The 66,074-nt window shown below is 50.3% G+C and overlaps 1 protein-coding gene and 1 pseudogene across 1 annotated transcript; one reads left to right on the top strand and one right to left on the bottom strand.

The window, feature by feature from the left end:
- The first annotated feature begins 32,064 nt into the window (after window positions 1-32,064).
- Window positions 32,065-33,125, top strand: LOC136142297 (spermatogenesis-associated protein 17-like; annotated as a pseudogene).
- Window positions 33,126-41,358: 8,233 nt separating this feature from the next.
- Window positions 41,359-45,090, bottom strand: LOC136142299 (collagen alpha-1(I) chain-like). Its single transcript, XM_065900291.1, has 4 exons — window positions 44,281-45,090; window positions 44,036-44,141; window positions 42,836-43,853; window positions 41,359-41,962 (listed from the first exon to the last, which is right to left on the bottom strand). Exons 1-4 carry the CDS (start codon window positions 45,088-45,090, stop codon window positions 41,359-41,361), a joined length of 2,538 nt encoding a protein of 845 aa, XP_065756363.1.
- Between the last annotated feature and the right edge of the window lie 20,984 nt (window positions 45,091-66,074).

Genomic DNA, 66,074 nt, shown 5'->3' on the forward strand with positions numbered 1-66,074 from the left:
AATGGCTAAAGAAAGGTCTCTAAATAGAAAAGAAATGATAAAAGAAGGAATCTTGGAGCATTAGGAGGAAAAAAGTACAACAGAAAGAGTAAAAATATGGGTAAATACATTAGATTTTCCTCCTCTTGAGTTTTACTGAATTATGCTAATGGCTGCAGCAAAAAATTATAACACGAATAGTACTCTGCTTTAGGCTACCAATTTATATATACAGCAAGGAAACTGTGTATGGAAATAAAACTGGAAAGAAATATGGCAAAATCTTAACAGTAGTTGTTTCTAGGAGAGGGAATTATGGGTGGTTTCCTCCCTTGGCTTTTTTGTTGATGATTTTTGGTTTTGCCTGATGGTCTCCATAAGCATGCTTGGATAATTAGAAAATACGAAACACACAGTAGAACAATGAAGAGTTAAATTAGATAAAAGCAGATTGCTCCTGGAGAATAGAGAGGGAAGTGATTCATTGCGCTCAGGGGAATTTAGGAGGACTTCATGGAACAGGTGGCATTTGATTTACCACCTAGAAGGATAGATGGGATGGAGAGGGCTGGGGGAGAAATTCCAAGCTGGCAAAATGACAGGGATGAGAAAGTAGAGGACACTTCAGCAAGGATGTGAGGTTAGCCTGGAGGGGTTATGAAGGACACAGGTGAGTCACTACAATTACTGGAAGGGTCCCCAAAGGGCCTTCTGTCCTTGGCAGGCCCCAGACTAAAAGGCAAATCATGTGTGAGGTTTGTGGACTGAGAGGCCTTCTGGTAAATATGGCGCCTCCTGCTTGGGCCCAATCTTGAAGTGGATGGATGCTAAGAAAAAGCACACTCGCCAGCCACCTTCTTTCACAAAGGAAAGCCAGAGGCTTAGTCCCAGCCCAAGCTAGGTTCCGCCCTTACCTTCTTGGACTTCCTCCTTCCTCCTCTCCTCTTCTGCTCTGCCCACCACAGCCAAGCGCCCATTTCCCCTTCTCTCCCCCAGCTCTCTCTATCTCATTCTTCTTTACACTAAGACCTGTTCTGACTAGCCTGCCCTTCACACAGGTTCACTCTCTCTCTCTCTTAAAATCTCTCTCTCTCCCATACGGTGTCTCTCAGTCTGTGTGAGTATGTCTCTCGCTGTGTGTCTCTGTCTCTCTCTCTGCCTCTGTCTCTCTGTCTCTGTCTCTCTCTCATCCTCTTTCTCAGAGGAGGCAGTTACTGGAGTGAGTCTAAAGAATGTGAAAAAGAGTGAGATTGGAGAAAAAACATTAGAGGTGCCCATCCAGCCAGTAAGAAGGTAGAAAGAGTTGGGACTTTGGGACCAAAATCAAAGTGAAGGTGGCGGTCTGTCCTTGCCTTTGGAAGAAAGCAGGAAGTGTCTTTGCTGGAGGTTTGTTTTGTGACAGGATCTCTGACAGCACATGACAGAGGTTTCTGGGGAGCTGGGCTAGTTCACACCTGGCAAAAGGCTGCTCTGTTCTGCCCTGAAACAGAAAGCAGACGCCCAGACAAGCCAGCCCACTGAGCTGGATTTACAGGGAGTCAAGCCCAGCCTCCTCTGTGGAGAGGCTGTGAGTAGCGGCCCAGAGACCAGGATAGGAGCTGAAGTTCTCAGTCAGCCCAGGAGGTGAGCTGTGACACCAGAGCCACGGGAAAGCTGGGGGAGAGAGGCGGGCAGAAGGGAGCCTGTGGTAGCCGTGAGAATGCACTTCACAGGTGCCCCCCCGCAAGGGCATCCTTGGCCTGGGCCCGGCCCTGCCCTCTGCACTGCGTGAGGCAGCGCGGCGGAGACAGAGCAGGAGTGTTGAGTCCGGCTCGTTCCCGGGAGACACGGCCTCCTCTGGAGGTTGACTTTTGCTTGAGGGCTCCTCGATGGCTTTGCCGAGACCTCCTTAGACTGTAGGCCAGTCTCGACGTTTCCACACCACCCTCCTTCCCAATCTCCTCCACTCGGGGTCAGACGTGCTCTGTGCTCTGACGGCTCTTCAGACCTCTCCGGCCTCTGCTTCTTGAAGGATCACAGCTAACACAGCATGAGGATTTCTGTGGTGATACTCCCATCAGCTGGGCTCAGGGCAGGAGCCAGGCTGCGGTCCTTCCCTGCTCCGGCCTGGTCTGTCTGTCCAGGATGGACTTTTGGGAGAAACAGGCCAGTGATGGATCAGAGCCATGGGGAGGCCTGAACCCTCAGATTGGCAAGAGGTCCCCAGTCCAGGGTGATCACCAGCGCCAGATGTCTCTCCATCCTACCTGAGATCTCCAGAGCTTGCCTCAAAATCTAGTCTCTCCCACTCCCCCTTCTTCCCACTAACTTTCCCCTTCCTCCTGCCTTCTCCCCCTAGTAACCTCAGCCCCTCACCAAGGGACCTAGGGCACACAACGACGTGATGCAGAGAATGGCTTCCAGAGTAAGAAGGCCAGTCTGGGTTCCATTACAGGATCTACCCCTTATAGGCTGCGTCACCTAGACCAGATTCGCCTGAACGTACTAAGCATCAGTTTCCCAGTTTGTAGACTGTGGATAATAATAAGATTGTTGGAAGATAATCCACACGAAAGGCTCCAGATGAGCTGCCGTTATTACTACCAGAAACATCAACGTCATCATTCTCACTCAGCAGACGAAGGAAGTGCAACTCAGAGAAGTTGAGACTTGCTGAGGCGGGCAGAGCGCCTCATTCATTCATTCATTCAGTATTCACTGAGCACCGCCTCTGGCCAGACGCCAGACTCAATGCTGGGCATTCAGCGGCACAGACGGAAGAGCTCTGGCCGTACGGTTTAAAGTCTGTGGGGGGAAACAGCGCGTGATCACGCAATGAAGGCAACTGCTCCTGTCTACCCACAATGCTTTTCAAAGCATTTCCGCCACCATTAGCTGATTGGACCCTTGCAACAGTCCTATGGGGTGAGAATGTTTACTGTCCCCATTTTCGAGTTAAGGCCGCTGAGGCTCACAGAGAGCTAGTGACTAGCCTACAGTCGCACAGCTAACAAGTGGCAGAACAGAGACGCATCCAGCCTGCTGATGCCAGTCTGGCGTCCTCTCCTGGGCACTAGGCTGCCTTCTGTGTGGTCAGGGCTGGCTTCATCAATGCTCTCCTAACAACCAGATACGCTCCAGGGAGCTTTTATCCTTGCCACCCTCTGAAGGGTTGTATTTTTTTTTTTTTTCAGTAGAATAGCTCTCTCTCTCTCTCTCTCTCTCTCTCTCTCTCTCTCTCTGTGTCTCAATTCTTAGATCAACAGCTAAATCTGGTCCAGGGCAGTACAGCATAGTGAATGCTATTTTTCTTTAGGCGCTGGGGTTTCCAGTGTCGTCACCCCTGACTAACCCTTCACCGCAGGCAGGATTCTGGCCCAGAAGCCAGGTTGAGGCTGTCCATGGTGGTGACAGTGGGTGAGGCTCCTTGGGGGGCAGTGGGGGGTGACCTGGAGCCCAGCCCCCTTCTAGGGCAGCTCTGGAGCTGGCTCCTCCAATAAGCTTTGGAAAAACCAGCTTCCCTGGCCATCAGTCTTCCCAAACTTGCGAGTGCAGTTGTCATCTAGGGGATCTGGGCAGGGCTTCCTGTTTGCAGCCATTGTCAGGGGCACACGAGGCTGCATGGAAGGGGGAGCTCCTCTCGTGTCCCAGATCCCAGGTCCTCAGCCGCACAGGCACCCAGTTCCTGAGGACCTGGGAGGAGCAGCCGATCCTTCCCCACCCTCCTCCAGCCCGTTATCAGCCTAGCAGTTTGTATACTTAATAGTATGACTAAGTGACAATTACATAACTCTCCCGCCTGAAGTTGAGATGGAAAGTGTTGTGGCTGAGAGATTTTTGTTTCTTACTTTCCAAGCTTGCCAGGACAGACGCATGTTAGAGCTCTCACTCTGCTTCGTGAATAAAACAGGATGCTTTGCCAAATCCAGAGCACACCTTCTGTCATGTACTTGGACGTCAGGTGGTCCCCTCCCCCGCCCCCCCAAAATCATCAGCACACCAGCGCTGACCCAGGGGGAGAGGAAGACCCTGAACTCAGCAACTGGCTTCACGGCTCCTGAATTCCCCTGCAGTGAGGGCAGAGAACACACTTCCTTCGATGACAGGCAACCTGAATGCTGATAACAGGGTCTTCCTGCCCACTTGGCTTCCAGCCGTCTCCTTGGGCGCCGAGCAGGCAGTGCAGCCCGGGCTGTTGGGTGGTGCCCGCAGCCCCCAGCTGGCTCCGCCCCCTCTCCTGCCAGCCAGGGGGCCAGGGGGCCAAGTCAGAGGCTTCTCTGCCCGCTGACAAGCATATTTCTAAGAGCCTGGGGGAGCTCTGCCAAGAGAAAGTTGTGTGGCTTTGGACAAAATCCTTCACCGCCCCCCCTTGCCCCCATCTGCTGTCTGTTAAAGGGAGGAAGCACGGAGCTCGCAGGCTCTTATAGAATAACAAGGAGACCCGATGGCCACATGGACGCCAATCTGCATCTGCTGGCTCCAAGATGTAACGCTCCGTATTCCTTAGTTGCATCTCCGTAAACCCGGAGCTGAGACGTGAGCGTTCTTGTACGCTAAGGTCAACCCTCATTGTGATTCTTCGTTGCGTGTCTCTGCCTCTAGAGGTTGGGGGTCATTGCCCACATCCATCTGGCTTTGCCAAGTTTGGGCTCCAGCAAAAGTCTTCTGCCAGACACTTTCCCTCAGCTTGGGAAACAAGTTACGTTGGAGAGGACATTTCATCTCCATGCATTTGCCTTATTGACTCTGAGATCCTCGACGTTGGGCATCAGGGCGAAGCCCTTTCAGTGAAGCACTGGAGAGGACCTTTCCCTTTCTGCACCCTCAGCCCCTCTTTGCAAAGGGTCCAGCGCACACAGATCAGCCATCCAGCCCTGGGGGCAGGTTGCAGGTGTGAAGCCTCCTCCCAGAGGTGACAATGGAGGCCAGCACAGCCCTTCCGCGGGACAGGGCACTCACGGCTCCAACCCAGATCCCCTTTCCTTGCTGCTGGAAGGCCTCAGGCTCCCTCTGGAAACACTGAGCTCCGTCATGAGGATGGACCTTGGCGTGAGGAGTGTGCTGTATTTTTCTTGGCTGCGGGAGAAGGGCGCAAGGTACTGTTAAAGGCTAGGGTAGGTGTGGGTGAGAACAGAAAAGAAGACAACATGATTCTGTAGAGAGGTGGACATGTCTGTGAAACCTCAGCACAGATAAACCAGGGGTTCATTAAGGGGTGCTGTCAAGATGAGGTTTGACCAGTTCTTATGGGGACCAGAGATGGTTTCAGTTCCTGAGTTCACAGAAGGCAGACCTGGGCCTGCAAACCGCTGTCCCCGCCAGGCCCACACTGTTCTGTTTCCTGCAGAGAGACCTTGAGGTGTCTGTGGCCTGCAGAGCCCCATCCCCTGGGTCTAGAGAAAAGTCAACAGGGGCTCACGGATAAAGGAGTTCTGAAGCCCAAGCAGTTGAAAACAGTGCCTATTCTATCCTCATCTTGGAGAATCCCAATGCACGGAGCACAGAAAAGGCCCTGAGAAGTCCTGCAGTTGAACTTTGAAGAGTGTAGCATTTCTCACGTGGAACTGAGTTGGAACATTTTGGTGGGTCACCCCTACTGACGAGGTGTCCGTGGAGTGTGATGTGGGAAACGGTGGACACCAGTTGCACGGGAGCCAGGAAGAGCCTTGAGCTCGGAGTCAAGAGACTTGCTGGGCGGCCTGGAGCGAGTCCTTCTCCTGCCTGGGCCTCGGTTGGAGCTCACAGCTCTGAGAGTCTCAGCTAAAGAGGGAAAGGAAGGAGACAGTCGGCTGTGGAGCGGGCGTGGGAGTCCAGAGTACCTGGCCCCAGGCCTGACTGCCACTTCCTTGTTCTCTGACCCCCGGACAGGCCCTTTGTCTTCTCCGGGCCTCGGCCTCCTCTCTGGGAAATGAGGGATGAGCTGACTGGGTGCTATCTGTGGGTCCTCTGATCTTGCCGGGGGTCATGCATTGGAGAGGACTTATGCTGGCCTGGTGGCTGGAGGACCTTGGCTCAGGGCACTATGTGTGGTTTGGGACAAGCTTTACTCCACATCCACTTCCAGACGGGAACCATGGCTCTCTCGACCTATAACTTCCCAAGTGCTTCTGGGGCTGTGGTTCGAAGGAGGGCCCTTGCCTGGTTCCCGTTGATTCCCATGGAGGTGCAGAGCCCCACGTAGGGTCTCTTGTGTGGGCTACGACCATACTGTTTTGTCCCCTGAAAATGCACATGTCCTAACCCCTAGTACCTCAGAATGTGACCTTATTTAGAAATAGGGTCATTGCAGATGTAATTAGTTAAGATGAGGTCATACAGGAATACGGTGGGTCCATAATCCGATATGAATGGTGTTCTTATATAAAGGGGAAATTTGGAGACATCATACTAAAGAAGAATGTCGTGTGAACATGAAGTTGGGCATAGGGGTGATGTCTCTACAAGCCAAGGCAAGCCACAGATTGCTAGAAAACCATGAGAAGCTAGGAGAAAATCATGGAACAGATTCTCCCTCACAGCCTTCAGAGGAATCAACTCTGCCAACATCTTAATCTCAGACTTCCGGCTTCTAGAAGTGCGAGACAATAAATTTCTGCTGTTTAAGCCATTCGGTCTGTGGTACTTTCTTATGGCAGCCACAGCAAACTAATTCACCTACGTTCCCATCTCCTGCCTCTGACTTCTCCCTGCCACTTAGGCTCAGTAGATGGTGTGAGAACTGTGTCCAGGCCATACTTCCCACACCTTCAGGCCAGGAAAGTTTGGCTAAGAGGCTTTTTCTATCAGTCAAGTGCAGCTGGCCTGACCAGCCGGAGGCGGACTTGTTCTCCTTTAGATAGTGCAGGATCGAGAGCCTAAACAATGCTCAATGTTTTGACCCATGAATTCTATCTCTTGGATTCTGTCCTGGGAAATTCACTTGTGTACAGGAAAGTTTCACACCCAGAGAGATCCACCTTGGTATAAAATCGAGAAGAACCGGCAACCAACCAAGTACCTACAAATGAGAGTGGGTAAGACAATAAAGCTCTTGGGACTTCCCCGGTGGCAGAGTGGTTAAGACTCCGTGCTCCCAATGCAGGGGGCCCGGGTTCGATCCCTGGTCGGGGAACTAGATCCCGCATGCCTGCCGCGTGCCGGCACAGCCAAATAAATACATATTTTTTAAAAAGACAATAAAGCTCTACCCACTTAATTGGAAGAATATTATCTTAGCTTGCATTCCCCCCAGAAAGAGAGTCTGACACAAGTTTCTTTTGAGAAGTGGTCCCAGGGGATAGGAGGGAGGACTGGAAAGAATGAAACAAGGTGTGTTATTGCATTGGTCACTGCTGTGGGCAACTGGGGCTCAGACCAGCTGGGGACATTCCAAAGACCCAATAGAACGTGTCTTGACTTGTCTTCCCAAGACATGGAAGAGATGAATATTTATCTGTTTATCAAAGAATGCCCCAGTGAGTGTTGACTCGTTTCCAGATTTGTACACGTGCTGAGTGGTTAAGCAGACGGCTATGGTAAATTAGCTCTGGGACAGAAAGTAGGGGATGTCTGGTGGAGCTGAGGTGAACGCAGGCCACTACAAAGGAGCAGAAACGTGGGAGGAGAGGACACGAAGGTAATAGATGGCCAACACAGGTACGTAGGCACTGTAAGTGATATTTACAACAAAGACGTGATGACACAGGAAATGCTTCCGCCAGCGTGTTAGTGGAGAGAAAAGGGTATGCCCTTGAATGTTCAGTGGGATCACATGTGCATATAAAAATCCAAAACCTGTGCTTAGAAAAAAGACAGGAAGGAAATATGATGAGAAGTTTACGGTTGATTGTCTCTGGGGTGTGAGATCATTTCTGGTTCTTACTTTGTAATTTTCTTCTTTGCATCTTTCTGTATTTCCTAAATTTTCTTTAACAGGTATTACTTTTCAAATGAGAAAATCACTACAGCAGCAGTCCTCACCCATGAGCAGGCACCAGGATGACTTGAAGGACTTGGGAAAACACCCTGGGCCAAAGGCAGCTTCATGGGCGTGGACCTGTGCTTGGTTGAATGCTCTGCTGGTACCTTCCTAAAATTCTCACGGATCTTTGAAGTAGAGGTCCAGCATTTACATCTTGCGCTCAGCCCCACCAATGATGTAGCCAGTCCTGGCTGGGCCCTAATCCTAGAATCTCTGCTTTAGTCCGTTTAGAGCTGGAGCAGGGCCTAAGAACTTGCATGTCTAAGGAGCTCTAGGTAATGCTCTTACTACTGGCTTGCCGACCACACTTTGAGGACCACTGTATTAGAATACTAAAAAAGATTGCATTGACTAAACAGCCCCCACGTGCATTTAAGAATGTGTTTACCGACCATTAACCACTTTGGAATAGAGAAAATATATCGAAGATCAATCAGAAATGAAGACAGCAGCTCCCAAATGAGGATGCACGTCAATGAGAAATCCCAGCCTGTGGTGACAGGACAATGGGGGCCCCGGAGGGCCTGCCTGGCACATGGCTTACCATTGGCCCAGGGAGGCGGGGGACCGGGGGTACAGATCCACTTTCTGCAACACCTGTTAGAAACTGCAGGAGAGCCTGTGGCATCCCCAGTGAGCTGGAGCCCGGAAAAGGGAACCCTGCCCATCATTTGGTTTTACTGTCCCAGATGCTGCTAGAAGTCTATCTCTGGCATGGCCCAAAAGGAGGGTCCTGGCAGCAAGAGGAAAGTGCAGGACACAGATGTGGGAGGGCCTGTCCCCACCCCACTCCCTGGCCCGCTCCTCCCTCACCCATCCCTCCCAGACTTGAGTCTGGTGAGATGGAAGCCTGCGCAACTCTCCTCTGCTCTGCCTGTTTTCCCCATGGGGCGATCACGCAAAGGTGAAGGTGACACCATCAGTAACGTGAGCCAGGCTGCCTCCCAGCCAGTGCCGCTGTCACAAGCTGGACAACCGTCAGTGCTAATCCAAGCAGCTGGGAAGTGAGCCCTCCCAGATCAATGCTAATACCTTCCTGTGTTATTCAAACAGGTCTTGTAAGGGCCAGTGAAGAAATTCACTTTGCCACGCCGGCCACGACGCCAGTGGGCTAATTGGGTGTAGCTTGTGCCTGCTATCGAATCAGGCCTCTTGGGCCCATAAATCAGGGTCAATGATCTAAGCCAACAAGCAGAGTGAGGTGCTGGCAGTCGGGAGCCTCAGGCGCTGCGGTGATGTGGCATTGACCCAACTGGGTGAACTTTGGCAAAGGCCCTTGCCCTCTCTGAGGCTCAGTGTTCGGTCTGCCAGGCCTCAGAGAACAGGTGTACAAGACCCCCTTGGTCGAGGCAGAACATGGCTGCCCAGCCATGGCAGTGGCTGCCCCTGGAGACATTCTGGCTGAAGATGGAGGTCAATGCCCAGACATGGTACTAGAGAGGGCATCACTGCTGGGGCAGGGGGCTACCAGAGAACCCTGAGGCCCGACCAGCTCCAGGCTTCCAGGGGAGCTGGTGACGGATCTCGAGTCCAGCCAGATTCAGAGCAGCCCCTTCCTGCCCCGGTGCTGGATGACCCAGGAATCTACCCTCCAGTCTTGGTGGTCCCTTCCCCCTGCAGCTCAGAGAGCAGAGGGCCCAGAGCCCAGCAGGCCTGGCGCCGGTCCTCGTGCTACCACATCTTTGCTGGGTGACCATGGACAAGCCGTTGCTCCATGAGCCCCCTCTGTCACATAGGGATTGGAATGGGAGTCCCCCATACCCACAGGGACCATTCTACGAGTCAAATGAGACCATCGGCGTGAACCCCCGTGCAGAGCGCCTGGCTCACGGTAAGGCTTTAAGAGCCCACTCCTTTCTGTATGAGTTTCCTGTGACTGCTGTAACGAATTGCCCCCAACTTGGGGGCTTAAAACAGCACACATTTATGCTCTTACTGTGCCAGAGGTCAGGAGACTGAAATGGGTGTCAGCGGGCTAAAATCAGGGTGTCAGCAGGCTGCGTGCCTCTTGGAGGCTCTACGGGAGTCCGATTCCTGCCGCTTCCAGCCTCTGGAGGCGGCCACATTCCTTGACTCCCGGCCCTTCCTCACATCACTCGAGCCTCTGGCTTCCTTTGTCACACGTCTTAATTCTTCCTCTGACCCTCTTATAAGGACCCTTATGATTACATTTGGGGTCCACCCAGATAATCTAGGAAATCTCCCCATCTCAAGATCCTTGATTTCATCGCATCTGCAAAGTCCCTTTTGCTGTGGAAGGTAACATATTCCCAGGTTCTGGAAATTAGGGTGCTGACATCTTTGGGGGACCATTGTTCTGCTGACCACGTCTTCTCTTCCGCTGTCCAGGGCCCTCAGAATTACAGTGGGACTCCCATTCCTGGCCAGGCGCGTCAGAGCCAGGAGGGCCCTTAGAAACCACCCATTGCCTCCAGCCCTGTCTATTCTGCCTCCATGAAGGCAGAGACACCAGCTGGTCAAGTTCACTGCCAAACATGACCCCGAACACGCCCCCTGCCCGAGCACGGAGCCTACAGAGTTGGCCCTTGGTCCATCTGTGTTGGTTGTACGTTGTGGGATGAACTTGTAGACACTACAGGTAGATGCCTCGTGATCCCCCGAATCCACTTTTCCCCCTTTAACAAGGGGAGCAACAGTTTTACTTATTTCTTTTTAATAAGTTCCTAAGATGTGTTGACTGAGGCCAGAGGAGGGAGTGGATTTGCTCACAAGCACGCAGGGACAGAGCTGGCATTCAACCTGAGCGAGCAGTGTCCCAGGTCAAGTTGCGCTTCCCACTGGCCCCTTGGGAGCAGGTCAGGGACCTGACCAAGGGGACTTGGAAACCGCTCTGGAGAAGGCCCTGCCCCCTGAGGAAAAGGGCTCAGGGCAGCTCGCCAGGGAGTCCCCTCTACCTCCCAGCAGCCCCCGCCTACTGGCTGCGAGCCCCTGCCCCAACTCCAGCCCCTCTAATGGGTTCTGAGGCCCTAAGACAAGTTCATTTCTCCCCTGGGGCTGCTCACACCCAGACCGTCCAGCTCACGTTAGCCTGAACCCAGGGGGCAGGTTTCAGCAACTCGGCATTTCCAAGGGGGCCCAGCAAGGGCTGCTGCCTGCAGTTCACACGCACTCTCACACCTGTGCACACTCACGAACACACGCATGTCATATATACTCACGCCCACATACTCTCACACACTTGCACACGCACAGACACACATGCACACAAGGCCACAGGCCTCTCGCATGGGCCAGAGTCACGGCTGCCTGCCCTCCCCTCACCCCAGAGCTGCAGTCGCTGTCCCATCTGGCTCCACCCTGGGCCCCGTTCCTGGCATCCAGGCCAGTGGCAGAGGGAGTGAGGCAGGGTGAGCAAAGATGAAAGCCTGGACTTCGATGCCTTCCCATTAGGAACACCGCCCCATCTAGGAGTCCCAGGACAGGACTTTCCATGTCTTTCTGAAAGGGCAACTCGGGGTCTCGGCCTGTGGGATGAATGGGACACTGCGGGTCTGTTCAGACTTGGCTTCCGTTCCCGGTGGGGAGTCTTTTGACTGGATGGCCAGGAGCAGAGAGGTCTGGGGTACCCGAGAGGGAAGGGGGGTCGACGTGCACATGCCGCGTGCGTGTGTTTGTGTGGGCGTTCCTTGAGCCTGTTTCTGGATGTGGGCGCACCTGTGGGCGGGCATAGAAATGCTTGTCTGGTGTGCAGGTGACTGCGTGTGTGCCTGTGTTACACAGATCAGTCAGGCTGCTTATAACGAAATACCATAGACAGGGGCTTAAACAAAAGACATTTGTTTCTCACGGTCCTGGAGGCTGGAAGTCCAAGAACAAGGCCCTGGCAGATTTGGTTCCTGGTCGTCACCTCTCTTCCTGGCTTATAGATAGACGCCTTCCCACACTGTGTCCTTGTACAGTGGAGAGAGCACGCTGGGCTCTCTTCTTCTCACGAGGACACGAATCCTGTCAGGGAAGCTCGACCTTCATGACCTCATCTAAACCTAATCACCTCCCAAAGTCCCCACGTCCTGATGCCATCGCACTGGGGGTTAGGGCTTCAACGTAAACATCTGAGGGGGGCCACAAACATTCAGTCCACAGAGGTGCCTGTGTGCACGTGTGTGTGCCTGCCTGATGCCCACGTCTGCCTATGTCTGCGTGTGTGTGCACGTGTATGTGCCAGACGGTTGGCAGTTCTGCTGGGCAGCCTCCACCGCTGCCCCCTCTAGCCTTCCTGAGTGAGATCGCCTCCTGCCTTCTCCAGATAGAGATCTGGAGCTGTGCGCTCGTCCAGCCCTAATCACAAGGCTACAGTCTCCCCCCTCGTGTGGCTGCGGGCATGGTGAGCACAGGCAAGGCCAAAGGCGCCCCAGAGCCCCCTGGGGGCTTCCATGCCCTTTCGGTCTCCACGCCCATCACCCTCTCTGCCTCTCCTCCTGGTGAATCCCTATTTCTCCTTTCAAGCCCAGTCCCATGCCCCCTCCCAGGGAGCCTTGCTGGTCTGGCAGCTTGCACCCCAGAAGGCTTAGTCACTCCCTCGCCTGAGTTCCCACAGTGCTTTTCAAGCATCACTCTTACAGCTCTTGCCAAGTGGTACTTTAGATATTTCTGTCTCCACAGCTACCGAGGCAGGGCCTGACGCCGAGTTGCTTCATCATGCTCACCACCCATTTGCTGAGTAACTGAGAGAATTATTGCCCCATGGAGACCCAGGGGCCATGCCCGGGGGGACACACTTACAAGCCCCTGAGGACACAGAGTCATGGGAGGCGGGGCCGGGGCGACACACTGAGCCATGGTCTCTCCATCAAAGCCGCTGCCCCGCCCTGGACTGATGGGGACACCAAGGCCCAGAGGGACAGCACCTGACCAGAGTCTCTCCAATTCAGGGTGAACCCATGTCCCGTGTGGCGTAAGAAAGCCCATCCCACACGCCCTGTCTCACTGCCAGGGAGCCGAGGCTCGGGGAGCTGACTTTCCTGCCGGACACGTGGGCAGCCAATGGACAGACAAGCCAGGTCTGAGGTTCTGGAAATGCCGCCACAGCTCAGGGCGCCACGGCCGCCAAGGAGATGAGGCTAAGGTGTTACCCTGGCAGTGAGCGCTGGTTTCTCCAAAGGGAATCGTAAAGAAAGAGCCACTTACCATATTGCTCGTGCCGGGCAGTAGCCTCCCTGCCCATCCCTGGCTGCAGGCCCTGTGAACTTGGTGAGCCTTCAAACTGCTCATTTCAGCGGACACAGGGACTTCTAAATCCCCACAGCTGGACAGGGACCCGAGACAGAGCCTGGCCAGAAATGGCAAGGCGGCGGTGAGGGCAGGGGAAGGAGTCTTTGGAGGTTTTATTACTTTTTGCTTTGTGATGAGTGGCTCTGAGCCCACACATTTCTTGAATACATAATAGGGAGCTGGGCAAGACCGCAGAAATAAATTGTATTAACACACAATCACTGCAGTCTCAGACAGGGCCTTCTTTCCCTGGGTCGGGTCAATTAGCAGAATAATGCCAGGCAGGTTTTCGTTTTAAAGGGTTTAATTAAAGTTTGGGTACAAGGAACATGCAAGCCACCAATCTGTCTTTCAAGGCATGTATTATCTGGAAATTGATTGTAACTTATGCGTATTTCTAGAAGTGTAATTCCTTGGAAGAAATTGAAGGCATCCCTCCCCACCTCTCCTTACCGGCCCCGCCCTGCCCTTCCTGCCAGAACTTAGTCAGCAGGGCCTTGCAGTTCAGGGGGTTCTGGGGTTCCTTTGGGAGAGACCGTAGCCCTTGGGATCTACTATGCACTCAGACTGATGCTGGGAGCCCACCTGGCCTTCTTCCTTCACTCAGAAAGCTGGAGGCCACAGAGGCCGCTCTCCACACCCTGCGACCGGCCCATGCTGTCTGGGGTGGCAAGGGACAGCCCCTCTGCAGAAACAGGCCAGCCCGCCGCGGACCCTGTGGGTCAGGACAGGCCTAGACGAGGAAATGCTCCCGATCTAGCTGGCTGGGAGTCTCCTGTAGGCGGACGATCCGTCAGGAAGTGCTAGCTGGATGTTTGTTTGCCACGTGCTGGGCGCAGGGTGGGCTGGGTGTCCAGACAGGGTCAGCTCCTAAGGACCTCAGAGTACAGCCTGGGTTGGAACACTGGCTCCTGGTGCCAGCCCCCGCTGGGCACTGTGTGGCCTTGCATCACTGTTTTCTTATCTGTACAGTGGCAACAGCAAGAAACCGCCTCCAGGGCTGCTGTGGGGATTCCAGACGGTGGTGAGCTGGGGGACTTTCAGCCCCGGCCGGAGGGAGGCCAGCCAGCTTTCGTCCTGCTGCACCCTTTGCACCTGCGGCTTCTGGTCACCATCCCCTGCAGAACGCTGGTTGCCCCGGGATGCCCCCCAGGGCCAGCACTGTCCACAGTGGGGAGGACGGCTCTGCAGAGTGGGAGCGAGCACCCCGTCCCTAGAGCTGTGATGGGACCGGGGCAGGGGGACACAGAGGGGCGCGAGGCTGGCGTGGCCTCCCGTCCCGGGGCAGCAGGCAGCCGGAGCCGACCCAGGGTGGCCCAGGGACAGGCCCTGGCGCACCTGGAGCCCTGAGCAGGTTGGTCTCAGTCCCCGGGGGCCTATGGGAGGGACAGGCAGGGCCCTTCCGGTCGGCCAGCCGCCCCGCCCCCGCAAGCTGCTGACAGGTGGGAAGACCAGGCCCACAGGGGCCAGGGCTGTGGCCAAGGTCACCTGCAAGTCAGGGCCACCACGCGGTCCCCGTGTCCCGGGCCAGGGCCTCGGCGGGGCCTCCCCAAGTGTCCGTGGGCTCCGGAAGCTTCGGCAGGCAGCCCCATCGCCAGCAGTAGCTGGTCTAACACTGGGGCCCGGTGGGGTTTTTCTCCTCGCAGAGTCTGTCGGCCGGGTCTGGGCAACTCTGGTCACCTGCTGCAGGTGGCATCGGTCGAGCACACAGTCCCTAAAGGGACAGGATGCGTCTCAGAAGCAGCGCCCTGGCCCCGCTTTGGTCCTGGTGCTGGCTGATGGGCTTTCCCAGGGGTGCCCGCCCCACGGCACAGAGAGGGCTGGGTTCCTGTCCTCGCAAGGCGGAGCAGGACACGGTGACACAGCCTGCAGAGGCGGCCTCTCCTCCCCACGGGCTCCCACCTGGCCATCCACAGAGGGCCAGCGGGAGTGGCAGCCGCGGGGCAGAGGACAGGCTTGGGGGCGTGAGACGCCCCCAGGGCAAGCATGAGGATGGAGGCGTGAGAGCGGAGAGAGGCCAGCCTGGCAGGAGCCCTGGGGCCCCCGGGGCCGGCAGCTGAGGCCCCCAGAGGAGCCCCACCCCGGGCAGCGAGGGACCCGAAGGACCAGGCACGGGGCTCCAGGGATCCAGAGAGGTTGGACTGAACCAGAAACCCAGCTGTGGGAACCTGGTGGCCATGGTGACAAGGGAGAGGGTGAGGGTGGGCGAGGGGACCGTCACTCCATCGGCCTCCCAGCGCGGGCTCCCCCGCCCTCCCTCTCCCCTCCGTGCCAGGGTTGGGGCTGAGGATACAGTTTCATAGTTTCCACCCCTTCTTTCCTCCACCCCAAAATAAAAAGGTGGAGTCTGAGAGCCTAAAGAATTCCTTGGATTCCTCCCCTGCCAAATTTAGCCCTGGAATGGGCTGGACTCCTCGTGATGGAGCTGCTGAGATTGTCTGGGTAATGACAACGGGCCATCATTTCCGGGAGGGGCTGGCTTTCTGGCCCCAAACCGTAGGATTTAGCCGTGCAAAAGGAGGCCTGAGTGCCGGGGTCTGGGGCCTGCCTGTTAGCCACCCCCTGAGTGGGGAGGAAGGCTGATGGGTCTGGTCATAGGGCTGGGGGCAGGGCTTCGTGCTCCTGGTGGACCTTGGACAGCAGGGCAAGCTGCTGGGAGAATGAAATCCATGCAGCAGCAAAGGGAACCAGTACTTTAGAGGGAGGGGGCTGTCCCAGAGTTCCAGATTCCTCTGGGAAATTCTGGGAAGACTGGCTCAGCTGGCGTGAGCCAAGCCCCCACTCTGCAGAAAGGCAGAGGCACAGACACCTCAGTACGGGGCAGAGAGGCACGAGAAGGTGGTGGGGAGCCAGTTGGCCTCGAGGATGTCCTTTCCTCTCTGTGCCACGGGGTCTCTATTCAAATGGGACTGCCAACCGGACCTTCCTTGCAGGGCAGTCGTCAGGATGACCTCGGACAACCTGGCAAGTGAGAAGCAAGAGAAGACGACAATGGCTGTGATCCCTACAGGCACGAGCAGCAGCAGCGGGCACCCCCTCTCTGCAGAGCCAGGGCTGGAAGCCCACCCTGCCACCCAGACAGCCTCGCCCTCCTGCCCCTTTTTGACACTCTTTGATGCCCTCCGAGCTCTCTTACGCTGGGGATGGTCAACACCAGGTCCTCTTCCCTTCAAAACCCTCCGAAGCAGTATGGCACGGTGCAAATAAAAATGACCATGGGGGGCTTCCCTGGTGGTGCAGTGGTTAGGAATCCGCCTGCCAATGCAGGCGACATGGGTTCGATCCCTGGTCCGGGAAGATCCCACATGCCGCGGAGCAATGAAGCCCGTGTGCCACAACTACTGAGCCTGCGCTCTAGAGCCCGTGAGCCACAACTACTGAGCCGCGAGCCACAACCACTGAGTCCGCATGCCACAACTACTGAAGTCCACATGCCTAGAGCCCGTGATCCGCAACAAGAGAAGCCACCGCAGTGAGAAGCCCGCGCACCACAACGAAGAGTAGCCCCCGCTCGCCGCAACTAGAGAAAGCCCGCGCCCGGCAACGAAAACCGCGCGCAGCAACGAAGACTGAACACAGCCAAAAATAAATAAATAAATATATATTTTTAAAAATGACCGTGGAGGCCCAATGAAGTGGAGTCTGCTCCCAGCTTGGTCACTTACTAGCCAAGTGACACTGGGCAAGTCACATTCCCACCCATTCTAAGTCTCAGCTTCCTTACCTGTAGCATGCAAGCTTCTTGCGCATGGGAGGGGCTCAGAGTTGGTTGTTTCCCCCTACATGCTAAACACACCCACATCCACAGCATCTGCCACTGAGGCAGGTCACTCTCTCCTCAGCCCCAGCCCAAAAGGCCCGCCCTTCGGGTCCCCGTAACCCTGTCCCACTCCCAAGTGTCAGGAATTCCGGGCCTGAACCTGGCCCTGCCGGCAAGCACGGATGCCAAGGGAAGGTCGATAAGTGGTCTTGGTTGCACATGGCTTGGCCTTCTCTTGACCTCGCCAAAGAGAGGTCAGCTTTGTCACCTGGTTTGCCAAGAGTAAGCCAATGCAGGACCTTGTCATTGGCCGAGTTCATTGGATGAATGAGGTAGGACGTGAGGGATCCAACGCTCCAGCCTGCCTCGTTCCAACGACACGGTCTTGACTGCGGCGATCCCCAGCCCTTTCAGAACTACTGTAGAACTTCATAGTCTTTGAAGTTCTTTGTTCCTCTTCTTTCTTCCCTGCAGGATGAAAGGGCAATGATGAGGCAGATCCTGTCATCACTTCACCTCCGATGCCCAGCACCCAAGTTACGAGTCAACAGATGAATGGATGAATGGAATGGGCGAGCAGTGTCTGGTAATCTGTCGAGAACTGTGCACACCTGAGGGAGCCCAGCGGGCCAAAGGCCGGAGCAAGAGCTCAGGCTTCTAAACTGTTCTTCCTGAGACAGCCCAGCACACGATGCCTCCCTGGAGCGCCTCGGCTGGGCGAGCTCTTCCTTCTAAATTCGGTGTGGGTCAGGGCTGCCTCTGCCAGGGTGTCTCCTGCATTCCCCGTGATCAGAGTCGAGGCCCGAGGATGCGCCGCCCTGGGGCCCAGAAGCAGAGTGAGGGCACACGGCAGCAGCACACTGGCAGCTTCTGCTCTGAGGAAAAGCTGCTACCAGGGCAAGGGCAGCATGCGTTTGTACTGCTTCCTGGAATCCTGGCATTTTTCTTTCAGAATAATGGGGGAGTGTGTGCTCCCTGTGAAGGGAAGACAGGGGAACAGTGTTGCTGTGCAGCCCCCTCCCCAGACAACGCAAGAAGACACGCCTGCCATCCTTGTTCAGCTGTTCGAGGTGACCTGTGCCTGGGGTCAGATGACAGAAGGCAAGGGAGGGAGGACAGGATGGAAGAATCTTAGAGGCTGCGTCTCCTGAAGTTCTTTCTCTTTTCTTTTTTTTTTTTTTTTACATCTTTATTGGAGTATAATTGCTTTACAGTGGTGTGTTAGTCTCTGCTTTACAACAAAGTGAATCAGCTATACATATACATATGTTCCCATATCTCCTCCCTCTTGCGGCTCCCTCCCTCCCTCCCTATCCCCCCACCCCTCTAGGCGGACACGAAGCACCGAGCTGATCTCCCTGTGCTATGCGGCTGCTTCCCACTAGCTATCTACCTTACGTTTGGTAGTGTATATACGTCCATGCCACTTTCTCGCTTTGTCACAGCTCACCCTTCCCCCTCCCCATATCCTCAAGTCCATTCTCTAGTAGGTCTGTGTCTTTATTCCCGTCTTACCCCTAGGTTCTTCATGACCATTTTTTTTCTTAGATTCCATATATATGTGTTAGCATACGGTATTTGTCTTTCTCTTTCTGACTTATTTCACCCTGTATGACAGAGTCTAGGTCCATTCACCTCATTACAAATAGCTCAATTTCGTTTCTTTTTATGGCTGAGTAATTCCTCCCAAGTTTGATTGGTCTCAGCGCTACCATCCCTTGCCTCTAGAATGGCGAGCCCTACTTTGGGATTTTGTTTGTCTATTTGTTTTCCACAAGTGTGCAAACAGGCCGTGCTTAGCCACTAGCCGTCTACAGCCAGCTCCTGAGACCCAACTCCAGAAAGAGTCCTCAATAGAGCTCTCTGGAATGCCTCTCTCCACACCTGGGAAAGAGAGGGCTTCAAAGTGCCATTAAGACCAGTTTGAAGATGGAGGCACCCTTAAGACCAGTTTGAAGATGGAGGCACCCTAAGCATTGTTCTAGTCTTCCCCTCTCATCATACAGATGGGGTCGTTGAGACCAGAGAGGGGGCAGGCCGCTTCTGAGGTTGCCAGGACAGGCCCAATCCGAGGGCCGTCCTCTCATCAGTCCCCAGCCCAAGCCTGAGTTGAACTCAGATCCTCGTCAGAGCCCGAGGCCTGCATTCCAGCCCAAGGGCCAGCATGGAAGGCACTTTGGGGCATTTACCTGAAACATGCCCATTTGGGATATGTGTAGCCCACAGTCCTAGCTTGAGGTTCAGGCTCAAGGCTGTTGGAATGGCTCATGAGCAGTGCTGGACGTGGGGGGTTATTGCGGCTCCACAGCCCACCAGGCAGGAGATCTGCACGTACCCCACCACGGGCCTGAGCACACCTGGCCGGGAGATACCACCTGGAGACACTTCCAAACAAATAAGGCCCTGGAGGCTGGGCCCAGGCACGTGCCAAGTTTCTGCTGCCTTTGTAGGAGCATCTCCTGTCGGTGGAGAAATCTTGGGGAAGGGGTGCATAACAGCCCCGCTGGGCTGAGACTATGGCTGGCCTGGAGCTTTGGCCCCAAAGCCTGACCTGAAAGCCAGAGGGCTGCTGCCCTGAGACCCGTTACTTTCGTTCGGCAGGCTGCTTCGAGCAGTCACTGCGCCCCGTGAACTTGGCTATCCCACCTTGGTCGCTGGCTAGCCGCCTGCCCTTATCAGTTGAAATTCCACCTCAAGACTGCAGCATCAACCCTGCCTGTGTTTCCAGCCTGCTGGCCTGTCCTGCAAATCTGGGGCTTGCCAGTCCCCCAGAATCCCATGAGCCAATTCCTTGATATAGCCCTTATATGTTTAGAGCCTACAGGCTCGGTTTCTCTGGACAGCCCTGCCGGCTACAGTGAGTAACTGGAGAGTGCTTGGGATGGTGTGTGGGATAGAAGTCAGCCTACACTAGGGCTGGTTGGATAAACACCAGCAGCCGGGTCAGGACAGGAGTTGGAGAGTGACGGTGCATGGTCCCCGAGCCCCACACATCTGCCCACAACCCTCCACTCATCCCCAAGGAAGCTCACGTGCCCAGCAGAGTTCTCCAATTAAGTAGGGAGTGAAGGGAACATCCCGAATCTCAGGAAACGCTTTCCGAAGCAAACCTGGTCAACAGAAGACTGTGACTCCGCCAGATACTCTGCAAAGGCATTTCACGGTACCTTACATTTGGGAAACACTCTATGTCCCTCCTGCAATGCAAAGCCTCCGTTACCTGATGACGACTGAGAAGTCGTACTGGAAAGAGAGCCATTTAACGTTGTTTAAACCAGTATCTCCTGCACTTCTTTGATTTCAGAATCCTTTTCTCTTAGAACAGCTATTCTATTCACATCTGGTAAAAACTCGTGTCCCACAGAGCACGTTGCTAAAAATATTGAACTTGGTGTCCTTTAACAGCCTTTCAACTTCAGCAGGTTAGTATTTTTTAAATTTCTATTAGACTCATAAACCTGGTTGGGTCTCTATTATAGTAATTGTCATTCATTCACTGGGATATGGGGGGATGTTATGACTGGCTTCTGGCTGAGTGCAAATATCTGTGGCCACAGCACCCTTGGCAGTGGCCCAGGGACTTGGGAACAGCAACCATTTGACTGTCTGGATTTTACAGTTTGACAGCCGATGAGTTGTGTCGTGAGGTATAGGCTCACTGCAGGCTGTGTCCTCCAGGAAAGGTTTACAGCAGGGATTCTGGGCTGTTTTGGGGTGGTAGATTTTTTTCAAAGACCTGAGAAAAGTTTTGGAACTTCTCCCCAGAAGAGCACACAGAAGCACACATGCACGCATACATATGCACACAAGATATCCTGCATCCAAATCCAAGGGCCTCATGAATAAACTGAAGCCCTTCCTGGGCTTCCTAGGGGCGTCTGGGCTTGGCTTGAGAACCCCTGGAATAGTCTTGGCCTCCTGGATGGGGCTCATCTCCAAAAACCTTTGACCGCCCTCCCTCCAACAGAAGTCTGGAGACGTCTTTCTTGTCTAGGTGCGAGGGGGGGGGGGGGGGCAGGAGACTCAACCCCTGCCCTTCAGAGCTGACACATGGGCCCAGAGATGGGCCCTGGTTAAATTCAGAAAGCAACGGGAATTATACGAGGGCATGGCGCAAGAGGGCCGGTCTGGGGCTTCTGCTGAGGGGTTCGAGAATGGTCGGTATTAATCACAAAGATAGCTTCTTAGAGGTGGGGCTTTGAGCTGCGATTTGAAGAATGTGGGTTGTGGCTTAGGGAGATCTAAGACCAGTTGTTGCCTGCACGAGGAACAGCTCAGGCAAAGGCTGGGGGGATGGGAAAAGGGGGACATTTGGGAGAGCGGTAGGGGCAGGAAGGAGGAGGACCCCATAGGGGTCAAGACGAGGGTAAGCGAGAGCTCACAGCAACTCAGGCCGCAAATGGCAAGCCCTCTACGTTCAGCAGACACCCCATGGCCCTACTCTATGCAAAGTCCCCGCCGGCCTGGCAGGCAGGTGGGGCAGGGCGTGCCCTCCATCCACTGGATCCCTCTGGAATCCCCCATGGCAGCTGCCCTGAACCTTCACCACCAGCCTCCCCCGGGCCACCCGGACTCCGCCAGCAGCGGCCCGGCTTGGACTTTGCAGAGGAGACCGGAGTCGGCCTACTCGAGGCTTCCATGCCCTCGCCACTTCAAAGTCACCGCACCCTCCCTCGCCTCCCTTCCTTCTTTCTCTTCAACCTCAGAGGGAAAAGGGCTGCTCCTTCCCCTGTGGGTGGGGACCCATTCCTCTGGGTCCTGAACCCCATCCTGCCCTGTCTCCTCCAGGGCTTCACTTCTTCTAGAAAGAATGCATGGCTCCAGCTGCCCTGCTTCTCACCCAAACCACCCTTGCTCCTAAGGCTGAAACATCCAGCAACCTTGGATGCATCCCCAACCCCTCTACCCCCGAAAAAACACTCCCCTCAAAGCAGCAGCCCTTTCTCCTGATGAAACTTCTACTCATGCTGCAGGTATCACAATTTAAGGAAGCCCCCTAAGCCTCCCTGCCAGATTACTTAAGGCTGCTGTGATCTCCCGCACTCCCGCCGTACTGGGTACAGCCCCTGAACAGGACACGTGACTGCAGGTACGTAAATGTCCTGTGTTTGTCTCCCAGCCAGTCTGGAAGCGCAGTGAGGGCAGGCATGTGCTTGCTCTTAGCCTGTACTCCTCAGAAAGTCGAAACTGAGACAAAGCCTTATGTGCGAGTATTCTGGGGAGAGAGTGACTCCAGGCAACAGAAGTGAAGGGCAGGGGAGCCACGCAGGGATGGAAGGAAAGTCCATATTGGAGCGTGTTGATTGAGTTGTGGCCGCCGTGAAAGGCGACTGCCTTCTTAAATTTATGCCACTGTCTAAGCACCGTATGAAATGCATCTCAAGATAATCCACGGTGGAAGAAAAAGGGAAGCAGTTATTTCAGGGGGTGTTAACTCCCCAAACACCAGGGTGCACATGCGTGGGCACTGAGTTCCCACGGTGACTCATCCCTTGGCACCAGAGAAGCCCAAGGAAGGAGAGGAGAAGAAGGCATCATAGGCATGATGAGGCGCTGGCAGGTTGCACCAGTGTGAAGGTGGTCAGAAGCTTCACAGAACCAGTCACCACAGCAGTGGCTGGAATGAGAGATGGGCGAGGCCAAGAGAATCGAAGTGGGGCGTGAAAGGCGTCTGATGCAGCCGTCTCCTTGAGCCACTCAGATTGCCTCACATCCTCCGTTACACCCAGCTCCCACATTACCAGATGGGGCTTCCATTTTTTCGAAACATTCAAAATCCGAGACCACTCTACTCAGAGGCCCCTTCAGGGTGCTGGTCAGCTCCAATCTCTGCAGAGATTTAACGCAAGGGGGTTTGTGGAAAAATGAGTCCCCAGTGCCACAGGTGATGCCTGGGCCGTAATTGCTCGTCCCCTTCGCCCTCCTGCACCCTCTGTTCCTTTGACTGCTCTGTGCTGCTTGCTTCGTGAGGCAACTCAGACCTGTACCACCCAGGAGTCTAGCCTGTAGCTGCCTTGACCTCAGTGGGCCATGGTTCCTGCAATTGCCCGTTCACACCTTTATTACTGGACACAGAAGCACCAAGCAAACACCTCCATCGAATTCCTTGGGCTGCAAACACATTCCTCCCCGCCACCACTGTATGACAGCAGCCCTAACCCCTCCTTTCTTTTCCTGCTGGCTTGCTTGCACGAGAAACCCACACTGACAAGATGGTCAATGCAGCTTCAAGTTCAATGGAACCCTTACTGTGACCCCTGGGGGAGACATTCTGTCCCATCAAACCAGAACTTCTAATCTGCCTGAGACTAAGGCTTCAGGAACAGGAAGCACAAATTCCACAAATGGGTCACCGGGAGTGATGGTGAGAAGGCCCACTCCTCTGTCTGTCCAGCCCTTGGTTTCCAGATCTGTGGGTTCTAGCTACTGGGGACCATATATCAGCCGTTGGATCCATGTGCTTACCGTGTCCTGGAGGACAGCGCCTCGACCCCCGTGTGTTGTCCCCATGCTGGCATCTTAGATAAGCCTTTAACAGGCTATTCTATCAGGCACGCTACTATGAGTGATTGGCTACACGGTCATCCCAGTGAGCCCATTGCTGCACCTCCTTTGCCATGAACATGATTTTCCAAGCATGTTCCCTCCAGACCCCTAGCCAACTGGTATGTTAATTCACCAAGGCTGCCATAACAAAGTGGCTTAAAGGGCAGAAATGTATTGTCTCCAGGTTCTGGAGGCTTGAAGTCCAAAATCAAGGAGTGAGCAGGGTTGGTTCTTCCTGAGGGCCTCTTTCCTTGGCTTGAAGACGGCCGTCTCTCCCTGTGTCTCTTCATCCCATCTTCCCTCTATGTGTGTCTCTGTGTGCAGAGTTCCCCTTTTCATAAGGACACCAGTCATATTGGATTAGGGCCCATCCTACTCCAGTTTGACCTCATCTTAACTAATTACATCTGCAATGACCCTATTTCCAAATAAGGTCATAATCGGAGGTGCCAGGGTTAGGACTTCAACATATGAATTTGGAAGGTGGACAAAATTCAATCCATGACCACAAGTTATGTCAATCGCTACCGTCCACGGGTCTGACCTTTATAAACTACTTCTCCCTCCACATCAAGTTGATGACCAACTCTGTCACTTGCAACTCCACCCATTAGGAGTATTTCCCTTTACCACTCCTCTTTATGTCATCACTGAGTAGGGTTGGAATGAAGCAACAGTCTACTTCTTTTTCAGCTTTCACGAATACATTGTGCCAAGCCATCTGACAACCAGGCCCAAATTATTTTATCCTCCATCAGCAGGTCATTGGGAAACCCCATAAAGCTGTAGGTCCAAGCTGATGGAAAGGTGTGGTCAACACAACAGGTGTAGATGGCACAGGAATCTGGACCACCTGTCTGTGCCATTTACTTGAGTCTGTGGACCTTCTTGGATCCAAAGTCCAATTATAATAGTTTTCATCATACAAAGGATGTACTTGCCTGACCTTATAACTTATTGGATCTAAAAATACCTAGCTCATGAAGGGCAGCTGCAGACTTACAGTTACTTGGGGTTCCATGGTCAAACACTAAGTCTCTACCAAGGCCCAATAGCACTTGAAGAGCCCTTTTATAAAAGGAGAAAAATCCTCTACCACAGAAATCATGACCTTTCTCCAAAACCTTAGGAGTCTGCACTTAGGTGTCTCTGCTATTAGAGCTTGCCAATGACTCCACCCAGCATTCTCATCCACCACAGATACCTCTAGCACCATCAGACCTGAGTCATTAGGCCCAAGAGGTAGAGAAGTTCAAACTTCAGCCTCAGCCCACTGCAGAGCCCTCCCTCGTTCTAAATTCCACTCAAAGCTGGTAACCTCTGAACAACCCAATAAATATCTTAGAGAAAAATTCCCAACTGCATTCTCTGCAGCTTCCAAACTCCAAAAAGACCCATTAAGTGTTGTGTCTCTTTTTTAGTGTGGGTGATTCAAGGTAAAAATAATTTGTCCTTTGTCTTTTTCATGGCATGTTTTAGATGATGAGAACCCTAAACATTTCCCTGACATGGCAGGCCCATGCATCTTCTTGGGTTCTACCTCCCACCCTCTTATTTGCATGTGTCTTACAAGGACATCTGAGGTACTTGTCACTTGATGCTCACCAGGTCCAATTAGCCTGATGTCAGCAATTTCATCAACATGGTGGACCAGTATGATGCTCTGTGAAATGTCAAGATCAAGGCCCCTACAGACTACGCTGGGACAGAGCTGAGAGCAGAGATTCGCCCAACCGTGGGGTAAAATAGTAAATATGTACTGCTGGCCTCCTTGTATAAGGGCAATCTGCTTTTAAGCCCACTTACTGATAGGGATTAAAATACAGTAATTCCCCTACATAGGAACCTTCAAGTTGCGAACTTTCAAAGATGTGCACGTGCGTTCCGTCAACATCCGGTGTGAGTGACTTTGCAGCTTGCCCTCTGACTCCTATTGCTGACGACCCTTCAGCTCTACCATCTCCCACCCCTTCTCCCTCCTCCCGTCAGTAACTCTTCTTGCCTGTTCCCTCAAGGCCAGCCCCTGGATGCCAGCTGTTGTACTGTACTGCTGTACTTTTCAAGGGACTGTACCATAAGATTAAAAATGTTTTCTTTATTTTTTTGTGTTCATTTGTTTTTTATGTATTATTTGTGTGAAAAGTATTATAAACCTATTACAGTACAGTACTGTATAGCCGATTGTGTCAGTGGGGTACCCAGGCTAACTTTGTTGGACTGACGAACAAATTGGACTTACAAACGCACTCTTGGAACGGAACTCGTTCGTATGTAGGGGACTTACTGTAATGCATTTTCCAGACCAATAGCCACACACCAAGTGCCAAAGGATGTTCTGGTCTGCTTTAGTAAAGATGGCACATCCAGCAGTTCAGCCACATCTAGAACGACCACGTAGTTAAGTTTACAGTAAGCAGTCCCCAATCATCTTCCACAATTCATCTGGTTTTTGCTGGAGCCACATAGGTGAATTGAACAAGGATGTGATGGGGACCACCACCCTTGCATCCTTTAAGTCTTTGATAGTGGAACGAATTTTGGCAATTCCTCCTCTGTTGCTTCTGATTTACTATCTTGGTTGAGGGAGCAGACAGTTTCAGCATTTTCTACTGGATTTTTTTCTATCAAAATAATTCTTACTCCACAAGTCAGGTACCCATGTGAGGGTTCTTCTAGCTGCTAAAGGTATCTATCCCGATTATATACTTGGGAGCCAGGGAAATGACACGGGATGGGTCCACAGACCCATTAGACCATTGGGCCAGAATTCCACTTATCATCTGACTTCAGGAAGTCCCCACTCTAGCAAGAAAACCATGATGGCATTTTGGGTTTCCCGATGTTGATGTAAGTTCATACCCTGTATTCAACAGTGCTCAAAAAGTGTAAGTAGTTCCCTTTTCCTAGCACAGTTACCGTCACAAATGTCCTTAGGTCCCTTTGGGGAAAGACTGGGAGAATATTTGTCCTACGGAACTGTGGTGGCCCCGTAGGGTTCTTCCACAAGGAAACCAGTCTCCCCTTCAATCTGGGCTCTGGGTTTGGAAAGTGACGTAGATCTGGAAACTGAATAAGAAACTGAGGTTTTCGGTGTGGTGGTTGACACCCACCTTCTGCTCATAAGCTTTAGATTTTGTTTAAAATTACACTAATCAAGTGACACCCTAGTTATCAATCCACCTATCTATCCTAGGAACACATGGTCTGTTGATCATCGTACAGATCCCAGCAGGTATGGCACCCCAGTTGCTAGTCTGACCTTGCTTCCCATTACAATAATGGCTAAGTGTTGCCACCTGGCCTCTGCCAGCCTATCAATAGAATCTCATCATCTCCGCTGATACAAAGGAACCCAGTTCCATGGTGGTATCTCCTACTGTAACACTGAACCTAGAGAAGACAGCTACCTACAAAGATTCTCAAATATGCCAGTGCCCCTCTCATATATTGCCCTGATGACAGAAGCGTTCTTTGCCCTACGCAAGGAACACAGTCAGATGGTAGATTTTCTGATATCACATAACGTATCTGTTCTAACACGTCTTTGAACATTATGCTACCATACCAAGAATGTTAGGGCAACTCCATCTCATTTATTATAGGCTATTGTCTTGTCCAAGTTTCAAGGAACATCCCAGGAGAGTATTAGGACCCTTTCCCAATGTTTTTGTCTGAACATGGAATCCCTGGGCACAAGTGAGTGCCACTACTGTCAATAAATTCTCCCTTGTCAATTCCCTGGGCCCATCGTCTTCAATAGCCAACTCCCATCAGCACTGCCACAATTCTTGCTTGCGTGTATTAGCCAGTTTCTGCAGTTCTCATGCAAGCTGTACTGCCAAGCTTAGGCTACACTGAGAGCTAACCCTGGTTAACACCCTGAAGGCAATGAGAGGTAGTGGAGGTTTCCAGAGAGTGTGGGGGTTCAACAGTCTCAGGCTTATCCACCCAAATGTCCCCACTCAAGGTCTCCAAGTCCCACTGTTTTCCCATTGAGACCGTGATACAGGCTCTATTTAATCTCCTTCGCTACATTGTATTTTTACAGTTTGATATTGGGTCGGATTTTCATCATGGTCTGCTCTACTGCTGAAGGACACAAGGATCCCTTTAAATGCTTCCCTCCGGTTTTCACAGGCTGTTTTGAATTGATGGTTGGCTGACCCACGTCTGCCATTTTCTTTATGGCAAGTTTCTCAAAGTAACAGAAGCCAGACAGCCCCCAGATCCTTCTGGTTCCTGTTGTGCCCGTGCTTTCGAGGGCAGAACCACGTGCTTCACAGGTGAGAATCTGAATTACTGTGATGTCACTGCACGTCAGAAGTTACCACACCCCTTTTTCTACCAGAAAGGGGGTCCTTATTACCACTGACTAGTTAGAGGTCCAGCTCCCAAATCCCATCCTCAGGATTTCTAAGGCCCTTCACAGTACCAACTGCCCGGTTCCCTGGAAAGCAGAACCTAAGACAAAGGGTTACATGCATGTATCTTTATTGGGAAATGGGAGCCCGGAGAGCAGGGGTGGGGGTGAGCAGGGGGCCAAAATAGGGAAGGAGGAAGAGCCAGAACAAGTATATGATATCTAGTTATGCACCATGGTGGGTGACTGGTTGTCTGATGCCATATAAGCCTCTGAGAAGCCAAATGAAATATGTCTCGGAACTAGGGGGAGGAAGGGGAGCAGTTACCTCTCATCTCCTCTCCCCATTGGCCAGATTCCCTCCGTGGGAGCCTAACTGGCCATCGTGTGGTGCGTGCGCATGGCCAACAAGCTGCCCTGGACCTCCATGCCATAGCGGCAAAGGAGGCCAGGATAGAGGCATGCAGCTAAACACCTGCGGTGAGGTGCTCTCGAGCTGTACCTGCATGAAGTCTGTTGAACCTCCACACAGAAAGAACTAGAGTAAGAGCCAGGTGAGGCTAAGCACATTTGAAATAGCCCTCCCTTTTCCTTCTTTTTCATTGTGTTAAAAAAAACAGAAAACAAAAAAACCAGATCTTTGCTCCACGTCTCGTATGGTGCTGGGGCAAGGTGCTTTTTCTCAGGCTGGAAGCTGGAGCCGGGAATCAGGGACAGGGTCGGGGAAGGAGTTGAACCACCTCGCTTAGGATTCTTTCCAGACTCAGGAAGCTGCTGGTAGGAAGGACCAAGGCCACGAGCAATACAGACTACTGGCCCAGGGGCTTCTGCTCACTTCCTGCCACAGGACGGAGGCCACCACTCTCCAAGCCCGGGAACAACGGGACAGTCAGAAGAAGTAAGAATCCTTTAAGGGAGAATAAAGGAGGGACACCTCTGGGGAAAAAGGGGGCAGAGTGGGTCCTGAGAGGTGGGAACTGGATCCAGTCAGGGCCATGGAAACAAATCATCAGAGCTGCCACTTAAAGTCCTGTCCGCTCCCATCTGTAGCTAGGGCTGTGGAGGAAGAGGGACGGAGGGGTCTTCGGGAGACAGTGAGTGGAAGGAAACTGCGCAGCAGCAAGCGGCCCTTTGGGCCATGGATGAGCTGCTCGCATCCAAGCCCATGGCCTCAAGCAAATGGATGGAGATCCACAGGCAGGATGCCTTGGATTTGCTGCATCCCACAGTCCCAAGAAACCACAATTGAAAATCAATAATCAGGGACTTCCCTGGTGGCGCGTTGGTTAAGACTCCGCCTGCCAATGCAGGGGACACGGGTTCGAGCCCTGGTCCGGGAAGATCCCACATGCCACGGAGCAACTAAGCCCGTGTGCCACAACTACTGAGCCTGTGCTCTAGAGCCTGCGAGCCACAACTACTGAAGCCTGCGTGCCACAACTACTGAAGCCCGCGTGCCTAGAGCCCGTGCTCCGCAACAAGAGAAGCCACCACAATGAGAAGCCCGTGCATCGCACCGAAGAGTAGCCCCCGCTCGCTGCAACTAGAGAAAGCCCGTGCGCAGCAACGAAGACCCAACGCAGCCAAAAATAAATAAATAAATAAACAAATAAAAAAAAAAAAGAAAATCAATAATCACTAATAAATCACTGAATGTTACACAGGCAAAATGGCCATTTCATTATCAGGAACAAGCCCTGAGCAGAGAGCAAGAGAGGTTGGCATGGGGTTTGGCTGGGACAGCAGGTTCTATGCCTCCATCGGGGGCAGGAAATGTTCTGCTTGCTGTTGATCCTACTATAGAGAAAGGCGGTCCCTCGTGGCCACACTACAGAATTTACAGTCCAGAACTTTCTTGAGGGTTCTGCTCTGATTCCACCAGCCTGACTGAGCCCACAGAGTGGCATGGTGGGGTGGTGCCCGTGATGTGGCACACTGCCACGTTTACTCTTCAGGAATGAGGAGCCGCTGTGTGGCTATGGCTTCACAGACAGGGCCAGGACCCTGGAATGAACAATGACACATACTGGGAAGGAGGGCTTCTGTGGGACAGGCCTGGGGACAGGGGCAGGACGGGGAAGAAGCTGAGCCGTCCTCAAGGCTCAGTGTGGCACCACGTCTGGCTTGCTTAGAACCCCACATCTCTAGAGTGATCACTGTGGCCCTCCCAGCCAGCCAGGCATCTGCCACCGCAGCCAGGGGACTTGATTACTAAAGCTGTTTGTTTCGCCGCTGATGCAACGTGACACCAGCCTGTGTGATCTGGCTCTGGGCATCACGTTGCCGGCACACAGCAATGAGATGGAAATTTGGCTGCTGCAAGAGGCACTGATTTTGCCTTCTTCTCTGAATCTCCTTTCTCTGAACAGCAGGGACATTTCAGTCCCATGTAAAGCACACACTCTCTTCCTCCTGGCAAATGCCCAGTACCGTAATTCCCCATATAGTGCCACCTTGGAAGAGCCTCGGGCAGCAGCATGTCAGGGGCAGGAAGACTGCACTGCATCTTAGGTCCCGAGGTGCTGGGGCAGTGATGAGGTGCCCGGAGAGAATGCACTTGGGTACTGAAGCATCTTCTTGGCCTTGCTTGCCTCTGTGCTCAGGAGGAAGGGCTGGGGAGACGAATGGCCCAGCTCACAGGAAGAGTGGCAAGCCACCGCCTTGCCCTTTGGTTTCGTTACTCGAATTGCACCAGGTGGCATCTATACTCATTCCGCAAGGCCTGCTGCTTCCCTGCTGGCAGACACACTTGGAGGCCGCCTGCAACCCAGGACTGGTCTCTCAACCACCAACGCAAGTGGGGGGACTTTCTGGAAAATGCTGCAGATGGGAGGTCCAAGCCTGTGGAGAGCCAGAAGTGAAGCCCAGAGACGGAAGGGAGCTTGCCCGACGTCCCACACTGGGTCAGGTGCAAGACTGAGCTGGGAACCCGGGGTCTTGCCTCCCGGGCCAGGCCTCTTATCATTTGCAGGAGCTGACACCAACAGACACCCAGTGTCACAGTCCCCCTCCCCACATACCTGTTGGTGCGCTATAGTCATTTCATGTACAGGACCCGCGTTTCCCAGCCCTGTCCCTGGGTGTATGAGCACACTTTGCACTGGCAAGCATTTTGCAGCAGCAGCTAGAAACTGGCTGTAGCTGAGTGACAGCTGACACCTGACAGATATGAAGTCACGGAATCCTCGCTCCAACCCCGTGAGGTAGGTACCCCGATTAGCCCCATTTTACAGAAGAGGAAACGGAGGCACAGAGAGGGAGGCACAAACTGCCCAAAGACACACAGCTTCTAAGTGGCAAAGCCTGGATTGAAAGCAGGCTGGCCCCTGGTTGCTTGCCTTTACACTGTGCTACGTAATCTCTCACAGGGTCGCAGGGTCGCAGGGCTGGTTTGAGGATCTGATGCGTTAATATGTGTCAGGTGCCAGCGCCTGCTGCCAAGGGCCCCTCCAGCTCTGCAGGGCGATACATCTGTTGTCTCTAATGATGAGTGTGAGATGGTCCCTCCTCGCCCTCTCAAGAGTGTCCAGCCCAAGTCCAACGCTCTGCACACAGTAGGTGTTCAGAAAAGGCTCCCTTGTGCAGTTCGTCACTCAGACACACAGGCATTCACATATCGCACAGCAGCTCTGCGCCTGGCCCTGGGCTAAAACCTGATACACAACAGCTGGTGCCTGAAATCCAGCGGCACCCAGTCTAGTGGGGAGGTGGGCGGATCCGCAGTTACAGGCCAGGGCTGTAAGGACCCACCGGAGTGGCAGCTCACCCGCCAGAGCCAGAGGTGCTTTCTGTAAAAAGGCAGCCCCTTCTCCTGACCTTGGGGAAGAGGGGCCGTGGTCCATGAAGGTGACACAGGCGAGAACGAAGGCTTCAGCCGAGGCCTGATGGCTGAGAGGAGTGGCCCAGGTGAGGAGGGAAAGGACGGCCCTCTGGTCCGCGGGGAATACGGAGTGCGAGGCATGGAGGTGTGAAAGAACAAACCCGGAGGGCAGACCGTTGAGCCAGAGGATTATTCGCAAGCCTTAAAATCAAAAGGAATTTGCCCTGCTAGGTTTCAGACTTTCTTGGGACCCGTGGTCCCTATTTTCCTTCCAATCTCTCCCTTTTGGAATGGGAATGGCTAGCCTCTGCCTGTCCCGCTGTATTAGTCATGGTTCTCCAGAGAAACAGAACTAAGAAGAGATGATAGATAGATACACAGATAGGAGAAAGAAGAGGAGATTTATGATAGAAATTGGTTCACACAGGATGGAGGCCAAGAAGTGCCATCCCCCAGATCTGCCATCTGCAAGCTGGAGACCCAGGAAAACCAGCAGCACAATTCAGTCCAAGTCCGGAGGCCTGAGAGCCCGGGAAGCCAACGGGGTAAGTCCCAGAGTCTGAAGGTGGGAGAACCAAGAGCTCTGAAGCTCTAGGGCAGGAAAAGATGGACATCTGAGCTCAAGAGGAGAGAGGGAATCCACCCTTCATTCACCTGTTTCATTTGGGCTCTCTATGGATTGCATGATGCCCACGCACACTGGTGAGGGCAGATCTCTTTGCTTAGTCTACTAATTCAAATGCAAATATCTTCCACAAACACCCTCGCAGACACACCCGGAAATAAGGCTTTACCAGCTCTCTGGACCTCCCTTAACCCAGTCAAGTTAGCACATAAAAATAACGTTGGCCAGTGTCCTTGTCCCCACGGTGAGCCACAGCCGCCCCCCACCTCTGCGGGAGACCCTCCAACACTAGCAGATTCCAGGTAGATACAACTCACCGTTCAGAAAAGATCCTGATCCATGGGAGCTGTGGTTACAGAAGGCAAAGCCTTTAATGCACTGAAGACCTAAAGTGAAGCTGAAGCACTCTGTCAGCCTCGGCAGCTGGCTGGCTTGCCGAGTGCCTGGTCCTTTCCTCCGTCCGGAATTCTGCCACCCATTGATAGGAAACGATGTCAGGGACCCTTCTGCGATGTCTCTGAAGTATGGGAACAGCGCTACAAGCCTCTGGAACCGACGCTGCGAGTGACAGAACCGATCGATGGGCTAAATGGGGCCAGAGCACAGCTCCAGAGACAGGAATGGACTCGAAATGTGAATGACAGTAGGTTTTTGCCATTTTCTTTCTACCGTAAAAATAAAAAGTATGTCCCGACGATGCATTTATCAAACAAGTATGGTCCTGATGCTTATGCAAGTCAACATTTCCGAGATGAAAATCCTAAGAAATGGATCTGTGACAAGGATTTCCAAACTGTATTGCCATCATTTGATCTCTTCCGAAAGTACGGAAAATTGTATTCAAAAGCTGGACAAATTGTATAACGGTATGCATTTTTGCTAAAAGGTACTTCAAAAAATGCTATAGTAAATAACAAAAAATCAAATGAGATTGACTTAACTATCAAGCATTTTTTAAAAACCATGCTATAATAATATTTATATGTAATACAGCTCCATGTATTTCTTTCATTCTAGTCTAATGGTTTTCAACATTCAAAAATCATGGATTTTGGGGCTTCCCTGGTGGTGAAGTGGTTGAGAACCCACCTGCCAATGCAGGGGACACGGGTTCGAGCCCTGGTTCGGGAAGATCCCACATGCCGCAGAGCAACTGAGCCCGTGCGCCACAACTACTAAGCCTGCACTCTAGAGCCCACGAGCCACAACTACTGAGCCCGCGCGCCTAGAGCCCGTGCTCTGCAACAAGAGAAGCCACCGCAATGAGAAGCCCGTGCACCGCAACGAAGAGTAGCCCCTGCTTGCCACAACTAGAGAAAGGCCCGCGCACAGCAACGAAAACCCAACGCAGCCAAAAGTAAATAAAAAAACAAAAAAATCCAAATCATGGATTTTGTATGTCAAATTCCTTCTCCAAAATAAACTCAAAGTAGAACTGAAAACTACCTGAAGTACCCTCTCTCTTTAAATTAATTAATACAGTAAATAAATAGTTTTACATAATATAATGAGAAAGTATTGATGGTGTCCAAAAGCTAAAATATTTCTCATTGCTGTATAGATACAGTATAGTTTAAAATACTATATTCAATTTGTGTGTTATTTAAAGTGCGAGGTGCCTTTAGGGGATTCCAAATAAATAGCGTCTTGGGTCTCTGATGACCAGTTTATAGACTAGAGAAGAACAGAGATACCCACATAAAACTCAAGATCACAAAATAAACTCTCAATGAATGCTGTATTTAATTGCGAAAGCTTTAGAGTAGAGAAGTGATTATAATCAACGAGAGACTAATAGGAGGTATTCTGACATCAGCCAAACTTAAAGGAGATATTTATTGGATGAAGACAGAAAAGATTACTACAGTTGAAGGAAAAGAGGCAGGAATGAGAAATTAGGCTAGTTATTTCCCCAGGGGTCCTCCCACACCAAGAACCAGGGGAAAGCTCTGGTCTGTTGGAAAGAACACAAAGTAGATGCGAGCAACTATGTTCCTTAGATTGAGTTAGTATTGCCTCTCCCACGTTTATAACTTTGGATGCTTCAACTGGAAGTCAGTACATTAAATGTAGATAGAAGTGACCACCTTTGAACTCCTCCAAAGGAATACGTGAGGGGAAATATGAAATATTCTGAGCTAATGGAGAAACATACATATAATGCCAAGTGGAATTCCAGTTTCAAAAGTTTATAAAATAAGTACCATTACCCATTGGAGCATTTATGTAGTATTTGTGACTCACAGCATGAAGTAGTCTAAATAACATTTTTCATATTTGTGTGTGATTGCAGATTTTAATTCAAAGATACATCCTGTTCATAACGGCCAAAGGTTGAAAACAACTTGAATACTTAATAGTATATGTTAAGTTAAACAAATGGTAAGACACATGAAATGCAATACTATGAAGACATTAAAAATGTTAACATAGATCTTTACCTATTAATTTGAAAAAATGTCTCCGGTATATTTCTAAGAAAAAAAAGCTGGATTCAAAGGAAAAACAAAGTAACCTTTACACCCATCTTGGAAGCAGATAACCTGTTGCTTGGTTTCACAAGTTCACAAGTGAAGAGGAATTTTGGCCCAGGATGAACGATACCCTGAGTCTCACCCATACCTGATTTAGATGACGTGTGGATGAGACTTTGGACTGAGAGTTGATGCTGAATTGGGTTAAGACTTTTGCGGATGTTGGGATGGGATGTTGGATGTATTTTTCATGTGAGAAAGACACAAACTTTGGGGGGGCGCAGAGGGCAGACTGTGATGGGTTGAATTGTGTCCCATAAAAATTCATATGTTGGAGTTCTAACTGCCAGTACACTTCAGAATGTGGCTTTATTTGGAACTAGGATCGCTGCAGATGTAATTAATTAAGTTAAGGCGAGGTGATACTGCTGTAGGGTGGGGCCCTAATCCAATACTGCCTGTGTCCTTATAAAAACGGGGAAATTTAGACACAGGGTGTACAGTGAAAGAAGAAAACGTAAAGAGACACAGGGAGATGATAGCCATCTACAAGCCAAGGAGAGAAGCCTGGAACAAAGCCTTCCCTCACAACCTTCAGAAAGAACCAAGCCTGCCCACACCTTGATCTCAAACATCTGGCCTCCAGAACTGGTAGATAATGCATTTCTGTTGCTTAAGCCCCCAGACCGTGGTACTTTGTTATGGCAGCGACTTTCCCCTGAGGGTAATAGGGAGCCATAGAAATATTTTGAGCAAAAGGGAGGAATGAGGTAAAGTGTGTATTCTAGAAATTTACCCTAGCTACTGTGAGGAGGATGCACTGGAGTGTGCGAGACCAGAGGCAGGGAGAACATTTACGACATGTTGCTGGACTCTAGACGAAAGTGGATGGCTGCCTAATATAATAATAATAGTAATAATTAGTAGTTGCAGTACACTTATTTTTACAACTAACACTAGCCCATCACTTCTGTTGTGCCAGGTGCTTTTACATGGATTATTATGTTTAACTCTTGCAACAAACCGATGAGACAGGCGCTGTGGTATCTCCATGTTGCAGACTAGGAAACTTGCCCCAGGCCACACGGTAAGCAGTGGGCCCAGGATTTGAACCGGGCAGTCTGGCTCTGATGCCCGCATGCAATGGAATGTTGGTAAGTGTCCCTGATTTGCAGCATTTGCCCATTTCTGTGGTGTAGCTACTCCCACCACGGCCAATTTCAAGCTACCAAAGAGTCATCAACAAGTTCATAAAATTGCTAAAGATGCAGCAGTCCTTTCTCATGAGCTGGCGCAAGCCAGCCAACTAGCAAAGTGCCAAAGCGCCGGGCTCAGAGCTGGTAACATGTGAAGAAGTGCGTGTTCCTTCCCAATCCCCTGGTGAGCTTTGTCTTAATGGGATTTTGTGGAGGCTGCTGGGTCCCAGGCCACCTAGGACATTCGAATCTCGGTTTCACCGGTGAGTAGCTGTGTGATCTCAGACAAGTTGCTGAACGTCTCTGAGCCTCAGTTTGCTCAACTCTGAAATTAGTTCTTATGAGGCTTCATTGAGCCCACGATGTGAAGCACAGGGACTGGTGCGTCCAGAGTTTGGGCTGCTTTTACTGTTAAGATGATTGTGTTTCCAAACGTAGAACAGCGGGAGCACGTTGTCCGTTTTTTGTCCCCCACCCCCACCCCGCCCCCGCTGACGTCTGCCTGGATAGCATGCCTGCTGGATGCTGGGCTCCGGCTGGTTCCCTGGTGTTACGTCATATTAACCTTCTGAGAGGTTGTAGTGATGGTGCAGCAGTAGCCTAGCTGGTTGCTAGGACAGCCACAGGCCTGGGTTTTATTGTGTGTGTGTGTGTGTTTTTTTTCCTAACCACAAAATTGCAAATGGTCTGAAGGGTCCTAGAATAGTGGATGGAGCCTCTTCCCATGTGGGGCCTGAGTCGTGCCTGTGCTATTGGAAAAAAATGTCATTGCATAAAGAGTAATAATTAGCAAGCCATCTGCATACTTTTTTCTATATAAAAGCTCTGACAATGTCTTTCAGTTGTGTGTATGGTGCAAAGAGGAAAACTGGCAGCCATCTGGATTTACGTTAATTCCCTAAATTATTTATCCATCTCTGTTTCAATAACCATTTCCCGTCCTTATCTATGCTTTGATGATATTACCTGTGGCATTCTGGAAGTGGCATTTATGGTAAGCAAGGAGCTGCAGGGGAAAAATTGACATGTAGCCATGGCTTTCTGGTTTCATGGTGAAATCAATGCAAGCCATTCTTCAGCCCTTTAATTAACTGCCCGCTTGCTAATGAGGGCTTTTTTCTTAAAGGTTCCTATTTTTTAAACAGTGAAGTCACCAGGAAATGACAATCAATATTTTAACAATTTCCCATTTGTTTCCATTGTGAGCCTTAAAGATTCCTACCGCCACCATCGTCCCTGAGAAAATTAAAATTGTTTCAGAACATGGTGAAGAGAAATAATTCAACTCGAAATAATACTTCAACTCAAAATGATTTCCCAGTGGCTCTCGTCCACCCCCCCAGGGCAAAATGCCACGTGTGCTCCGCAAGTGCCCCAATCCGGCTCCTCACCAGGCGCAGAATCATCTTTTGCCAGACATATCAAAACACTCACCGTTTGCCCGGTGTCATACAGGGTTCCGACCCATGTGCAGGACTGGGCTTTCATCCCAACGTGTTTCACCCTAAAGTCAACATCTTTCATTCAATACCTGCCTCCTGTCTTTGGGGGGTGTTTGGGGTACATGACAGTAGCCTCTTCTCTGAGGACAAACAACCCATGGGCCAGGCGCCCTGCCAAGGGTGGTCCCATACAGAGAGGGTTGCAACTCTGACTACACCCCAGTAAGGCAGGTCCCACTATGACCCCCATCTGACAAAGGAGACACCCAAGGCTCAGAAGCTTATACAGCTGGGAGGTGGCAGATCCTTACAGCACAGCCGCCAGCCTCCCAGGTCAAGTTGTACTTCCTCCTCGTGGGCCCGTCACCACCCTGGGACTCCCCACGGGCATTTTTCTGTCCAGGTGCCTGTTGCTTGTGGCCTCCAGTCTGCTGGGGTCAGAAAACACTGGTCATCAGGCTTAGGACTCTACGCAGCGGATGCTCCAGGAGCCTAGGGCTCAGAGCCTGGGCTGTGGGGTGTGGCCTCTGCATGGCGGGAAGGGGGGGGGGCGCATAGCTGCAGGGGGCCAGGAGCCAGGGGAGAGGCCGGAGGAGCAGGTGGAGGGGTGGGAAACGTCAGGTGTTGTGGTGAGCCCTGCAACGTGCGTCACCCCATTTCTTCCCTCTGGGTCCAGATTCCGTCATTTGGAGGTCACCCTGAACGCCCCTTTGCCCCAGCCATGGGTCAGCAGTGAGTTCTTCAGGGAAGCTTTGGGGGAACCCCAAACGTCTCTGGTAAAATAGTGAAATGGGAAGAGCTTAGGGCAAAGGCCTGCAGAGTCAGAGAGGTACAGACAGGCTCGTGGCTGGTGGAGCGAGGGAGGGCACCAGTGCCTGCTGCAACTTGGGCCAGGCTTCACGGAGGATGCGCCTTTTGAGATGAGCCCTGAAAGTCAGGTGGGATTCTGACAGGAGAGCTGGCATTCTAGGCGTGGGAAATACATAAGCAAAGGTAGAGAGGCCGGAAGAACCAGAGTTGTTCGATGTCCAATCAACAGTCCAGCCGGGCAGGAGGCCCAGAAGCATGTGTGGAAATACCAGGAGGTGAATCTGGACACGGAGGCTGGGGCCACCTGTGGAGCACCAGGCTGAGGAGTTGGGATTTAGAGCTGTGGGCAGTAGGGAGCCACAGGAGGCTTTGGAACAAGGGTGTAACGATGAACAGTGCGACTGGATGTGTGTTTCTTACTGGCACTCAGCACGCCTGTTCTCCATGGGCCGCTACCTGTGCCTCACACAGAATTCCAGAAGCTGCCCAGTTAAGGTCCCAACATCGGTCACATAAACTTGGGAAAACTTCGTGTATGTTCACAGGACTATGCCCATGAATGACAGGTGGCTGCTGACTGTTTTCATATCTCTTGAGCTCCAGGTTTGGGTCAGACCAAAGGCAGGGTCCACACTGGCCTTGGCATGGTGCTCCTGGACCCCCATAGCCCAAGCCCAACCCTTTGCTTGGCAGCAACAGGGCCAGGAGATTCCCCCAGGAGAAGGGCAGCCCCTGGAGAACCTGTGGGATTCCTTTCCTTGCCTGGACCCGCTGTGGAAGCAGCCCAAGCTTTGAGGCCCAGTTGCTTACTGCTCGGCCACTCTCCAGCTGCTTGACCCGGGACATGCCCCTTAGCCTCTCCAAGCCTCCCATTTCCTCATCGAGAACACGGAGATGACAATGGCTAACACCACAATGGGTACATGGACTCATGTAGGTAAAGTACATGGTACACCTTGATACGTGGAGGGAGCTGTTAGCGCCAGACCCGGTCCACATTTGGAATGACAAAAGGGTCTCACAGCCAGTCTACTCGATGAGAACAAAGCCCTCACCCTCACTGTCTCTGGCCTCCTCTCCCATTTCTCCATCAAACTTGGAATACTCAAGGTGACAACTAGAAGGGAACCTCTGTTTCCAACAGTAACTGGAAGAATCACAACACATCTGGGCCACGGTGCCCCTTGGTGACATGACCTGAGACTGGTTTCACCATGTGAAGGCAAAGTTCTTTGCCTGACCTCCATCCTTCTTAAGGACACCACGAACCTCCTGAAAATATAATGACAGCTATGGGCCCCTTCCCCAGCGTATGTGTACAATCCTGTGGCCCCCAGAGTTTCCTGAAAAGTTCCAGGAAAATAGAATTCTACTAACCAGGAGCTAGGAATACAGCAGTGAGCAAAACAGACACTGATCGAGGCCCTCTTGGGATCTAACCTATAGAGGAGGTCAGCTAGCATTAAGTACTAAAGAGAAAACAAAGCAGGGAAGGGGAGAGGAAGTGCCAGAGATGGGTGTGGGGCTTTGAATTGTTACATAGGTTGGCCAGGTGACTGTTGTGTCAAGATGAAAGGAAATGAGGGAGCTGGCCCAGTGGATATCTGGGAAAGTGCATTCCAACAGAGGGAACAGCCGGTGCAAAGGCCCTAAGGAGGGATGTGCCTGGTGTGTTGAGGAAGAGTCAGGAGGCCTGGAGCAGGGTGAGAGCGAGGGCAAGAAGGAAGATGATGTCATCCAGGTGGGGGGATAGGGGCATGTCTGCTAGGCCACCAGAAGCACTTTAGTTTACAGAGGAGCTGCTGCAGGTGCTCAGAGAACAGACATTACTGGGGTGGGGAGGGGAGGAAGAGGGAGGTAGGGAATGGCAACCTGTTAGGTGGCTACTGGAATAATCCAGGTGGGAGATGCTGACGGCTGAGCCCAGAGGGTAGCAGTGGAGGGGGGGGGGGCGGGCGAGAAGGCTGGGAGTGTGGATGCATCTTGAAGATGGAGACAACAGAACTGTCTGCTTCTCTGGATGTGGGGTGTGAGCAAAAGAGAAAAAAAAATGAGAGAATTCAGCCTGGGCAATTTGCAGGATGGAGCCGTCATGAACTCGGGTGGCAGGCCAGGGGAGAAGCCGGTTTCAGAAATGATCAGGAGCTCAGCTCTGGCTGCGTGCGGCTCAAGATGTCCGGCAGCCATCCAGGTGGTGGTGCGACACGGGCCGTTCATCCTCTGGCACAGGTGCGGCTGTGATCTCACAGGCTCCCAGGACCCACGGGGGGAGTGGGCATCACCCGCCCCACTGGGGAAGCAGACGGGAAGGGACATGAGGGTGGAGTGAAGGTTTCTGGGAACAGATCCCCATTTTCCACCGCACTTTGAGGCGGGCAGGAATCAAATTTTAAAAGCACTGGGCCATGCTCGGTAATAGACACAGTTATCCCTGGTTCCGCTTTGGTTAATCCGATTCCCTTCAAGACATGAACTCGCCCTCGGCCCGCGGGAAGCCGGCCGATACGAACTCGCTCTAGGATGACCACCCCCCTCCCCGCAGTAGCCCAACAGGCCGGGGACGGGGACTCCATCGCGGCCTTGTCGGGAGTGAAGGTGAGGGCTGCGATCAGTTCAGTCACCAGAGAGCAATACCCTCTCCTGGCCGCTGGCCTTCTCCAGGGCAGTCCCGGCTGGGCCCGGCCAAGGTGGATTCCTTCCCAGCAGCCCCGCCGAGCCGCGGACCCCCGCCGCGCCCGCTGGGCCGCGCTCGCCCCGCTACCGGGGCCGCGGAGCAGGAGTCCGACACCTGTGCCCCGCGGTGGGGCCCGGACGCCGCTCCTCAGTCAGGAAACTTGGGCAAACGCTCAGAGGCAAGCGCCCGGCTCCGTCGCGCCTACGCAGCCCACGAAAGGACTTCGCTCGGTTCTGGGAGGGGGCCCCGCGCTTCCCGCGGGCCGAGGGCGTGGGCGTGGAGGGAAGGAGGGGCCGCGTGGGCGGTTGGCCCACCCCTTTATTCCCGGCCCGCAGCTCGGCCGAGTGTGACCAGATGTGCTGGTGACAGGTCGCTCCTCAGAGGTGCAGGCGGGAGCCCAGAGCCCGCTCTGGGGCTGCTGCGCTCGGCGCTGCTGCTGTCGGACCGGACGCGGCGTCCGCGAACTGAGCTCGCTCCCTGCCGCCGCCCGGGAAGTGCAGGTTAGGAAACGCAGCCCGGTTGGGGACCCCGGAGGAGGGGCGCGAGCCAGCCCCCGGGGAGACAGGGAGAGGAGCCACCGGCCTCCGCGCCCGGGCAGAGGGAGGACGGCGCGCTCCGGCTCGCCGCCGGGCAGCTCACGAGGAACCCGTGTTCCTGCAGAAGCCGCAGGTGTCTGCCCCGGGATAACCCCGCGCTACGAGAGGCCAGACCGGCCCAGCTCCCGCGGGGGCTCCGCGGGCCCGAGGCCAGAGAGGCGGGAGACTGGCTGGCGCGCCCGGGCTCCTCGGCGGGCGGCACAGACAGGGTCCGCACCTGGGCGGGGGCGGGGGGCGGGGGAATGCAAGGAGGAGGAGGGGGCGGGGGCCCGCCGGGCGGAGGGGGGCCGCTAGGCCAGGAGCGGGGCGGGTGCAGTTCGGCAGTCGCCACCTGAGAGCCCTGGTCCCCACTGCCGTCACAGCGGGTCGCCTTGGCCGTCTGGGCGGGAGCCAGCGGGCAGACGCGGCGGCCGTGAGACCGGCGCTCCTCTGCCCGCAGCAGTCCGCGGAAGGTGAGCACCCTTCCGGGGCGAGGGGGAGGAGGCCGGGCCGCTGCTCGAGGTCGGTCTCTGCCGAGGACGGGAAAAGGGGGAGGGGGGGTGGAACTGGCTACTTGACGCTGACACCCCGGTCCGGATGACGATCGGGGGTCCTTCGGGGAGCTGCCATCTCTCTCATTCTCTTTCTCTCGCCAGGGCCTCTCGGGGATTCGGTCTCTCCCTGTCTCTCGTCTCCCTCGGTCTCGGTCCGTCTGGAGCGCTCTCCGGCCCTGTCGCCGGTGAGTGCTGGCTCTCCCGCTCTCCCTGCTCGTTCCGCGTCCGTCAGGGGCGCGCGCCGCTCACCAGCTAGCTCGGCCCAGAAGCGGGAAGTCTACCTGCCGTGAGCCGGCTTCCCGAGCGCGCGGGGCTCCGCCTGCCGCCCTCGGGCGAGCTCCATCCGCTCGTGCCCGGGGGCGCACGGCCACCCCGCTGTCGCCTCTCGCCAGCAGCGCACCGTCTAGGCGGGCCACCTGCCACCTAAGGCACCGACCGCCTCCCGCTGCGTGCGGAGCCACCGAGGTGAGTGCGCGCGTGCCCTTTCCTTCCCTCCCGCTGCTGCCCGGCTGCCCTGGCTCGAGTTGAGTGGAGAAACGAGGCAACCGCGGCGAAGCCAGCCTGCGGCCGCTTTCCCTTCCAAAGAGTGGCCGGAGGGTCCGGTAGGCCCCTCGGGCGGCCGCCGCGCTTCTGCTAACCCCGGCCCCCTCCGGGCCTGGAAACTCGGCGTTTCGGGGCTCGGGGCCGACGGGGTCGCGGGCGGGGCGGCGTGGCTTCCCCTTTAAGGCCAGAGCCGCTCGTCGCCGCGAGTGTGAGGGTGTGTGAGTGTGCGGCGTGCGTGTCTCCTCCTCCCCGAGTGACACAGCAGTGAGAAATGCCTATCAGTAACTTAAACCCCCGAAACTCCACCTTCCGGGCGCGCGGCGCGGAGCCGGGCGGTGGGAATGGAGCGAGCAGATTGAGGCCGCCGCTGCAGCGCCGCCGGCATGAACTTGGCTGCGAGCTGAAGCGGCCGGAGGCGGGCGGGCGCGGGGGCACCGGCCGCTAGCCAGAGGTGATCTGCAATCGGGCCGGGCCGCTCGGCGGGCGCCGGAGGCCAGGCTGCCCGCGCCGGTGGCCGCCCGCCCCTCGGGCACTGCCCCCGCCGCCGCCGCGGGAGCTCCGCAGCACGGTAAGGCTGAGGGCGGGCGCGGGAGGTCCGACTGCTCTGGGGGCGCCGGGCTGCACTTGTGGCCCGCACTTGTGGTCCCCGTCGCGGAGAAGCGGGGGCCCGGGGATACTGAGAGCCGGGGGACCCCGAAGTTTGCTCCGAGCACACGGCCCACCTGGCGCTGCGCGTGGTCGCCCCCTTCTCGGACTGGCTGGGCCGAGCTCAGCGCAGCTCGCATCGCCCGGGACTGTGGCCTGTGCCTGCACCCCGGCGCCCGCCGGGCGTCTGGAATCGGGTAGGGGCAGTCGAGTACCGAAGAGGGAAGGCAGAGGGGCGCGGGCCACGAGGGCTCCCCCGGCCGCGCCGGGCTACCGGGAGGCTCCCGCTCCGACCCGGCGCACCCCGGGCCGCTCGCAGCCCGGATGCCACCGGCGACGCTGCCTTCGCATACCGGCTCCCAGAGCTCGGGCCAGTCGGCAGTGGGCGCTGGGCGCAGGATTTCCCCCAACCCCACCCGTACCCAGTTTGCCGCCACCGAGCGGGAGTGTGGAGTGTGCGCGCGCCGAGCCCGCCGCCTTTCGCTCCCTCCCCTGCCAAATTCTCCTCTGGAGAGCAGCCCTGAGCAGAGCTGGCGGTTCGAGGCAGCCCCGACTGGGCTCCTGCCCGGAGCTCCCAGCGCCCCCGCGCCCCGAGCTCCCAGGCCTCGGAGCGGCAGCACAGCCCGGCGCCCGGCGCCAGCGAGGGCGGGCGGGAAGCCCCCCGGAGCGCCGCCAAATACTTTTCACGGCCACTTGGCTCGGCCAGGCTCCGTCCCGCTGCAGCGTGTCCGAAGCCGCTTGGAAAGCTGGCCATACGGCCTGATTTTGATCCGTGATTAAATTCGGACTGAGCAGACACTAATAGGATTAGCTTGCAGAAAACTGCCCTGAAGTCGTCGGAACCTGAGCAAACTGACGCACTTCGGGCCGGGGGCTTCGCCCCGCCGCGCTTCTGCAGCTGGGTGCGGCCGAGCGGGACACCCCGAGTGTGGGTGGGAGTGTGTGCGCGGGCGGGAGCACAGGATGGCTGAGGGAGGTGGAGAGAAGCGACTCCACTTGCTGGGGTGGCTTGTCGTTTTTTGGCAGCAGGAGGAATTCTCCCCCCCCCCCCACCCGGCCCCAGGGCGCCGTCCCCACGGCGAACGTGCCCTTTGCGGGTAGCCAACCAAGGCCAGCTCCGGGACATTGTGAGGGCGAGCGAGCTGGGCGTACGAGAGGCGGCCGCGCTGGAACAAAGACGCAAAGTCTCCCCGAGCCTGAGCAATTTCGAAAGAGTTGGTTGGGAAGAGGGCCCGAGTCTCCCGGGGGAGACCCCCGCGGGGATCGCGCCGCCCCCGCCGGCCCGGGCCCCGCGGCCGGGCGATCCCGTTCCCAGGCTGCGGCAAGCCGGAGGGCAGCATCGCAGCGGGGCAGCCCAGCCCTCCGCAGGCGTGGGCCGCCTCCCGGGTGCCCACGGGCCGGGTGGTGTCGGCCTCGCTCCCGCTGGGGCTTCCCGGCCGCCGCCGCCGCCGCCGCTCGGGGCTCCCGGAGGCCGCGCAGCTTCTTCCCCCACTCCACCTCTTCTTGTCTTTATAGATTCCCCCCTCCCTCCCACCCCCGCCGCCGTTGCTGCCGCCGACAATCCGCTTTATAAAAAGCCCCTTTGTTTCCCTGGAGGCTGGAGAGAGGGAAGGGAAAAGGGACGCAGAGGCAGGGGGGCGGGGGCGAGCCGCCCGGGACAGGAGGGCAAGTGTAGGCGGTGGGGAGGAGGCTGGGTCTCGAATCCCCTCCGCAGGAACCCCAGAAGGCGTGGGGAGCCCCCGGCTCCTGGCGCCTGCAGCGGGCCCGGCAGCGGGGCGGTGGACACCCGGGGCCCCCGCGGCCCGGACGGCTGGGCTGGCGTCTCGGCTAGCGGGCGGGCGCGGAGGCCAGAGGCGGCGCACGCTCGGCGGGTTGGGCAGACGCCGCTCGCCGCTGCGCTCGCCGGGCGCGGGCATAGGGGGCGCTCTTTCCTCGGTTTCGCTTTGCAGCCCGCGCCCCTCACCGCCTAGACTCAGGGCGGCTGTCGCACCTGCCGGTGGCCAAGACGACGGCTGAGACGACGGCGGCGACTCTGAGGCTAACGCCACCCCGCGGCTGCGCTCCTCCCTCCTCCCGCGCCCTCCCGCCACCCCCAGCCCCCTACACAGGGGCTCAAACGCTCCGCGGGGCCTCTTTGTTTGCACGGAGGGCGTTGCAACTGCTACCTCCGAGGTTCGTGTAGCTCGGGCAGGCGGTAGGGACGAGGATGCACCTCCGGAACGTGCGTCAGCCTGCCGCCTCTGACGGAGCCAAGGCCCTGCACTTGGGGGTGTCCAGGACCCACGGGTTCCCGGCATTAGCTGGAGTGAGGATTCAGCCGGCCCCTATCCCTTACACCTGCCCTGCCCCCCAAACTTGCGGGAACTCGGACTTGCGCGGAGGAATGTTAAACATAATGTTTGGAGTAACCTTTAGCCAGCCCGTCGGCCTGGCCGGCCCCGCCCCCGACCCCCGGACCGGTCCGCCTCTCTACTTGTAAAGTTCGTTCGGAAGGGGAATACTGACAATAAGAAAAATTGACAAATAAGGAGAAGTGGGCGGGGCCCAAACTCGACTGGTAGGTCTCCTGAGCGAAGTCAAATTCCTCCCGGTCTCTCGCCAGCTCCACCCCCTCTTCCCATTTAATCTCCCGGCGATACAGTGTGTGTGCCTTTTCACATATCTTTCCCCTGCTCCGCTCTCCTCCGATCTCTGGAGGGTATTCGTAAGTGCTGGTCGAACATTTGTTCTCTGGTCTTTGGAACAGAAGGAAGCGTTAACTCCCCCCCACCCTCGAAACACACACATCCCAACTGCATCTAAAACCACAAGAAAGTACTCAAAGGGTAAACTGTGGGCTCTACCTTCTCCTCCCCCTTTGTGCTTCCCTTCTGGAACACGATCATTGGAAAATAAAGCTGCTGATGTGCGAGATGGAACATATGGTGCCTCCATAAGAGAGAAGCTGAAATGGCCTTGAACCTGCCGGACAGACCAGCTGTTTGCTGCCAGCCAGAGCAGCTAATCAGCGTCTTCCCCTTAAAGTAACAGCCCTCTTTTCTCTTGATGACCAGTTTGCATATTAAATAGGATATTCTCCAGAGGAGAAACGTGATGGGCTCCTATATTGCTTTGTGCTTTGGTAGTTCTCCAAAGCTGGTCCCCTGCCCTGAGGGCTGCCTTGGCCTCCCCCCACTCGTGCCTCCAGCGTTTGAGTATGTTTCCTTCCACACTGATGTACTAACGTTGCCCAAAGTGGAACTTGGGAAGGAGGCGGGAAAGGGGAAAGAGCCAGGCTCAGAGATTCCCAGATGCCCAGGAGGAAGTCTCTGTTTTGTTGGTACTGGCTTTAGAAAAACTAGCAGTTCTCTCCCCACCCCTTAAAAATGTCACAGAGAGCTGCAGCTCTTCCTTATAAGATCTGCTTAAACATCATCCTCTTCCGGCTGTGACCATTTTCAGTTTTCCTTCAGTACAGTGTGTTTGAGAAGCGGGGGGGGGAACAGTTTGGCATTGGAAGAAGAAAGGCTTGAGGAGATACGAGGAAATTCCATGTTAGGAAATCATTAGCAAAGGGTGACTTCGTCTGTTTTCCTGCCACTGACGCTCACAGTGACACAGATGTGTGGGTTGAAACAGGAACGTCATTGGATTTTTAAACTCAACCAGAAAATAGCCTGTTGCTTGGGTGGGAGCGGGGCCATACGTTCACTGCATCTTAAGGTAGGAGATTTACTGTTGTTGATTCTTTTCACTAAGGAAAGGGATTTTGTCAAGCTTAGCCAGCACATTTAATATCCTTTTTTCCCTTTTAAGTGGATCACCCAAAGGCTTAAAATGCACCTGTTAATAGGTCATCCCTAGGAAACTCAACTGCTGCCTGTTTAGGCTTCTGAAATGGGCAGAAACTGATCTTAGGCAAGTGGTCCTTCTGACAGCAGAACCACTCTCCTCCGTTAAGGGGGCTTCCTATCTGCAGTAAACTTTTTTACGATTCTGATTTTTTCTTTCTGCAGCGCTGCATCGGAGAGATAATTAGCCTAGGAGCTGGGAAACTTGTGTTCTAGAACAGTCTCCCACCTAATTAGCACAGTGGTCTTGGGCAAGTCAGTCCTCCCTCCTTGTCCCTCTACCACCACGACCTCGGAGTCCGAGTCCCTTCCAGCTCTAACATACTGTGATTTGTGAATGAAATAGTCATTTTCTGGGAAACTGAAATGCTGTCGGGGATAGCAGCTAGATAGATAAAGAAATGGGACTGAGATTTTGAGGGGCAACGAGAAGAGGGAGGAGGAAAAAAGGACAGACGATCAATCCAAACAACATAGAAGTCGGAATTGTTCCCTCTCTGTATCTTTCACCCATGTGAACATCTAACCCAGAAGCCTGGATGGTGGAGGCTGGGAAGCGACCCTGAGGGCTTCCTGTCCGGTACCCTTAATCCGGTGGTCTCAGGACCTACTGACGGCAGGCCTTCTCATCATTGGGTTGGTTTCCAGATAACGGGATCCAAACTCTCTGAAATTAGACTGGCATGTTTCCAAAGGACTCATCTAATATAGAACAGATTTGCTGCTTTGCAGTTATTCAGCAAAGATTTCAAGGACAAAAAGGCCTTCCCTCTCCACACATGTGCCCCACTGGAGTATATGGGCTCTGAACTCACTGCTGAACCTTTTCTTCCTAGACCACCTGGGTATTTTTTAAAAATCACATTACGAACCTGGAGGATGCAGCAGCCATGCAAGGATCTGCCACTGTCCTGCTTCATGTTAATATTGATTTTTTTTTAACGGATGGGGGGGTAGACATTATGAAGGAGGACCTTTTATCCTCTGAGCTCTTTAGCAATTATCTAGCTGCCATAAATGTTGATACACATATAATGGATGTAACTAAAAAATCTCCTTATCCAAGCAGAAGAGGCTGAGTGTTTGTTGGAGCAGATAGAATGCTGAGAGTGTGAATAGACCGACCCAGATGTGCTGGGGAGGGAGATAAACGATGAGGGAACAGGAGTCAGTTACTGTGGATCAGCACAATAAACCAATTCCCATCATACACCTCTCACAACGCCAGCCACCGACGTAACCTAGGCAGCAGCAGTCGACTGTACGGCAGGAAAGGAGCGTCACGAAGCTCAGCTGGAACAGTCTGATTTTTCAGACATTGAGTCCTGAAACATCTTCCAGACTTTGAGACGGAAACTTCATAAATCTGTGTGAACCTGACGGGGTTTTATGGCAGTGCTTATTACTTGTTTCTGTCATCACTGTGTCATCATTTCATCTGCAAATGTAGCAAAGGAGGAACAGCAGGGAGCCCTGGGGCAGCGAGTCAGGGGCGGGTCACTGTGGGGATGAGGGGCGTGGCTTGTGTTAACACTGTTTACCTGGGAGGATTTCGATGCACAGTCCCAGTGGGGTCCTGCTCACAAATGACCAGCCTGGGCAACTGAAGCCCCAGGAGCATTTTCTGCAGGGGGAGAGGATGGAAGCAAAACGAGTTGGGTTCCCTCCCTCCCCCACCCCATTGCTTTCTTTCTTCTCCCCATTCACAGAACCTCTCCAGTTTCCTTAGGGCCTCAAGTCCCCCCACCTAAAATCTGACCTCTTCATAATTTCCAAAGCAATCAGATTTGTCACAGCCCAGAAAGCTCCCGCGGAGTGAGGCATAGCGAGGGGCTTTGCTGACTGTGGGCTCTGCAGAGTGAAGGCTTCCAGAGACAGGGCTTAAGTCCTGCCCCGGCTGCCCTCTGACCCTGGCGCACACGGTGCCCCTTTACATACAGCCCAGTCCCAGCCTCGAAGTGGGGTCCCAGCCACTTCCCCTCCCGGTGTGCCCTGCTGCTGGCTCTGCCCAGTAAATAACCATTAAGTGCGGTTTGGGAAATGCCACTTTCTTAAGGCTGCGGATCGTTCCACGAGGCCCAGAGGAGGATGGGGCCGATCGTGGGATATCGTCACGTGCTTCCCCCTTTCCTCCACCTGTGGAAATACCTGGACTCGAGGCCACAGGGACACAGTTCTGCTGATTCTAGAAGAAGCCACTGGGCGCCGCGGGGCCTGAGATAGTGAATGGCATCTGCGTCAGAAGGGCCTGGTGGCCCCTGCTGGTGCCTTCCCTCTTTGGAGGGCAAGTGTGGGCCTGTGGGAACTGGAGACAGGACAAAAACCAAGTCAGGTCACCCTGAATGATTGGGACAATCTCAGGTCCTCTGTCCAGTTGTCCCGAGTCCCCCTCCCCCATCCTTAACAGTGCTTTTCTGTTTTGCCCAGCGTTTGAACCTGAAACCCCCATGTGACATGGAGGGCGAGGGGAGAGGATCCAGCTTGGACTTCCTTTTCGCGGGCCCAGTAGCCAGCTGACCCGAGTTCCTGCACATAGTGGGCATAGACGAACCAAGGCACCTACATACTCAGATGCTGAAAGAATTTTCAAGCTGCAGGAGTAAAGCCCTGTGACTTTACAAGAGAAAAAGTAGGGCCCAGAGAGGGGGCCCGACTTTCCTGCGGAGACACAGTGAGGGGAGCCCTAAGGAGATAGAACTCCGGTCTCCTGCTCTCAGTCAAGTACTTGGGTCCGGAATGCCCACTTGGCACCCATGCTGTGGGCACACGGGCTTCCCTTTTTGAGGAAGAGCAGATATGACAGGAGATGCAGCGCGTGGAGAAGGACCAGGTTTAATCGTGGGGTAACGGGATTTGCCCTGGATCAGTGTGTGCTTTGCTTAGCATGGTTAGGGTGGCGGAGGGGCATGCTGGCATCAGAAACCAAAGCCTAGAGCCAGTTGAAATCGGAGGTTGTCAATGAAGGATCAGACTGGGGCCCAGGCTTTGGTGCCTCCGAAAGGCATGTGTCACGTCTTGTTTTCAAGTTGCCGGCAGAGAGCTGGGCCGCCAGCCCCTTGGAGGGCTCGGCTGGGTGGGCTTTGTTGGCAGTGGCGACGGTTGTTTGGGCTTTGCTCTTAATGAGATCTCAGTGTCAAGATCTGTCTCTGGAAGTTGCAGCGCCGACGTCGGAATTTTAAGTGGGAGAGTAGTTTCGGTGCAGTTGCCGGCGTCACACGCTTTGCGTGTCTAGTTCTCAAAGACTAGCGTGCGTTATGCTGGGTTTGGTGCGGAGGGAGTCTCTAAGCCGCTTGTCTGTCAAGGATTAATTTAACCTCTAATTACTACATTTTCTTCGCAGTTTGCCGCTCTCCAATTCGTCTGGGGGGGATACGGAGTCAAATCGGACACACTTGCTGTTAAAATAATGGTGCTGACATTCGAATGAAAGTGAACGATCTGGTTGTTTTTAGTGACCCCCCCCAGCGATGGGGTACAGAGTATTATGGTTATATGCTATGATTGTATATTATTATCGTGGTCCTCGCAGCCCTCGAAACGAGCCCTGAAAATACGGGAGAGTGTCGCCACATCAATCCCACTGGGGCAGCCAGTACTCCTGACACGTGGCCCGTGTGTTGCCTTTGGAGCGTGACTAATGCCCTGCACGGGAGGCCAGCCTGGAAGCGCTTCCTGCCCGCTAATAGGGCAAGGTGACGAAGTCTGGACCCTCCGTAGAGGTGAGGCCATTATCAAATTGGAGCCTCCCGAGGGCCTGCTCCCTAGGCAGAACCCGTTCAGAGCGCAGCGACAGTGAAATTGCAAGATTAAGCTACAGGGATTCTCCAAGCAGGCTGTTCTCCCTCCTCCTCCCTGTGCCCCACCCCCGCCGGAGCAGCAGCCCTCCCCGAACAGCGGCATCGACTGTGGCAGTCAGAGGCCCGTTTCCCACCCCGGGGTGGCTGGAAAGTCTGGCTTCTCAGAGCCCGGGCAGGAGGCCTTCGCGGCATCCTTTGCTTTCTCTTTCCAAGTGCACGGAAATAGACTTGTGGGATGAGAGTGCCGAGCGGGTGAGCCAGTTGTGGGGCTTTGCCTCCCGGCCCGGCAGTCGTGGAGAGCCAGACTCGTACACTCTCGCACACGCACCCCTATCTCAGGAGCCCAGAAGCATGATTGCTCTTCGTTTCCTCCCAGAAAGGAGAGGCACTTTGCCTTTTCGAGCACGTTTTGTCCCAGGAGTCGAGAACAAGATGCTGACATTGTTTCTCTTAGTATCCTCAGCCCATCCTTTCTGCAAGGCGGGACCCAGATAGAAAGGGCTAGGTCTGCAGCCCTTGTCCCCCCCATGGCTGAGAACAGGCTGCCTGGCCTTTTCAGTCATGCCTTGGGGTTGGCCCTCTGCAAAATTCTGAGCAAACTCGTTTGGGTTCAGTCCCCCCATTTTTCCCTTCCTGGGTCCTAGACCTGTCCCCTCGCCCTTAGCTGCAAAGACACCATCCTCAGCCCTGTGTGTCTTAATGTGACTCCCTTACTTGGGAGAATCTGGAACCTCTGACTTGAATTATGGTATGTAAGGGTTGCCATGCCTTGGAGAGCATGTGCTCTTCAGTGCTCGGGTAGGAGGGGTTCAAGGGTTAGGGAGGGCCTCTGGGCCCCCCCCCCAAGTGGCATCACGCCCACGTAAAGCTGGTTCTGTCCATGAGATTGGAACACGGCCAGGATCACCTGGCTGCCAAGCCCCTTCTGAGCTTGATTTCAGGGAAGCCGACCTTAGCTGGTCTCCTGAGCCCCAGATCGTAGCAAAACTGATTCCTGTCTCTCTGGAGCAGGGGCAGCTCTTTGCCTTTTGTGGGTCACGGACTTCTTTGCGAATTACATGCAAAGTTGTGTCTAATTGCAGGGGCTCAGAGACCCTTCTAGAAGCCCATTCATGGTTCCCTCAGGGATCCTTCGAGACAGGTTAAGAACACCTCAGCATGGTGCCTTGGGCTGTGCCAGATTGCGGGGTCACCGCTGGTTACCACACGGGGAGAAACGCTGTGCTGTGGTGGGAAGAACAGTGCGCTTTGCCATTGGTGCCTGGTGTTGACCAGCTGCGGGATTTTAATCAAGTCAGTGAAATATGAGAAGGCTGGCCCCGCCCAGTGCAATGGCATCGTGGGAGATTCCAACTAGACGGTGTTGGAGAGACCACCTTGCAAACGGCAAGCTGGACCACAGTCTTGGGTTGCTGACTTACCATTTGGCCTGCGAAATTAAACAAAAGAAAGACAGGTCTCTTTTGAGGTGAACAGTCCTTTTGTCCCTTCTTTGACATTACGACCAGCATTTGACCAACAGCTGAAGCCTGTGCGCCTGGAGCCCGTGCTCTGCGGCAGGAGAGGCCGCGACAATGAGAAGCCCGTGCACAGCAGCGAAGACCCAACGCAGCCAAAAGTAAAAACAAATAAATAAATAAATTGAAAAAACATACCCAAGGTGAAAGAACTTATGCCAATTAATGATGTGTCATGGATACAAGAGTGAACAAAACAGAAAAAACCCTCATGGATGATAGTCTAGTGGGGGAGACAAACAATAGGCAAGATTAATAAGTAAAAACTATAGTATGTTTGAGGTGATGTGTATTGAAGCAAAATAAATCAGGGAAGGGAGTTGGGGGGCGTCACGTAAGGGTGCACTTTTTTTTTTCTCCTTAGGAGGTACTTTATTTTTTTTTTTCTATTAAAGTATAGTTGATTTACAATGTTGTGTTAGTTTCTGGTGTACAGCAACTATTCTTTTTCAGAGGCTTTTCCACTGTAGTTTATTACAAGATATTGAAGATAGTTGTCTGTGCTATACAGTAGAAACTTGTTGCTTGTCTATTTTATATATGTTAGTTTATCTGCTAGTCCCATACTCCTAACTTATCCTTCCCCCACCCCTTTCCCATTTGGTAACCATTAAGTTTGTTTTCTATGTCTGTGAGTCTGTTTCTGCCTTGCAAATAAGTTCATCTGTATCATTTTTCTAGATTCCACATATAAGTGATATCACATGATATTTGTCTTTCTGCCTGACTTACTGAGTATGATAAGCTCTAGGTCCACACATGTTGCTGCAAATGGCAATATTTCATTCTTTCCTTAACGGCTGAGTAATATTCCATTGTGTATATATACCACATCTTTATTTATTCATCTGTCAGTGGGCACTTAGGTTCTTTCCATGTCTTGGCTATTGTAAACAGTGCTGCTGTGAACATTGGGGTGCATGTATCTTTTCAAATTAGAGTTCTTGTCTTTTCTGGATATATGCCCAGGAGTGGGATTGCTGGATCACATGGCAACTCTATTTTTAGTTTTTAAATGAACCTCCATAGTGGCTACACCAATTTACATTCCCACCAACAGTGTAGGAGGGTTCCCTTTTCTCCACACCTTCTCCAGCATTTATTATTTGTAGATTTTTATTATTATTATTTGTAGATTTTTTGATCATGGCCATTCTAGCCGGTGTGAGGTGATACCCCATTGTACCCTTGATTTGCATTTCTCCAGTAATTAGCAATAGTGAGCATCTTTTCATGTGCCTGTTTGCCATCTGTGTGTCTTCTTTGGAGAGATGTCTATTTAGGTCTTCTGTCCATTTTTTGATTGGGTTTTTTTTTTTTGATACTGAGCTGTATGAGCTGTTTGTATATTTTGGAGATTAATCCCTTGTTGGTCACATCGCTTGCAAATATTTTCTCCCATTCCAATTCATTTTGTTTGTAGTTCGCTGTGCAAAAGCTTTTAAGTTTAATTAGGTCCCATTTATTTATTTTTGCTTTTATTTCCATTACTCTAGGAGACAGATCCAAAAAAATATTGTTGCGATTTATGTCAGAGAGTGTTCTGCCTGTGTTCTCTTCTAGGAGTTTTATGGTGTCATGTCTTATATTTAAGTTTTTAAGCTATTTTGAGGGTTTCTTTTTGTGTATGGTGTGAGGGTGTGTTCTAACTTCATTGATTTACATGCGGCTGTCCAGCTTTCCCAACACCTCTTGCTGAAGAGACTGTCTTTTCTCCATTGCGTAGTCTTGCCTCCTTTGTCTAAAATTAATTGACCGTAGGTGTGTGGGTTTATTTCTGGGCTCTATTCTGTTCCATTGATCTATGTGTTTGTTTTTGTGCCAATACCACACTGTTTTGATTACTGTAGCTTTGTAGTATTGTCTGAAGTCTGGGAGGGTTATGCCTCCAGCTTTGTTCTTTTCCCTCATGATTGCTTTGTCAATTTGGGGTCTTTTGCAGTTCCATATAAATTTTAGGATTATGTGTTCCAGTTCTGTGAGAAATGTCATGGGTAATTTGATAGGGATGGCATTAAGTCTGTAGATTGCTTTGGGTAGTCTGGCCATTTTAACAATGTTAATTCTTCTAATCCAGGAGCACAGGATATCTTTCAGTTTCTTTGAATCATCTTCAGTTTCATTTATTAATGTTCTATAGTTCTCACAGTATATAAGTCTTTTACCTCAAGGGTACGCTTTTAAATAGGATGGCCAGCAAGGACCTTGAAGCAAAGGTAAGATCTGAGCAAAAACTTGTAAAACCATTTATCAACTAGGCCAGTTCTGCCCACTAGAAATATAATGCAAGCCATAAATACGAGCCACACATATACAATTTTAAATTTTCTAGTGGCCACATTAAAAAAGTAAAAAAGAAACATGAAATTATCTTGAATAATATGTTTTATTTAACCCAATCTATCTAAAATTATGATTTCAGTATGTAATCAGTCCAAAAAATGTTGAGATATTGTACACAGTTTTTGTTTTATGATGCTAAGTCCTCACATTCCAGTGTATGGTTTGCACTTACGGCACATCTCAGTTCAGACTAACCACGTTGCAAGCGCTCAGTAGCCACGTGTGGTTAGTGGCTACCATATTGGAAAGCAGACAACTAGACTATTCAAGTTAAACCTTCTCATTTTGGCAGGTCACTGATGAACTGTACTTTATAGAGTGCTTTCTTTGCTGACTGGGCTGAAATTATTTAAAACAGATAATATTGCTAATCATCATTAACTTACATAAGTTTTTTCACCATGGGTATTTAGTAGCCTTTTATATCTTAAGTCTCATATGTCTACTGTCCATCCATCCATCCACCCATCCATCCACCCATCCATCCATCCATCCATTCTCCAAATTGGCTCTACCGGAAAGGAGCCCTCTGATTCTCAGTTTTTCTGCCAGGGTTCTGGTCTGGGTTCTGAATGCGGGCCTAGAGGGAGTTCAGTGGACCAGCTGGTGTCCGCCACACTAAGCCAGGTTTGAGGGTCATTGGAGACAGGTCGTTTGTTGGGAAGAGGCTCCAGTTTTGACTTGAAATTTATCAAAACATCAGTTAGCATTCCCGGAATGCCTGTGTGTACCTGATACTCCTGTCCCATTGCCTCTTGTAAACCCATGCATCAACTGTGAATATTTTCTAACGGTTGGCCCTCTGGCCTCTAGTCTACACCATCTCTCTGGTGGGTTAATTGATCACTTCTCAGCTTCTTAAATTTAAGTTTTAGCTTGACATAAATTCAGACTTCAAGAAAAGTTGGGACTTCCCTGGTGGCACAGTGGTTAAGAATCCACCTGCCAATGCAGGGGTCACGGGTTGGAGCCCTGGTCTGGGAAGATCCCACATGCCGCAGAGCAACTAAGCCCCCGTGCCACAACTACTGAAGCCCACGTGCCACAACTACTGAAGCCCACGCACCTAGAGACTGTGCTCTGCAACAAGAGAAGCCACCACAATGAGAAGCCCATGCACTGCAACGAAGAGTAGCCCCTGCTCATCGCAACTAGAGAAAGCCTGCACGCAGCAGTGAAGACCCAATGCAGCCAAAAATAAATAAATTAATTAATTAATTAAAAAAAACAACAACAAAAAAGAAAAGCTGTAAGAATAATACAAATAATTTCTTATTTTTTGAATTTTATTTTTTTATACAGCAGGTTCTTATTAGTTATCTACTTTATACATATTAGTGTATATATGTCAACCCCAATCTCCCAATTCATCCCACCACCACCACCCACACCCTTGCTTCCCCCCGCTTGGTGTCCACACATTTGTTCTCTACATCTGTGTCTCTATTTCTGCCTTGCATACTGGTTGATCTGTACCATTTTTTCTAGATGAGTTCAAATAATTTCTGAATATCTTTCTACTCAATTCCACAAATATTAACATTTTACCACATTTTCTCTTTATCTACCTCCCCCTCTACACACACACATGCGCACGCACACACGCACATACATTTCTTTTTCTAAATTGTGTGATAATACATTGCAGACACAATGCACTTTTATCTCAAAACACTTGAATGTATATTTCCTAAGAATAAGACATTCCCTTGCATAAGCACAGAACGTTGATCAAAATCAGGAAGCTAACATTGGTACCAGTCTAATCTAAAGACCTTCTTCGGATATTAGTGATTATCCCAATAATGTCCTTTATCACAAAAGAAAATTCAGGATTATACGGTGCATTCGGTCATTATGTCTCTTACATCTCCTTTAAACTGGGACAGTTCTTCAGTTTATCTTTGTGTCATTGATATTTGTGAAGAGTACAGGCCAGTCATTTTGCAGAATGTCCCTTATTTGGGGTTTGTCTGATGTTTCCTCATGATTACATTCACGTTCTGCACTTGCGTAATGCGATCGTTGGCCATGTTTCTCCACAATCAAATTACTATTTTTTCCTTGGTAATTAATGAGGATCTTATGGGAATATATTTTGAAAATATGTCGATAAATTGTTACTCTGCAAAGTTTCACTCCCTAGCTTAACATCCATCAATGATCCTTGCCTGAGGCAAGTTTATCATTCTGGTTGCCAAAGAATGAATTTCTAATTCCATTATCCCTTCTATATTTGGCTTTCTACTGGAAGAGAGTGTTCTTTCCGCCATCATTTATTTACTTATGTCTTTATTTATATCAGGTGAACTCATGGATTATGATTTTATTCAGTGAGTTAGAATCCTTGACTATTGTTATTTATTTTGATGTTCAAATTGTCCCAGGTTTGGCCAGTGGGAACCCCTTTATGTGGGCTCTTAGGTCTTTTTGACATGTCCCTAATCATTCTCTGAGCATGGCCTTAATTTCTGGTACAACAAGATGCTCCAGGCTCATCTGTACATTTTCTGCTCCAGCCCTAAAAATCAGCCGTTTTTCCAAGGAGCCTTAGTTTCTTTTGGTGGAGAATAGTATTTAGAAATCAAAGTGTGGGAACTAAATGTGTGCTCACTTCTACAGGAGTGCTATTGCTAGTAGACTGTCTCAGTCCACAAAGCTAGGAAATTAAGTAATTAGTTATCTCCATCAATATTCCTTTTTATTTTATTATTTTATTCATTTTTATTATTGTGGTAATCTATCACTTACCTACCTATCTATAAACCATGAGTTCACACTGTTACCTCAAACTTCCAGTCTAACACCAGAGTTCGTTCTGTCTTTCCCCTTTCCATATTTGTAAACCCTTCCATGACAGAAATCTCTCAGCTATTATCCCTAATAGATTTACTTACTTACTGAATTCTAGAATACACAGAAAGGAGTTTCAGAATTGCTAATCCATAAGTCTATGGAAAGAAGCCTACTAACTAAACTGTGTTTAGCTTAAGGGTGTGTTGCCCGAAGACTGTTACCAAAATCACCTGGGCTACTTCGTCATCCCCCCCCCCCCCACCCCTGCCCCACTTGCCCCCACGTGCTCATTTGAATATGGTTCAGTTCACCTGTTTCTGTTTCGATTCCTCTGAGGATTTTTATTTCCCCATCTTTGTTCATTTTAATTTTTTTAGCATGTGAAATAACATAATTCCAAAGGTTAAAACTGTGCCTTCCATTCGTGCCCTCTAAGTAACCAACCTCATTCTTTTTCCTGGGTTTCTTTTTGCACAAATGAGCAGGTATCTGTGTATTTTCCTATACCCCTTTCATTCTTACATGAAGGTAGTAGTGTACTATAGATACTCTTTTGGGCTTTGCTTAATGTGACAGTATGTCCTAGCAATCACTCTGTATCAATTCATAGAGATCTTCCTCATGCATTTATTACAGCTGCATAGTTTGGCATTGTGTTGATGGACTATAGCTAATTCGACCACCCTCGTATGTTTGAGCATGTATGTTGTTTCCAGTATTTAACGATTATAAGCAATGCCGTAAGGCAACCGCATGCAGATGTATTTTTCATTTTGTTGGAGGTGCATCTTCAGGGTAGATTCCTAGAAGTGACATTTGTGTGTCAAAAAGTAAACACATAGGTAGTTTTCTTAGGTATTGCCTAATTCCCCTTCTGAAAGGTTGTATCAATTTGTATTCCTACCAGCAATGCGTGAGAGTGCCTTTTCCCCTAAAGCTTCGCCAACAAAATGTTTGCTATACTTTTTAATTTTTTGTAAATCTGATAGGTGAGAAATTTTAATTAGCATTTTTCTAATTATGAGTGACTTGGAACATCTTTTTATTTTTTTTTACATACTTGTCCATTGTCTGATATGTTATTTGAAAATATTTTCTTCCAGTCTGTAGCTTGTCCTTTCATTCTTTTAACAGGTTCTTTCGCAGGGAACTTGTTTTATGGACCATACTTTTGTTGTTGAGTCTAAGAATTCTTCATAAAGCCCTACATCACCAAGATTTTCTCATTTTTGAAAAAGTTTTATAGCCGTACATTTTACATTTAAGATTGTGATCTATTTCAAGTTAATTTTTGTATAAGGTGTGAGATTTAGATTGAGGTTCATTTCTTTTTTTTGCCCATGGATGGCCAGTTGCTCCAACACCATTTGTTGAAAAGGCTGTGCCTCTATTGAATTACTTTTGCATCTTTGTCAAAAATTAATAGGGCACATCTGCGTGGGTCTATTTCTGCTCCATTAATCTATGTGCCTATTCTTCTGCCAATATCACACACTCTTGATTAATGATTTTTATATAATAAACATTGATATCAGGTACAGTGACTCCTATTTTATTCTTGTTTTTCAAAATTGTTTTATTCTGGGACCTGAACCCTTCCGTATAAGTTTTAGAATAAGCTTGTCTTGGCTACAAAAAAAAAAATCTTGCTGAGATTTTTATGGGAATTGCATTAAAATCGTAGATCAATTTGAGGGCAGTTGAAATATTTACTATGTTGAGTCTTCTAATCGATAAACACAGTGTGTCTCTTCATTATTTAGATCTTCATTTCTTTCATAAGCAGTTTGTAGTATTCTGGATACAGATTCTGTGCACATTTTCTTAGATTTACTAACATGTTCAATTCAGTGCTTTGTAGTATATTCAGAGTTGTGCAACCATCACCACTACCTAATTTCAGAACATTGTAGTTACCCCCAAAAGAAACCACATCCCCATTAGCAGCCATTCCCCATTTCTCCTCACCCTCAGCCCTTAGCAACCAGTAATCTGTTTTAGGTGTCTATGGGTCTGACTTTTCTATACATTCCTATAAATGGAGCCATACAATAGGCAGCCTTTTGTGACTGATTTCTTTCCCTTACCATAATATTTTCAAGTTTCACCCATGTTTTAGCATGGATTACTACTTCATTCTTTTTCATTGCCAAATAATCCATTGTATCATTCGTCAGTTGATTGAAATGTGGATTGTTGCCACTTTTTGACTATTATGAATAAAGGTGCTATGAACATCCGTGTACAATTTTTTGTGTAGGGATAGCTTTCATTTCTCTTGTGTAGATACCTAGGAGTGGAATTTCTGGATCATATGGTGGTACTATGTTTAACATTTTGAGGAACTGCCAGACTGTTTTGCAAAGTAGTTGTACCATTTTACAATCTCACCAACAATATATAAGGGTTTCAGTTTTTCCACATCCTCACCAACACTTGTAATTTCCTGTCTTTTTCATTTTAGCCACTGATGTCAATCCACTGTTCATTTCTTTGGAGAAATATTTGTTCAGATCCTTTGCTCATTTTAAAATTGGGGTGTTTGTCTTACCATTGTTGATTCTTTATATATCCCGAATACTAAACCTATAACTATTATACGTTTTACGAATTGCAAATCTTCTCTTCCACTCTCTGAGTCATTTTTCCACTTTCTTGATGGTTTTATTTGTAGCACAAAACTTTTAATTTTGATGTAGTCTAATTTATCTATTTTTTCTTTTATCACTTGTGCTTTTGATGCCAATATCCAAAAAAAAAACCATTGCCTAATTCAAGATCACAAAGATTTCCTCCTACGTTTCTTCTATGACTTTGATAGTTTTAGTTATTACATTTAGGTCTGTCTTCCATTTTGAGTTAATATTTGTGTATAGTGAAAAAAGGGTCGAACATCATTCTTTTGTATGTGGATATCGAGTTGTCACAGCACCATTTATTGCAAAGACGATTATTTTGTCTCGGCACTCCTGTCAAAAATCAATTGAACAGGACTTCCCTGGTGGCGCAGTGGTTGAGAGTCCGCCTGCCGATGTAGGGGATACGGGTTCGTGCCCCGGTACGGGAGGATCCCATATGCCGCGGAGCAGCTAGGCCCGTGAGCCATGGCCGCTGAGCCTGTGCCTCCGGAGCCTGTGCTCCGCAACGGGAGAGGCCACAACAGTGAGAGGCCCGCATACCGCAAAAAAAAAATATCAATTGAACATAAATGTAAGATTTATTTCTTGACGCTCATTTCTTTTATCTATTTTTTAAATTTAACTATAGTTGATTTACCATATTGTGTTATTTCAGGTTATAGGTTATTACAAGATAATGAATATAGTCCCCTGTGCTATACAGTAAATCTTTGTTGTCTATTTTATATATAGTGGTATGTGTCTGTTAATCCCATACTCCTAATTTATCACCCCCCTCCCCTTTCCCCTTTGGTAACCATAAGTTTGTTTTCTATGTTTGTGAGTCTGTTTCTGTTTTGTAAATAAGTTGATTTGTGTCATTTTTTTTAGATTCTACATATAAATGATATCATAGAATATTTGTCTTTCTCTGCCTGACTTAGTATGATAATCTCTAGGTCCGTCCATGTTGCTGCAAATGGCAATATTTCATCCTTTATTATGGCTGAGTAATATTCCATTTTATATATATATATATATATATATATATATATATATATATATATATATATAAACACACACGCATACCACATCTATCCATCTGTAGGTGGACATTTACGTTGCTTCCATGTCTTGGCTATTGGGAATAGTGCTGATGTGAACATTGGGTTGCATGTATCTTTTTGAACTAAGAGTTTTCTCTGAATACATGCCCACGAGTGGGATTTCTAGATCATATGGTAACTCTGTTTTTAGTTTTTCAAGGAACCTTCATTCTGTTTTCCATAGTGGCTGCACCAATTTACATTCCCACCAACAGTGTAGGAGGGTTCCCTTTTCTTCACACCCTCTCCAGCATTTATTACTTGTAGACTTTTTGATGCTGGCCATTCTGACAGGTATGAGGTGATAACCTCATTGTAGTTTTGATTTGCGTTTCTCGAATAATTAGTGATGTTGAGCATCTTTTCATGTGCCTATTGGCCATCTGTATGTCTTCTTTGGAGAAATGTCTATTTAGGTCTCCTGCCCATTGTTTGATTAGGTTGTTTTTTTGATACTGAGTTGTATGAGCTTTCTGTATATTTTGGAAATTAACCCCTTGTTGGTTGCATCATTTGCAAAATATTTTTTCCCAGTCTGCAGATCGTCTTTTCATTTTGTTTATGGTTTCCTTTGCTGTGCAAAAGCTTATAAATTTGATTAGGTCTTGGCCCTCATTTCTATGTCATTGATCTATATACATCTATCCTTATGCCAGTAGAGTATTGTGTTTTTAATTAAAAAGTTTTTAATTTGGAATCAAACATTTCCAAATGTTTGTTGTTAGAATATAAAAATGTGATTGGTGTTTATTTGTGGATCTTATATCCTGCAACCTTGCTGAACTCACGTATTAGTTCTAGGAGTTATTTTGTCAAGTCTTTGGAATCTTCCGTATGGGCAATCATGTCATCTGAAGATAGAGACAGATGTAGTTCCTCCTTTCTGATTTGTATGGCTTTTACTTCATTCTCGTAGCTTATTACACTAGCTAGAACTACAGGTACTTTGTTGAATAGCAGTGGTGAGAGCAGACATCCTTGCCTTGTTTCTGATCGTGGGGATAAAGCATCCGGTCTGTCTCCGTTAAGTATAATGTTAGCTGTAGAGTTTGTAGATGCTTTACATCAAGTTGACGAAGGTTCTTCTTTATTTAGTCTTACTTTTATGAGAGTTCTTTTTTTATTGTGACTGGGCGTTGAATTTGTCAAATACTTTTTCCACATCATTGATATAATCATGTGGTTTTTCTTTTTTAGCCTGTTGATATTGTGGATAACATGGATTAATTTTTTTCTTATTTCATTGTTTTTTTACACTAAAGTATAGTTGATTTACAATATTGTGTTAGTTTCAGATGTACAGCAAAGTGATTTGGTGTATATTTATATATTCTTTTTTTCAGTTATTTTCCATTATAGGTTCTTATAAGATATCGAATATAGTTCCCTGTGCTATACAGTAAATCCTTGTTGTTTATCTAACTTATATATAGTAGTGTGTATCTGTTAATCTCATACTCCTAATTTATCCCTTCCCCTTTCCCTGTTGGTAACCATAAGTCTTTTCTATATCTGTGAGTCTGTTTCTGTATTGTAAATAAGTTCATTTGTACTATTTTTTTAGATTCTACATACAAGTGATATCATATATTTGTCTTTCTCTGGATTAATTTTTTTAAAGTGAAACAGCCTTGGAATCCTGGGATAGACCTCACTTAGTCATTATGTATTATTCCTTTTATATATTCCTGGATTTGATCTGCTAATTTTTTTTTAATTCAAGTTTTCTAAATTGGCTTGTAATTTTCTTTTTCTGTGCTGTGGTTGACTGGTTTTGGTATCAGAGTCATAAAATGAAATGGGGAGTTTTCCTGCCTTTTCTATTTTCTGAAAGAGATTGTGTAAAAGCAGTACTGATTCTTCTTTAAACATCTGGTAAAATTCTCCCATGAAACCACCTAGGTTTGGAGATTTCCTTTCTGAGGATTTTTAAACTACAAATTAATCTCCTTAATAGTTATAGGGTGACTTGGGTTCTTTAATTCATATTGTGTGAGTTGTGGTAGTTTGCTAATAATTTCTTGAGGATTTTTGCATCTATGTTCATAATGGGCCTTGGCCTCTAGTTTTCTTTTTTTGTACTGTCTGTATCTGGTTTTTATATCAGGGTAATACTAACCTCATGAACTGAATTGGAAAGTCTTCCCTTTAGTTTCTGGAAGAGATTGTATAGAATTGGTATTAATTTATCTTTAATGTTTGGTAGAATTCTATAATGAAACCATCTGGATCTGGTATCTTGGGGGAAAGTTTTTAAACTACGAATTCATTTTCCTTAAGAGTGATAGTGATGGGGCTATTCAAATAATCTATTTTGGTAGTTTGTGGTTTGCAAGGAATTGGTCCATTTCATCTAAGTTGTCAAATTTATGTGTATAGAGTTTTTCATAATAGTCCCTTATTATCCTTTTGATGTCTGCCAGGTCGTGTAAGTGTTATCCCCTTCATTTCTGATACTGGTCATTTTTCTCTTCTTTATTTTCAGTCTTGCCAGAGGTCAATTTTACTGATCTTTTCAAAGAACCAGCTTTTTGTACATGGACTTTTCTCTATTGTTTTTCTGTTTCCAGTTTTTTTTTTTTTTATCCTATCTTTATTTCTTACCTTCTGCTGCTTTGGGTTTACTTTGCACTTCTTTTCCAAGGTTCTTGAGGTATAAGCTTAGATTATTGATTTAGGTTAGTTACTAAATTGAGACCATTCCTCTTTTCTAATATATGCATTTGGCGCTATACATTTCCCTCTTCACACTGCTTTAGCCGTGTCCCACATATTTTTATAAGTTGTGTTTTCATTTTCATTCAGTTCAATGCCATTTTTTATTTCCTTTGAGACGTCCTCTTTGACCCATGGATTACTTAGAAGTGTGGTGTTTAATTTTCAAGTTTTTGGAGATTTTCCAGTTTTCTTTCTGTTGCTGATGTCTAGTATGATTCCACTGTGATTAAAGAACGTACTCTGAAAAAAAAAAAAGAACATACTCTGTGTGATTTCCATTCTTTTACATTTGTTGAGGTGTGTTTTAGGGCCCAAGATATGGTCTATCTTGCCATATGTTCTGTGGGCTCTTGAAACAAATGTGTAATCACCTGTTGTGGGTGGAGTGTTTTATAAATGAAATATTCTTGAGTTCATCTTTGTTGTTGCCAACTGGTGGTTGTATCTGTTGCTGAGTGTGGGGTGTTGAAGTCTCCAACTATAATGTGAATTTGTCTATGTGTCCTGTTAGCTCTCAGTTTTTGCTTCATGTGTTTTGAGACTCTTTTGTTTGGTACATCATGTCTTACTAGTGGATTGATTCTTTTATCATTATGTAATGTCTGTCTATTTCCAATAATTTGCTTTGCTCTGAAGTCTTTTTCTGATATTAATATAGCCACTACTGCTTTTTAAAACATTAATGTTTGCACGGTATATCTTTGTTTCCATCCTTTTACTTTCAACCTACCTGTGCTATTGTTGTATTTGGAGTATCTTCTAGATAGAATATAGTAAGGTCCTTCTTTAAAAAAATCTACTTTGCTACTGTCAGTCTTTTAATTGGTATATTTATACCACATAAATGTAAGGTGATTGTTGATATGCTCCAGCTTAAGTGTGCTATTTTATTATTTGTTTCCTGTTCGCTTCTTCTTGTTCTCTTTTCTTGCATTCCTGTGGGTTACTTAGACATATTTTAGGATTCCATCTTGATTTTTATTTACTGCTTTTGAGTATAACACATTGCATAATTTTCTTAGTGGTTACCCTAATAACAGTGTGCGTAAGTAATTTATCACAGTCCACAGTCTACATTTTATCACTTTAAGTATAGAAATATTAATTCCATCTAAATCCCTTTAACCTCCCCACTTTTAAAATAAAATTGTGTTAACCATTTCTTTTGTATACATTGAGTATCAGATGAGATGGTGTTATAATTTTTGCTTCACCCATCAAATGTGATTTAAGAAACTCATGAGAATCGTTTATTATGCTTATCACTATTTTTACCTGTTCTGAATTTCTTCATTCCTTTATGAAGTTTGAGATCTTTTTCTGTTATCATTTCCTTTCTGCTTAGAGAACTTCCTTTAGCCATCCTTTAATAGTGGGATTATTAGCAACAACATCTCTTAGTTTTCCTTCATCTGAAAACGTCTTGATTTCCCTTTCATTCCTGAAGGATATTTTTGGCCAAATATATAATTTGGAGTGGACAGTTCTTTGATTTCAGCACTTGAAAAATGTTATGCTACTTCCTTCTTCACCCCATGGTTCCTGAAAAGAAATCCCTGTCATTTGACTTGATAGCTCTCTATGCATAATGTGTCATTACTGGCTGGTCGTTCTCAAGATTTTTTCTTTGTCTTTTAGTTTTCAGAAGTTTCATTCTGAAGTGTCTTGGCATGGATTTCTTTGGAAATCCTGTTTGGGATTATCCTGGATTCTGGAGTCTGTGGGTTTATGGTTTTGCCAAATTTTGAAATTTTTCAGCCATTATTTCTTTGACTAATTTTTCAATCTTTCTCCTCTTCTTCTGGGCCTCCAATGATGCAAATGTTTGAACTTTTGCCGCCCCATTTCCCTGAGGGCTACCTCCTCCTCCTTTTTTAGTTTATTTTCTCTCTGTCCTTCAGATTGGCCAAATTCTATTGCTATGTCCTCAAGTTCACCAGTTCTGTCTTCTCTCATCTCCACTCTACTCTAAGTCCATTCAGTGGGTTACTTTATTTTTTTATTTTATTTTTCAGTTCTATAATTTCCACTTGGTTGTTTTTTATAACTTTTATTTATTTGCTGAGATTTTCTATTTTGTTAATTTGACTCAAGACTATTTGTAATTTCTTGTTGAGCATTTTTATGATAATTGCTTTAAAGTTCTTGCTGAATAATTCCAAAATTTGAATAATG

The sequence above is a fragment of the Phocoena phocoena genome, chromosome X (genome assembly GCF_963924675.1).
Source record: "Phocoena phocoena chromosome X, mPhoPho1.1, whole genome shotgun sequence".
Classification (NCBI taxonomy): Eukaryota; Metazoa; Chordata; class Mammalia; order Artiodactyla; family Phocoenidae; genus Phocoena; species Phocoena phocoena.

Bases quoted from the DNA above. Each gene is read 5' to 3' on its own strand.
- LOC136142299 (XM_065900291.1), bottom strand. From the start codon at position 45,090: ATGCCCGCGCCCGGCGAGCGCAGCGGCGAGCGGCGTCTGCCCAACCCG. The intron at 44,142-44,280 runs GTTGGCTACCCG...CACCTCCCTCAG, and splicing joins ATGTCCCGGAGCTGGCCTTG to CCATCCTGTGCTCCCGCCCG. The intron at 43,854-44,035 runs GTGCGTCAGTTT...GGCCGTGAAAAG, and splicing joins GGCGAAGCCCCCGGCCCGAA to TATTTGGCGGCGCTCCGGGG.